The sequence below is a fragment of the Planococcus citri genome, chromosome 5 (genome assembly GCF_950023065.1).
Source record: "Planococcus citri chromosome 5, ihPlaCitr1.1, whole genome shotgun sequence".
NCBI classification, from domain to species: domain Eukaryota; kingdom Metazoa; phylum Arthropoda; class Insecta; order Hemiptera; family Pseudococcidae; genus Planococcus; species Planococcus citri.
In genome coordinates this window covers 56,833,394-56,905,482 of record NC_088681.1, presented here as the reverse complement: position 1 = coordinate 56,905,482, position 72,089 = coordinate 56,833,394, and the positions used below count along the sequence as shown (strand labels likewise).

At 33.5% G+C, this 72,089-nt stretch overlaps 4 protein-coding genes and 1 long non-coding RNA gene across 5 annotated transcripts; 1 reads left to right on the top strand and 4 right to left on the bottom strand.

Annotated features, from left to right (window-relative positions):
* Nucleotides 1–12,129: 12,129 nt before the first annotated feature.
* LOC135848171 (uncharacterized) lies at nt 12,130–16,854 on the bottom strand. Its single transcript, XR_010559322.1, has 2 exons — nt 16,718–16,854; nt 12,130–12,721 (listed from the first exon to the last, which is right to left on the bottom strand). It is a non-coding gene; the product is annotated as an uncharacterized LOC135848171 (long non-coding RNA).
* Nucleotides 16,855–17,573: 719 nt separating this feature from the next.
* Nucleotides 17,574–19,881, bottom strand: LOC135848280 (uncharacterized). Its single transcript, XM_065368159.1, has 4 exons — nt 19,653–19,881; nt 19,517–19,578; nt 18,320–19,396; nt 17,574–18,225 (listed from the first exon to the last, which is right to left on the bottom strand). Exons 3-4 carry the CDS (start codon nt 18,368–18,370, stop codon nt 17,623–17,625), a joined length of 654 nt encoding a protein of 217 aa, XP_065224231.1. The 5' UTR covers nt 18,371–19,396; nt 19,517–19,578; nt 19,653–19,881; the 3' UTR covers nt 17,574–17,622.
* Nucleotides 19,882–40,092: 20,211 nt separating this feature from the next.
* On the top strand, nt 40,093–40,895 carry LOC135848912 (uncharacterized). The gene is made up of 2 exons (XM_065369004.1): nt 40,093–40,214; nt 40,382–40,895. The coding sequence occupies exons 1-2, from the start codon at nt 40,167–40,169 to the stop codon at nt 40,838–40,840; spliced, it is 507 nt and encodes a 168-aa protein (XP_065225076.1). The 5' UTR covers nt 40,093–40,166; the 3' UTR covers nt 40,841–40,895.
* Nucleotides 40,896–52,011: 11,116 nt separating this feature from the next.
* On the bottom strand, nt 52,012–52,934 carry LOC135847296 (uncharacterized). Its single transcript, XM_065366765.1, has 2 exons — nt 52,778–52,934; nt 52,012–52,670 (listed from the first exon to the last, which is right to left on the bottom strand). Exons 1-2 carry the CDS (start codon nt 52,823–52,825, stop codon nt 52,053–52,055), a joined length of 666 nt encoding a protein of 221 aa, XP_065222837.1. The 5' UTR covers nt 52,826–52,934; the 3' UTR covers nt 52,012–52,052.
* A 14,564-nt stretch (nt 52,935–67,498) lies between these two features.
* LOC135848786 (uncharacterized) lies at nt 67,499–71,292 on the bottom strand. Its single transcript, XM_065368787.1, has 2 exons — nt 70,781–71,292; nt 67,499–70,671 (listed from the first exon to the last, which is right to left on the bottom strand). Exons 1-2 carry the CDS (start codon nt 70,808–70,810, stop codon nt 70,168–70,170), a joined length of 534 nt encoding a protein of 177 aa, XP_065224859.1. The 5' UTR covers nt 70,811–71,292; the 3' UTR covers nt 67,499–70,167.
* Nucleotides 71,293–72,089: the final 797 nt, after the last annotated feature.

Below are 72,089 nucleotides of genomic sequence, written 5' to 3'. Positions count from 1 at the left end.
GACAGAATACGTAAGTTCAGTTGTTGTATCTTGAATCATATCGGTTTTTCTGTCAATTCTTACGGTATCTCTCTTTAAAGATGCAAACATCTTGTCGTACATTCCAAATTTACGCGAGGCTTTTCCCAATTCTTCAGTCAAATACTTCTCCAGATTTTTATGATCTGATGAGCGTTGTTCTTGAAAAGTAAAATATACATCTTTGAGATCTCCTCTCGTGGTCGAAATTCCAACTTCAAGACCTTTGATGCGATCCTTAACCGCAGACGTTCGAGCAGCCCATCCGGTATTTTCTCTTTTAATCCAGTCTATAATTCCTTGAGCGTGAGCCAAAGATACAGCTTGGTCATTTTCCGGTAGTTCATACTCATTTACCTCAACAGCGGGATAAGGTGTCTCAGGATCAAATTCATCAAAACAATATACTCGGCCAGCATCTTGATCGACGTCATTATTGTCATTTTCATTTGCCCCAGCCTCAGCATCAGTATTCACCGCGACGTTACGAGTTCTAGGTCTTCCTTCACCGTTGTCAATTTCTTCCTCAGCATCAGGATCAGCTTGAGGGAGTCTTCGAATAACTGCTGGAGGAGGTACCTGTAAATTGATTTCTGGAACATCTCCGAACATATCAATCCAATGATAAGTTGCTTGAAGTTCTTCGAACTCATTTTGAGTAGCATCAGGATCGTCGTCGTCTTCGACAACCGTTGACAAATTAACACGTGTGGGCTGGGTTTCCACCGATCTTCGTGGAGTGGATGCTGAGGGCTCGAGTATAGTTCCATCTGGAAGAGTGTATCGAACTTTCTTCTTTCCACCTTCAGTAGAAATAATTGGACTAACAATTACTGATTGTTGCTCAGGAGTAGCCTTCTTTTTTGAAGCGTAGAATCTCTGAGTTTCGGTGATAAATCTCGACGTTGCTCCTCGCTCAGAACTTTGAGTTGGATGTCCGAGTTCTGCATTTCTTCGAGCAGTAGCGCGAGTCCATGGCTGGCGCGTTGGCTGCGCTTGAGGTTTTGGACGAGTCGAGGTTTTTCTTGATTTTCCATTAGGATTATGCTCTGGATCGCCGTTGCTCATTTTTTCGAATTAGTACTTGCGTAAATTGCTGGAGTAGTGTAGTTTATTGAATAAATTAATCGTCGAAGTTATTCCCGTTATTACGTACGATGAAATATAGAATTAATTGAATCTTTATTAGAATGAATAGAATTAAATAGATGTTATCGTATAATGTTTCAGGAATACTTACGTAGCTGAAAAGCGAGCTGATTAATTTCTCGAAGAGTTCAGATAAATACAGCACTCCCAATATTACAGCAAGTAGAAAAAATACAATCTGACAAGGTAAGCGTAAATGTGTCCAGAGAAGTATCCACATCAATAGAATAAATAGAATTAATATGTTTTATTTATTTTCCAGGTTCGAAGGCGCTGATTGGTAACGTAGAATTAATAACTCAATAATACTCGCCGCGTCGTATTTTAGTAGCTAATATTTAAACAGGTATCGAAATAATACCCCGATTCTGGAAAAACGATAATATCCGAAAGAATATTTTCCCCAAGTTTGCAGTAATAGAATTAATTGAATTAATAACGTGAATTAATTATTAATAATTACGCAAATAACTGCGGTCGAATTAATATTCAGGAACGGTAACGTATTTGAGTTCCGGTAAAATTGTTCCAAAATGTTGAAGAATTTCAAAGTCTTGAAATTGAATCAATATTTGAATGAATAGAACAAATAGAGAGCAGTAGACAGCTTGATGTGAACAGGTCAAGAATCAATAAAATAATGAAGCTTCTGTTCTCTTACTGCTTGGATATCGACCTACTAATCATACCGCGAGGGGGGTGTGTCGTCGTATTTCCGGGAGTAGGGATGGTTAATTGCGATTATTGCACAATATTTTGCTGCTGGCGTTAAAATATTTGGCCGAGCCGTTATCTCACTTGATAAGGGATTCTGGATCTTTCTGTACAAAATGAATTTGTAAGAAACTTCGCGAAAGGAAATAACAATAGCTATCTGCGGCGCTAACCAGCGGCCGTTATCTGCTGTCCATTCGTGAACGATAGGACTTGCAAATATTTGACTAGTGCTGATAAGGAAGCTGCGAACTACCTAAATATAGAACAAATATCTAACGGTGCTCGCGTAATCGCGAAGGGTAGACAATGGACTAGTATTTTTATCTTGATAAAGGTATTCGCGTACTTTCCCAGCTGCCGATTATTGTGTAATTTTTCAGCAACGAAATAATCAATTGAGATAACGATTGATGTTGATGTGTCGAGTGTATGAGATAAGGATCACGTAAATACCCGCGGCTATTGTATTACGTTAAAAACACTTCCGTTATCTTATCTAAGCGCCAGCATTGGTCAGGTTTCGCGTGTATTTTAATCGGACGTGTCTAAGAATAGAAATAATATGAGAATGGGAAAAAACCCAGTGCAACTTTTGTCACACTTTCAAACCTGTCGAATTCTTGTTCAAGGTCATTTTAGGTTCGTGGAAAATCCCATAACGAGTGTAAAAAGGAGCGATTTTCGTTCCATGGAAATAAATAGAACAAATAATCGTCATTTTGCCGTCATAATTTCTTCCATAAACGAACGAATAAATACGCGATTTCTGGTACTTTCCAGTGTTGTGATTGGATGAACGGTTAGAATAATCATCCAATGAGATTCGCTGGTAGTAAATTACGCATTTTGGACGTAATTTTGCGAATTATTTTCGCTCATAAATGCCATAAGCATACTCTCGTACCATGTAGAGTAGAATCAATAAGTGAACAAATAGAATGAATTTTAATTTAAATAGAAATAATACGTAATCGAGTGAAAAATGTACTTTTAACTGCTACATGACGAAAAAACACGTTCGGATGCGTTTTTCGACCATATACTTCGAGGTAATTTGTGGGTAAGTTGCCCCAGGGGGTGTAAAAGGTCCACAGGGGGCTGGAATACGAACAAATACTCGTTTTTTCTGCAGTAAAAGCGTGATTACGTCTGTTATGCGAAGATTTGCGAATTAATAGATATTTTCGAGTTGGTAAACTTATGGTGATGGGTAGTATATCCGAGCTCGTGAAAATTTCACCACCATAAACGTTCATTGAAAGTGAATTAATATTCCATCCGTGGGTACTTTTATGGAATTAATAAAATTAATGGAATCAATAGAATTAATAAATTTTCACTTCTCAATCTTCAAAATAGAATAAATAGATGTTTTCACAAATCTTGATGTTGTTTGGCATGAATTTTCGAATCAATCGCTGACTTATGGAATTTTTTCCATTGGCGGGGTTAACAAAAATACATGGATGTAATAATTACGAAAAATTCTGTTTCTTTCTGCAACTTTCTCTGTAGTTCTGATTCGTCTGCGCAGCCAAATCAAATACCCAAATAATAGGAGAAATAATCAGTTTTTTCGTAAAATACTGCATCATACTGGAGCTAAGAATTTCCTAACAGAAATATCTTGCTATGAGGAAATAATTTGAATTAATGAGAACTAATAGAATCAATAGAACTAATAGAATCAATAATGCTGATTATTTCCACACCTATGGGCTGGTGCACCCATAGGAATTTATCTTGAATTAATATTTAAGTAAATATCTTCGTTCCCCACCAGGGATGCCAAAATGTAGGGGGAGATTATGCAGATCTGGGGTGCTAGATACTTCGATCCTTAGCTTCTAGGAAAGGATTCACGAAAGTAACGAATCTCTCTACATGAACAGGACCCTCTGAGTACCATTGGTTCAGACCGAGAACCTCACGGGGGTCCAACCCTAAATACGAGTTGGGTATTGGTCCAGAATAAATAAAAACTTGTAAATTGGGAATTTACTCCTTGTTATTTCCTCTGGGCAAGTGACCGCACAACCAATATTATCATAGGACGAATTTGAATGTTGGGAAACGAATATTAAATACGTAAATAAGAACACAGATCTTCTTCAAGTACATCTAATTATCTCAAATTACGAGAAAAGAACAACATGAAGTTGATATCTCTTGAGAGTAATTATTGGAGAAGGAAAGGGAGGTTGAGAATTACTACAAATTCGTAGCCTATTCTCGGATTGGTATTTTTTGGATAAAAAATTAATAAAGAAAAGGATTAAATACCTGGGATTGTGTTGAGTTGGGAAGACAATATAATTAATTCCAAACAGTCCAGGAATCAATTAAAAATTGCTTGTTGACTGCTTTCTACTTCCGGAAGTTCCAGTACACCTGACTTAATAGAATTAATAATTATAGGGAGTATCACAAGTCAGTGTGAAAAGATTCCCTATCCAATTAAATTGGACACGTAAATAAGAGGCACTTCCGTAAATAGTGACCCCTGAGCTCCACGTACTTGGCTAGTTTCATCCACTGCGTTATAGAACGAATAGAATTAGTAGAATGAATATTCTGACCCCCGAATCCACACTGGTAGCCCCCTAAGCCTCGGAGAGTCTAGGAGAGCTGACCAGGCAGTTCGGCAGTACATTGGATACTGACTGTACAGTGGAACTAGCAACTATGAGCTTAGGGTAAAAATGAGTCTGGTCCAAGCAGCAGAGGCAGCGGATGCGCGCGTTTCTGGGCTATGATTGGCTAAATATTATGTCATGAGATCGCGGAAATACCCATCTAATGATAGTATCCGCGAGCTGAATATTCGCGTCAGGTTGGGCAATATAGTAAATGTTTTTTCTCCCAGTTAGGTAGCAGAAAAAGCTGTTTTTTCTCCCTCTACGATTTCACCATTTTATTCATTAAAATTTGATATCAAAATTCAAACCTTCTCAAATTTACACCATTCCAAAAATTTCAAACTCCCAAATTTCGTTGTACTACTGCTTGCAAGGTACTACATACTTGTATCTATAGTCTATACCTACTTCATCAAATTATCAGATCACAAATTAATTTTTTTTCTTTTTTAAAAATTAACTGGTACCTAATTTACAACTTCTTTTTCAAGGATTATAATCGCATTTTCTAAAGAGTACCTAAATATTCTAGGGGGTAAACTCGTAACTTTTTTCTAGATTAACCAGCAAACTCATAACGTTTTGACAAACTCGTAACCTTTTTAGGACGTGACTTTTCGATGAGGTGCCATATGAATCTACAAGGTGTGGGGAGTCTACTGGCAAAGTTTGAGCAGGGACGTGAGATTGCTGTTTATACAATTTCACTTTTGACTCAATTTTCAAATGAGTACATAGCCTAATTAACAGGTATGAGGATATGAGGAAAAGGTTTTTTTTTTACGTTTTTTACGTTCTTTTTGGTGATTTTGGTGGTTGAAGATGTCCTCTTTCACATGGCGTGGTCAAAAATCGTCTAAAATAACTTTTTGACTGCTGAATTTTAATTTTAAGTTGATTATACAGGTCCAAATTTTCGTGTTTTTCAATCTAAACATTGATTTTATGGGAAAAGTATGCATCCTAGGAAAAAAATGCAATGAAGGAAATTGTAGAGAATTAAATTTCCTTTCTGCTTAGAGCTGGTTATATTGATGCAAAGGGTGAAAATTGATAAATCTATATTTCGTAGATATTCAAAATCGGCATTATTTTCATTTACGTCAATAAAATAATACAGATGAGATAGTTGACTTGACATTGATATGTGGCTAATAAGCAAAGAAAAATAGCGAGTTGAAAATGAAGAAAGGTTTACGAAATAACGAATGAAATGAAATTAGCACCGCGAGAATAAAACTTAACATTTGTGTACCTATTCGAGTTGAACGGATAGTGAGTGAGAGAGAAAGAGAAAAAGATCGCATTTATCTGCAGTCTGCCACACTCGCGTACACACGATTAATTATACCACATGTATGCAGATCTAGGTAATACATAGATGGAGGTACTTCTATCCACAAAATACCTACACATAGATATATGCTCGTATATGTACATAGGTAGTAACTTACTATCTCGTTGTATAATATTAATGAACATGGCTCGACACACCGTTAAATTTTGCACAGTGCACATAGACGACATAAATCCTTTGAAATAATTTAGTTTCAGTCCTACTCGCGGAAAGTCAGATCCGCCGTTGACTTCCGCTTTACACGGTTGAATACTTTTTTTTTGTCGGTCTATATTTTTTCTCTTCTATTTCATGTGATTTTGTTTTTGTTTTTCGTAACACGGCGAGAACTGTCTTTTTTAAAATGTAAAGTTTCACGAAGGCATAAAATACATACTACGAGTACCTACATATTTTCACATCTATCATGTAGAGTAATTCTTTTGCTTTGTTTTTGATCATTCGTTTGTTTTTGAGTTTCATTTTACTGACATATTCATCCCAGTTACTCCACTTGGATTCTTCTTTTAAAAAATGGGCGAAATTCAAGACTGTGCTCAGTGCTCACCTACTTATAAGAATTTGGAAAAATGGACCAATGATGTTTCCTATTCAATAAACAGCTATAAATGGTAAAGTTTTAAACCACGACCTGTAAAAAAAAAAAAAAAAACATACTTAATGCACACGCAGTGTCTTCCTAACTAAATAAATTATACAGTTTGAAACTGCTCAAACCATAGATAAATTGATTCGACGACGAATATTTAATTTCATAATGAAAATACAGCGTAATATTTCGTAATTCAAACCTATGTACTTACAACTTCTAAACACATTGAGCATAAAACTAAAGAGATACTTGTATTTGTAGTACGTATCCTCATAAGTAACATACTCGACTCGGTGAATAGAACGATGATTAAAAACGTGTAACCCTTAATTAAGAAGGTACTGTTAAGCGTTTCCTTACGCGTATAACATTATACGCGAGCCAAACGACAAAAATATGCAAATACCCGTTAGTAAATAATTGCCAACGGAATTGAAATTATTATCGAGCATTCTTGTCCATTGTGAATACCCTTTTGGCGGCCAATAACGCGCCATGACCGGCTAAATCATTTAGGGTTGACAGTGCAACCTTTTCCAAAGGGTCCTAATAAGTCTTCTATTATTTTATTGCAAATCTGTTTTTAACTTTAATCATCGTCGTACCCTGGCCTGCGCTCTGTAACCTGACCATAGTAGTTGTCATCGTTCTCTTTTCTAGTTGTCGTGGTAATAGTCGTTTCGAGGTTTCGATTACACTAATGGTGTATAGGTATAGGTACCTACTCGTATTTGTTTGGATTTCGCATTATTATTTTTCGATTGGTACTCGTAATCCGCATAAATAGGTCAGTTATGAATTTATCAGCTATTTAATTACTAGGATGTTCAGGAGGGAAGGGGAAGGAAAGGGAATTGATGTGCATGGTTATTAAAATGAATATAAATGTAGAAAAACACTCACGCGTAAGGCGTAAGAAGGCCGACTTTTCTTCAAATAAAAATCATTTACGAACAAATTGATTCTCTTATTTTGAAACATTTGTACAGCAATTGATCTGTTTACAATCGAATCGAATCATTCGCGAACGAATTGATTAAATGTCGGTATATCATTCGCAAAGAACGAATTGAACCATTTTTTGGTGAATCATTCGCAAACGAATTGATTCGTATAAGTGACTCGTTCGCGAACGAATCGATTCATCTACTCAATTTTTGATGAATCATTCACGAACGAATAGATTATTTTGCATAAGTGACTCATTCGCGAACGAATCAAATTCAAATTCAAATTCTTTATTGTAGTCGACAGCTTTCGCTGTATTACAATGTCAGGGCAGTACAAACAAAAATTTAGGTAGGTATTAATAGATACAAATAAACAAAGTACCTACATGCCATTTGGAAGTATGTTACAAGTAAGATTTAGGTAAAAAAAAATAAAAATAAACAATAAAAAATATAGAAAAACAATACAAAATAAACTTGAAGAACTGCTATCCATCTAGCTGCAGCATTTCTTCAACACTGTAGAACGCATATCTCTGTAACCAATTTTTAAGTTTATTTTTGAAATGTTTCTTTGGTGGTATATTTTTTAAATCCTGTGGTATTTTATTATACATTTTTGAGGCCATAAAATCAACGTTGTTTTGCATGATTTTTGTTCTTAAATTTTCACCAATCGCCAAATTTTTTAATTGTGTTTCATAGGAGTGGGAAGGTACCTTTAGGTTAATTATTCCATTCTTTATCATAATACACAGTTGAAGTATGTACTCACATGGACCTGGCAGTATGTTATTATAAATGAAGACAGATTTACAGGATTCTCTTGGATGTTTTTGAAACATTATTCTTAAAACCCTTTTTTGTATTAGAAGCACACGTTGGAGTTGACTGTGATTACCACCCCAAAGTGCTATTCCATAGCTCAGATTAGAATGAAATAGGCCAAAATATGCAAGTTTTAGAGTATGTGAGTGTGTAATTTCACGGAGTTATCTTATTAAGTAGGTATAGGTGGAGAGTTTTTTGATTAAATGATCCACTTGGATATTCCATTTCAAGTCAGAGTCTATTATGACACCTAAAAATTTAGTTGATTCAAGTATACTGTAAGTTTCAGTTATAAGAGGAAGGTTGTTTTTATTCAAGTTGAGTATCATTTTGTTTGCTGAATCGATTCATTTACTCAATTTATGATGAATCATTCACAAACGAATTGACCCAGTTGGGTGAAAATCTGCTCTTACGCAACATAAAAACGTGGGCAGGAGATTTAGCACTTTACGCCAATGCCTTTTCTGCCCATAAATCGGCGTGTATTTTATTTACGCGTAAAAATCTGCCATTGATCAATATTCTTGAAAAATTTTTCAGCACTAGCGGGGATCGAACTCGTGTCCCCAGATCTGAAAGCGGACTCCTTACTACCTACTCCACCAGGAAACTTGGTAGAAGAGAACAAATATTTTAAACTATAACACACACGCAAAATACCACATTTACGCGCGTTTTTCAGCAAATACACGATTAAATACGCTACGAAATATTTGCATAGCGTATTTTGTGGCTGGTTTTTTCAACGTGCAAAAATACGCCACATAATTTAGAAGCGTAGCGGCTTTACGCGATAAAAATACGCTACAAAATATTCTTGTGGCGTGTTTATCAGCAGAAATTTTATTCTGCTGTGCAGAAAATGTAACAACCTAAAAAGTCGCTTCAAATTACGCCTGTGAATTGAAGCGCGATTTTGAAAACTGTAAAATCTGCTGCATGGCAGCAGTTTAGAGTCGCGTTGAAGTATAAAACGCTCTTTACCGCGCGGCGTATTTATTGGCAGAAGAGCAGATTTTCACCCAACTGGGGATTTGCTCAAGTGACTCATTCACGATAGAGTTGAATGATTTTTGGCGAATTATTCGCGAACCAATCGATTCATTTACTCAATTTTTGATGAATCATTCACAAACGAGTTGATTTGCTCAAGTGACTCATTCACGAACGAGTTGAATGATTTTTGGTGAATTATTCGCGAACGAATTGATTTGTAGGTATAAGTGACTCTTTCGCGAACGAATCGATTCGTATAAGTGACTCGTTCGCGAACGAATCAATTCATTTACTCAATTGTTGGTGAATCATTCACGAACAAATTGATTCTCATAGGTGACTCGTTCGCGAACAAATCGATTCGTATAAGTGCCTCGTTCGCGAACGAATCGATTCATTTACTTAATTTTTGATGAATCATTCACGAACGAATTGATTCGTATAAGTGACTCGCTCGCGAACGAATCGATTCATTTACTCAATTTTGGTGAATCATTCACGAACAAATTGAATAATTTTTGGTGAATCATTCGCAAACAAATTGAGTCTCATAAGTGACTCGTTCGCGAACGAATCGATACATTTACTAAATTTTTGATGAATCATTCGCGAACGAATTGATTCGTATAAGTGACTTGTTCACGAACGAATTGAATAACTTTTGGTGAATCATTCGTGAACGAATTGATTCTCTTAAGTGACTCGTTCGCGAACAAATCGATTAATTTACTCAATTTTTGATGAATCATTCACGAACAAATTGATTTGTATGACTCGTTCGCGAACGAATTGAATAACTTTTGGTGAATCATTCGCGAACGAAATGAATAACTTTTGGTGAATCATTCGTGAACGAATTGATTCATATAGGTGACTCGTTCGCGAACGAATTGATTAATAAATTAAAGAATTGATAAATTTGTTGGCGAATGATTCGCCAAAAATGAATCTTTCAAACACTTTTCCATTATTTTTCTGGCATACAAAAATGATTGAATTAAGGTGCCTCAAAATGTTGAAAAAAAACCGCAATTTAAATTTTTTTCAAAACTTTATGGGTTTTATAATATCAAAATGTGCACATTTTCGAGTAACTGTAGAAATCCTCGATATCAACCAATTTTCATATCAAAACAAAATTGAATGAGATGAGGTCAGATATCGCGAGGTTTTTGATCTCGAAAAATGTTATTTGAAATTTTGACATTCGAAGAAAATCTGGTGAAAAACTAAGGTTTTGGAAATTTTTGGCAAGAAAGAAAATTTTTCACGTTTTTGAATGAGAAAGCAATTCCATTTTTGACAAAATAAAAATTTGAGTAAAAACAGCATAGATACAAAAATGTTGATAATTTGCTGAAATTCAATGTTGCAATTTGGAGGGGAATTGAATTTGAATAATATCATCTCGTTTCTTAGTTGGGCTACTTGAACGTCCTCATTGCCCCTTTCTTCTACTTATACATTTTTAGTATTTCTCATGGTTTTGTAATTGTTTGACTACTGATTTTTTTCTTCGTACTCATCAGAAACAAATTTTTGACATTAATTCATTCATCGCTTATTTTATTTTTTCTCTTTTTCAGGGTACCAACTCAAGATATTTTCACTATAGGAACCGTGAGAAAATCCAAATCCAGACCTGGGTAAGATTTGGTTGATAAATATGAAAAATTTGTGCCCATGTCTATGCATATGTGTCCTTTTATAATTATTATGAATACCTAAGTAGGTAATGCAAACATATTTCCAAATGAGCTGAATTCAACAAGAAATTATCAAAAAAAGTATACAAATTTTGATCTGGGTAAAATTGCATAAAATATTTCACGAATATTTTCATATTGTACTAATTATCCAGTCCGTTGGAAAGACAGTAATTTCTATTAGGTAGGTACCTACCTTTCGTGTAACGTTGGAAGAAATAAAGAGAAAAGTAGCAGATGCCAAATTGACCTAAATGGAAATCAGATCGCAGAAAGTATCGGTGTAATTAATTTACGAATTTTAACGTCAGTTATTCAAAACCACGATCGCGCGGAATTGAAAATTAACGGTACGTAACAACGGTATCGAAAATGTAAATATTCAGACGGATTGCGAAAAATGAATCGAATTGTCACTTCCATTAGTATACGCGTACTTAGTTATAGATTCACCAACCCACGTAATGTAAAATGAAGAATCAAGGTACGTAGAATCAGACGAAGTAATACGAGCAGCGTTAAGCGAGTAATGAAAATTAAATCTTGGAAACCGATGCTGTTGATGCGATTTACTCAATTTACAATTTAAATGGATCTCAGTCGACGGTGGTTTGCTGCAAAAAATAGAATGGGTAGGTAGGTAATCGGTACATGGAAATGTGCGGTGTGAAAATAAGCGACCGAATAAATGAACTTCATTAGAAAACGTTTGTTTGAAAAATAATTAATTCGATTTCAGATTATTTACCAGCGAGGTTTTCATCCACTTTGTTTTTACACCTGCATATTTTCTACGGATAATCGAATGTTGTGAAAAATCACGTTAATATTACGAGTAACGATGGTTGTTTTCATCTTCTCTTTTGTTTCTCATTATTTCACGTGGTGTATTTGAGGAGGTTTTCTACGTTCTATAAAATACACCTGGCCTGGTCAATTTTTGTCAATTTTTTTGGGGGGGTGGAGGGGGCGGCACTCTAATTTTCTAAAGTTATAAGTTCATAATTTTTCACCTTTTTCACATCCCGAACATCAAAAAATAATTGATTTTCGCCTCATCTGTTTAAAGAGTTCTCTTTTTGTTCCAAAATTTCCAAACAAAAAGTCCTGGTTTTTTTTTCAAACTTAGGCACTTTTACTCGTAAGATTTTGTTAATAATAAAAAAGAAGCAACACTGGAGAGAGGTTTATTTACTATGAACGATATTCATAAATATCTGCTCGCGGCCTCGTTTATCATTGTACTGAAGTATATGACTTTTCTTCATTTTAATTTGGAATTCGTTCGCATCTTTTAAATTCAGATTCACAATGTCTGGTATTTTTATTTTCGGCTGGTATGGATTTTTTTTCATGACCACATGCGAGTTTATATACAAATTGCCATCTTTTTGGTAAATGTGGGCTTTGCCTCGTTTCAAATCATCGTCTTCGTAAGCTCGAAATTTTCCTATGTAAATTCGCCCTTCTCTAACCTTGATCAGTTTGCCATTTTCGACGTACAATATTCGTTGGGGTATTTTACGTTTTCTTGGGTAAGATCCTATGTAACGTTTATTGGTTGTAATATTATAAGCTGGTTCATCGCCGTAGTACAGGGTGCAGCCTTGTAGGTGGTATTTAGTACCGGGTGGTATTCGATAGAGGACTTTGGAACCATCGTAGACTCGATTTTTTACCACTGTGTATGAGTTTCCATTACATTTCGCTATGTAGATAACTGGCGATGGGCTGGAATCGCCTAGTGCGAGTGGAAATTGGATCTGGAATGTTGAAAATTAAAGTGTTCGAGTGAAAATTTGGTTAGGTATGGTCCCAGCTAGTCTTTTAAAAACTGGAAAACTCAGAAGTGATGCCAGAGAACTGTTGACAAATTTTGCAATTTTTATTCCAAAATCCGAAAATTTTTCTGAATAAAATTAACTTTATTCATAATTTTGTGGTAATTTTTGAACGGATTCGCCAATTGTTTCTGTAGTGAAAGGATTTGCTCAAGTCAGCGAAAAAGAATTGTAATTCGATCCTCAACTCATTCCAAACGCAGGTTTGATTTCGAAATTTTTATTCACCCTACCCCCTCCTCCAAAATTAAGATGTTTTATTCGTATTTACTCATCATGTTATTGAAAAAATTTGGAATTTTTTCACAGCTGTTCTTTTGGCTACGAAGTGAGATTCTTTTATTCTATAGTGGTAATAACTCATCCGAGTGCAGAACTTTACATAAGTAATTATTCTTGTGATTTTTTTTACAATTTTTTTTTGTTGCTTCCATTTTTGAAAGTTGTTGGATTCATGATGAAATAATTCCTTTAGAATTCAAGCCTTCGACTGGAAATCAAGTTAAAATTGTCAATGGAAAATTTTCAATCTCTGCGTCAAAAAATTCGTCTACCTTGAATGACTTTTTCAAGGAAAGAACTTTGCCCAGGGCCTTAAATAATTTATGTTTCCCTCTACAAAGCTCACATGACGATCTTTTTTGAATTTCATATTTTAAAACGAAATTCGTGGACATTTTTTCTAGATCTTTCGAAAAATGTTCTCTGAATATTTATCAAAATGAGCTTTTTTTTTGAGAAAGAAATTCTCCCCAATTCATCAAAGTATCTCCTTTCCAAAAAATGTGAGAAATTAGAAAAAATTAAATGACCTTTTTTTTTGCTTTTTTATTTCATTCCTCCGTCAAAATTTCTCTAAATAATGAATTTCCGTTTATAATGAAGATTTTACCTAATTAAAAGTACCTATACTCGTACTTCTTTTCGACATTTTTTTTTCAACATTGGCCTCTGATGAAGGAGATCAACATTCCTTGAGGAATCATGTTCTGAAAATGTTTGATTTTTAAAAATGGGGTTCTTCAAAATACCGAGTGCATTTCCCGATCAACGAATTTTAGACTGTATCATAGGAAGGTGAGAGCAGAAAGTTGAATGCATTAAAATTTTGAAAATCAGTATTTACTCTACGTAGGTACATTTTTGAGCATTTTGTTTCCATGGTGATTTTTTTGCCATAAAATTTAGTGAAAAATTTTTGAAGACTATGAAAATTTGCCTCAATTCAGAACCTTTGACTTGTATGAAGAGCTTTGAAATGCTTCAACAAATCTTTAAATTTTTTTTAACCCCTGCATAATTTTTTTGAATTTGAAAAAATCAATGTGGTTGAAATAAAAAATGAAGTCTGATTTTTCAAATTTTGGGTTATTTCAAACCCTCTCTTTCTTCCTTCCATCTCATCGTGGGTTCCATTATCTCCCACCGTTTCCTGATTTCTTTCATTTTAATTACGAGAGTTTAGTCTGAAAAGTTGTCAAACAGTAAACTCCACCCTTCTCTCAGTTTGTCTCAAAATTATGATATGCCTCAAAAATTATTAAGTCAGTTACCTACTCAAGATGAAAATATAAGTGAAACACAATATGGCTTTGTAGCAAAAAAAGGGACGAGAGATGCAATTGCCCTGCTGAAAGTGATCATTCAAAGAGCACTGAATGCAAATAGGGAAATCATGCTTGCTTCGTCGATTATGAAAAAGCATTTGATCGTGTCAACCATGAGAAGATGTTGGAGATCCTGAAAAAATACAATATCGATGACAAAGACCTGCAAATAATCAAGAACCTGTACTGGGAGCAAAGCGCTAACATCAAGATTGGAATTCGGTACTCAGAGAACGGATGTGGAATAAAGAGGGGTGTGAGGCAAGGATGCCCCCTCTCACCCAGATTGTTCAATGTGTATGCAGAAGAAATAATGAGGGAAGCGCGAATCGAACGAATGGGATTCAAGATCAACAGCAAGAGAATAAACGAAATAAGCTATGCAGATGACAAAGTGATCCTTGCTGGGACAGAAGCAGAGATGCAGAAAATGATTGACCGAATTAACAGTGCAGGATTAAAATACGGAATGAAAATAAATGCAGGCAAGACCAAGGTGATGAAATTTACAAAAGGAGATGATAAAGTGGTCAAAATCAACATCGGATCACAAGAAATTGAAAATGTAAACCAATTCAGATACCTTGGACCGCTGTCGAGTTTTGATCGAGTAGAAATCAGCGGATACTTTTAATCATGTTTTTGACGATTTTGAGAATTGACAAAAAATATCAAAATAATTGACTGATAGTTCTCAACAATTTTCAACAAAATGTAAGATTGATGAAAACTTGATCCTAAATCTTCCTACATTATAGTGCTATAATCTGTGACAATTTCATGTTGAAAATTCAAATCAATTTTAGGTCGATTTCATGCTTAAGGCCTAAACTTGACTGCAAATGTTCATCGATTTTTCTTTCTCTGTAGACATCAATTATGCATACAGAAATTAAAGTCAGTTTTAGGTCGGTTTTTACTAAGTCATAAAAATGATGAGAAAATTGATTCAAAATCATTCAAAATTTGTGATATCATAATCGATACCTTTTTTCAATTCCAAAGTTGGATCGATTTTTCATCAATTTTTTGCTTAAATGAAAATATATCAAATATCGATTTAAAATTGTTTCAAAATTGTAATAAGTATTATATCTATTTGGTAACGTTTTAAATCAAAAGTTGCATCTATTTTTCATCAATTTTTTGTCAAAATGATAAAACAATAAAAACTTGATATGAAATATTTATCGATTTTGCCTTGAAAATAGACATTAATTTAGATAAAAGCTGAAGTTGATTTTAACCCAATGATCACTTGGAAATGAAAATGGCGTGAAAATTGATTCAAAATTAATGTATTATTTGTGCTGTTGTAACCAATAGTTTTTTCAAGTTTAAAAATTTGAATCAATTTTTCATCAAATTTTTTGATGAATTGAAAATAGTCAAAACTTGACTCAAAATATTCAACAATTTTTTTCTTAAAAATATAAAATTTTTTCTGGACATTGAAGTTGAAGTTGATTTTGACTATTTTTTGATGAGAAATGAAAATGGTATGAAAATCGCTTCAAAATTTTATGGTTGATTTTCAGCACAGAAGTAGTAAAAGTAGACCAAAAATTGATAAAAAATAGATGTCAATTATTCATCACTGATACAATTTACTACTTGCAGATAAAATGTGCAGCAAACTGTATAAGTAGTTTTTCCAATAAAATTAAAGTTGAAGAAAAGAAGTGTTATAATATTTAACTTCATTTCTAAGGGGTCATCTCGACCCAATTTTTGAGTCATGGGAAAGTCAAGGTGGAGTCGAGGTGTAGGGATTTTACCTTCAAATCATTTCAAATATCAATTCACATAATACTTTGTATAATTTGCATAAATATGCACTAGAATACAAAGAGCGATTTTCTGAAGATTTAAGGTCGTTTTTCACAGGCTCGACACAAAATTGATTAGAAAAAAGTGTCAATAAAAGTACTCAAAACCGTCGTCACAGATATTGAGTCGATTTTGCATCAAATCACAAGAAAGTGTTGAAAAATTGACTAATAAACTACACACAATCTTCAAATTATCGACAAAAAATATGTGGCGATATCTCAATATGAAAAATGCTAGATGGTAAATTTGGGTCGATTTTATACCAATAATGTTCGAGAATAGGTAGATTTTATGTCGAAAAAAATGATGAAAAGGAAATTTATTGGTCTAAATTCGACTTAAAATTTGAGCCAACTCGACCCTATTTTTTTGTCAAGATTGTGTCGAGGTGGTTTGTCAGGTTTGATTTTACTTATTTAAAAAACATGTTATAGGTACTTACTAAAGGTGAAGCGAAAAAATGAAAAGTTGCACTTACGTTAAGCCAAACTGCAGCAATTAAAATTGATAAAAATGTTTCCATAAATGGTAACGGTTTAATTTTCTGCCAAGAAGTAGGTACCTATATCTATACGAACAAGAGTCGAATACTCGTACAGGTGGCTAGAAAGAAATTCCCAACAATATGTTGAATTCTCTCTCGTACACTACGTTAGATGAAGACACAAAAGCTTTAATGAACAGGTGTGGAAATGTTCACGTTTATTTGTTTTTTCATTTTTCTAAATTTCCTTTCACTCGTTAAAAACTCATTAATTTTCGGGTGCGAATCGTATAAATCTTGAAAATTGATCTAAACATTTTTCACAGCTGTTTGTGGGTGGACGTTCTTTTTTTTTTTTTTTTTTTTTGGGGGGTGTTTATAATTACAAGATTATTACGTATGTCCCGAGTGGATTAATGAGAGAATGTGTGATAGACGATGCGAAATTTTGGTGGAAAAAATTGCAGGGGATTATTGAAATTTTGTTCATCATTGTTGAATTTACTTATCAGATCTAATGAGAGATGGAGCGAACTAATTTTAAAGTCCTGATTTTTGAATTGGATATTAAACGTGGCGCAAAAATTTTGAACTAGAAAATCAAAAATAATTATCACGGTGTTTAAGAGAAAAATATTAAAAGTTGTGATACCTACTTAGGAAATATTTTTGATTTTAGAATAATTCAGAACACCAATTTTTGGTAACTTAATACTTAATCACCTTTCAGTGTCAGTTTCCAACCAACTGAAACAAGTTTTAGATCAAGAATTATTGCATCCAATCACCTATATAAAAATCAATCTATGTATAAACCTAAAACAAAAATGAGACTTTATCAAAGTTTATGTATGTATTTATCAATTTATAACATCTCCAGCTACCTAAATCATATCAGCCTAGAAATATATGCTAGTATAATAATTTATACCTGCCTCACCGTGTTTATTATCTTTATAACTCCATCTACCATTCGGATTAATTTCCCACGTAAACCAAGTCACTCCTTTATAATCGAACGTATGTCTCGAGTAAACGATGAATTTGAGTGAGTCGAGAGAACCTTTCCTCAAAACCAAATTATTATTCACGTAGAAATTACCATCTCGGATTTTAATCTGAACGTCGCCATTGCTGAAAGCATTAGCGTATTTGACGACTCCATCGACTAGAATTTTGTTATCTCGACCCTCGATGATGGTAGATTTTTTGGCAGATTGCATTGGTATGCCTTCAGCGACATTGACATTTTCTGGTGGACCTGCATTTGGTTTTCCACCGTCAAGAACGTCAAGGATATGATTGAGCTGCTCCAGTAGCTTCATTTTGTCATCATTTGGAAGAGAAGACTCGGTGGTTGCGAAATTAATTCCAGGAATTGCCGGGTTCAATGGTGGAGATTTCTTGAGAGATTTTGATGAACTAAGAGTAGATCTACGAGGTCGACTGGCTGATCTACCTCTGCGTGGCCTTGGTTGATCTTTGTCTTCGGCTAAGACGAGCTGAAATTCAATTTGTGAGTTGATCGATGAAATAAATGTAGGTATAGAAATGCGGTTGATATCATAATTTGATTTTCTCATGTAGGCTATTTACCTGAATGCAGCATAATGCTAGAAAACTTATGATCAAAATTTTACAGTTCATGGTTTTCTTCGGAATGGATTTCAGTTGCAGTCTTCGAAGAAAGTACCTAACTTACCTAGCTGTCTGTGGGTTCAACTTGACTTTTTACAAAGTTTTCTTAGCTTTTATAAAAAAAAGTTCCTTCTACTGGGTAATTATACACACTTGCTATACTATGCTTAACGAACAAGTGTTTTCAATATCTTCAATAATGAACCAGATTCGTAATTTTGAATTTTCTTGGTCTATATTGTTCAACATGTGCCAGGTAAATGTGCTTTTTCTTCTGTTCAATTCTTTTAATCTGACCTGGCACGAAGTTTTGTTGATTTTTAAATTCGGTGATTGGAGAAAAATGTGGTGACAGTTTTGCCATCTGCTCATTGGTAAATTTTTCATGCTATTTCTTGTTATTTTCACCAAGTCTCGCTCAGAATGAAAATTCAAGCTACCTACCAAAATAAATTATGTATCTGTTTGATTTTTCACGATTTTTTTTTTTTTAAATAATGGAAAAATGTCCCGTTGATTTTCAGTTGTTTAAGGGGGGGGGGGGGGAGAGAAAAGTAAATCTCGAAATTATTTTCTGAAAATCAGTTTAATTTTGTAAGTAGCCTAGGTATCTTAATAATATTATGAGAATACTTCATCGAAAATATTCTTGTAAAAAATTATGATAAGTTGTACTTAAACATAATTTCCAATGCAAGTTTTTTTTTTTTTTTAAAGCAATAGTACACGCATACAAACAATTTGAAACGTTTTTTTCTACTTGGAAAAACAAAATAGAAGTTTTCAGCGAGCCTCAGCTGGAATAGCGCTCCTTATTCAATCACTGGTCATTATGATCACGGTTCATCAATAATTCTGTTACATTTTAAAATCAAATGTCGAAACTCCATAATATTTTCGCACGTGCATAGGAACCTGTGCTAACATCTTCCGTTCTCTCTTGCTAATGCCGAACATAAGCTTCCACTGTTGTTTTGCTCGTTGGCTGGGGGTAGAGCGATGTTTAACATAGCGACCAAAATTGTTACCGTTTTGCTGGTACAAAAAAAAAATTAAAGATTCAGATCTAGCATGCAACATGCTGCATTGCTGCATGATTATTATGTACCTAATAGGTACTATGACATTACCTATTGGATTGCAAATGGTACTTACGTTGGTTGGTTGATGAAATTGCTGCTCAGATTCATCAACATCAAATTCATCTCCTCGTGACTCTGTAAAGTGAAAGTGATGATCAGATTTGTCCACTTATAAGCAAGTAAAATGTTATAATAGGTAGGAACCTTACCAGAAACATTTATGAGAAACACCATTGACCATGTTATGAAATGACACAATATCGACCATGTTATAAAACGACACAATGTCACTTTCACCATTATCTGATGTAAACACTTCACTGCAATAGATCAACAACTGCACTAGAAGATGAAAAAATTCAAGATGAAATCCTTGTGGTGGATTATTCGTACAATGTACAGTGAATACTGAATTCAAAAAAATGCAATCAGGTATTTATATCTTAACGAAATCGAATTGAAAAATTTAGAGCGATAAGATAACTAGGAAGTGTTGTACTAATTAAAAATGTTGAATCGTAATATTTTTTCATTTTAATTAACTGCCTATCTAAATAATCTCTCAAAATTTTGCGATGTTTTTAGATACCTATAGGTATATTTATACCTGAGCATAGTTACCCCCCCCCCCCCGAGGGGCTCATCACTTCGCTTCGGTCAAGTTGCTCGTTTGGACGTACATAAGGGAAAATCACCACAAAAAAAGCTGACGGATTGTGACAAAATTCAGCAAAGACTTCCATTCTAAGTTTAAAGTTATTCAGATAATTTTTCAACTTTACAGGTATCCCTGTGTTTTTGGAAAAATGGGCAAAATCCAAATGAAACTTGAATGTATCTAGGTATTTGAGATGCTGCGTCGACCTACTCTACCGCCGTCAAAATCCAAGTCCACTTTTAAGGTTCTATTGAGCGGTTGGAAATTTGTAAATTGCTTATTTTTGGATAAATTCGAGTTGTGAAAAAATTTTTTCTTCCCAATATTTCACATTAATTTAGCAAAAATATTGAAAGATACAGTAAAAACTACCTAATGTTATTAACGGTTGTTCCAACCCAATTTAATAATATAAAGCGACTTATAACACCAACCAATTAGAAAAAAGTGAATTTTTTTGTCAAAAATTTTTACATGATCAGTTTTTAACTAACTGTGTTGTCATTTTGAACTAAAATTACGCAAAAATTGCGAGAAAAAGTATTGAAAATAGGTTGAAACAAAAACGTTACAAAGAAAGTAGGTATACCTATTAAAAATTAGGCTATGTCAATCAGAAAAAGCTTCTGAAGTTTCAGAAAAATTAGGAAAAAATTGATGAAAAGGTATTATAAACATTCAAAAATTATTTTAAAATGCAAAAAAAAACACATTAAAATTATTTAAAAATTATAACAATATCCGATGCTTCAATCACAATAACCAATCGACGGAATTTCTATGCAATGAGATATGCGGGGGTATTATCGTCCGCAGTCGTAGATAGGCCCGAACGTAGGTTGGGCATTCGTAAACGTAGTCGCGAGCGCGAGGTAAATAAAAAGGCCGAGGCTAACGTTAAGAGCCTTTATTCGTTCATGTGTACACGTTGACGAAAATATATAGACTAACTTACTACACTACAATGTGTCGTGAATATTTGCATGTTCATAGAGCAAGCAACGAGAGAAAGGAGCATGAGGATGGCAACAGAAGGTGGCGGGGCAAGGCGCGTGACGAGAAAAAGGCAGGATAACGGACTGGTTTGCAAAAGAAGCAAGCAACAGCGTATGTGGCGGCGCGAGCATCGCTATAGCTGCGTAGGTGTATAACAAACATCTATATGGTCTGTACAAGGAGAACCAGGATGATGAGAAGGAGTGCAAGTGCGTCAACAGCGACGACGCGAGCATACGAGGATGCGAGAAGGATGACAATGACGACGAGGTATGCGGATGATAGCTATGATCACCGCAGATATAAAAGATCGGGACTGAACAATGTTAATAACATAAAGCGATGCGCTCTTGTTGTTTTTCTGCACTTTCATTAATTTGGCTCTTTGCTCTGGCTCTAGCTCCTCAAAAAATCTGGCTCTTTCAGACTCTGGCTCCGGCTCCCTCCCTGCTCTTCCATCCCTGATAATTTTACTTAGAGTTATCGGAGTTTTTGGGATTTTTATTTCAAGGTAAAGAAGTGAATGTTACATTGAGTCTTATGGAGAGTTGATAGTCCAGTAACTTTAGCAAAAAAATCAACCCCCTCCTCTCATATTTACCCCTCAAAATGGTGTGAAAATGTGTCTTGGGGAGGGTTGGGGGTAAAATGGAAATTTCGGGGAAAATAACTAAGTATTAATGAGTAGGGTGTCGTTTTCTTATGATTAGATACCGCTGAGCACGAATTTGACGTCAGTTTTTTTGCTACACCCATCTAGCTCTCTCCACAGCACATAGCTCCCTCAATTTATACTATTGTTAAAAATAATGAAACAAGTTGAAAAACGCTATTTTGAGGAGTAAATATGAGGGGAGGGGGTTGAAAATTTTTGTGGAGATGCCTACTATGAATATACATAACATACTGAAAAATTTTCAAAATCGATTGAAATGGGGCTGAGAAAATTGGTATTGAAATTACAGAAAAGGGGGGTTCCCCAAAAAGGGGAGGTGGTGCCGATCTGAAATTTTTCACGCGGAGGTTTCTCGATGGGACCCACCTTCCATGCTGTATCAACTCGAACGCTCTCGGTGGCCATTTCACCTCTCTTATGAGCCGATAGCTTTTTTGTGTTTTTTAGAAAACCCCTCACATTTGAATGGTTCCAGCCCCACCCCCCCCCCTTGGGGGGAGAAAGATAGTTGATAGATCAATAGATCGGAAATTTGACGTAGAACAACATTCTTCAATCATTTTTTTGCTATAGTCAATATTTTTCGATACGTTGGCCAAAAACCGATTTTGGGGGGCTAAGATCCACAATTTGGAGGAAAGCTCACCCGGCACAGTAGGAGACTCCTCGGATTCGTTTTCAGGACATCAAAATGGACGGGTATACCAAAAATAAGCTTGCCACCTAGAGATTCACTATTCAATGCTAAAGTTACTGGACTATGAAGGGAAACAAGACTTTGCTTCAAGTTATCGGAGTTTTCGAATTAACAGAGTTTGAGTTATTGAGACTCCACTGTATAACATTATTTTTTAAATGTATGTAATTTGACATTTTAGCCTGGGAAAAACTGCATTTCGAAGTGATTTGAAATCCCTCGAGAAGAGTCAACTTTTGCTGAAAGCTCCAAAATCTGCTCGAAAATGATGGAAATTGATTTAAGAAGTTGACTTTAGCATAATTTTATAAACCGATATTCGGATCTCTAACATTATACTACGTCTTGTACTGTGGGGGGGGGGGTGATGTGCCTGCAGCTTCCACGTAGCTATAGAGGGAATTTGGGGTACCTCACAGTGGCAGCACTGCTGCTAGTAGTGCACTCTATCGGATCAGTTCGATGCGCTACCTCCGAGGCTAACAGAGAGTTATCAAACCTTCTGAACCTTCAGTATATTTTCACTATTAGCTAGCAGTGCGTTGTCTAGACTGTAAAGCTGGGTTAGAGGTCTTATTTTTGAACAATTTTCAGTATCGATATATATCGATATTTTTTCCCCAAGTATCGATACATTCCAATTGACTTCAATGGCCACTTATTTTGCTCATAATCAGTGGCGTAGCCAGGATTTTGTCAAGGACGGGGCAAAACCAGATTTTTATGCATGAAAAATCAAAATGAGGGGTAATTTTCTGGAAACCTATCGTAATGTGTGGTGATTTCATGAAAATGAAGGCAAAATTACTGCATGGAGCGAAGCGAGAGCAAAATTTTTTTAAAAAAATGGGTCCAAATATCAAAAAAATGTCCATTTTTGCATGTTTTCTTTCAAATTTTCGCTCGCAAGGGGGGCCATGGCCCCCTTTGCCCCCTTGGCTACGCCACTGCTCATAATCTATTACAAATTATGGAAAGAACTCAATAATATGTAAATAAGTATAATTTTTTTCTTGACAGAAATTACATCAATGTTCAAAAACAAATTACAAACCAAACAAGCCATCAGCTATTCGCTGATTGCAAGAGAGTTTTTGCATTTACCTTTTGCTTATTGGGTGATCTAAATTCTAATGCTGTATGCTTTTGAATAGTTCTTCAACAAATCTTGATGGTATGATCAATACACGAAATATCGTAATTTATTTTATTTTGAAAAATTATTAATTTTTCTGAATTTACCCTTTCAATTCTTGTATAGATACTTAGAAAGATTCTCGATTTTTATAAAATTAAATTCAAAATAATCTTTGGAATTTTGCTACACGAAAATATTGTTACCTATATTTTATTTTGGAAAATTACAATCTTCACCGATTCGATTTGTTTTTCGTTGTTGAAAAAAAAAAAATGAAAGTAACCCGTCAAAGTTATACTTACCTACAATTTCAGTTTTGGCTTATTACATACCTACTTCCTCACCGTCTTATCTTCATTTTCATATCAATATTATCTACAATAAAGTTTTGAATTGAAATCGGAATTTAGAAACAAATAAACGTAGCTAATTATTTTTGCATAAAGTTTTGAATTGAAATCGGAATTTAATTTTTGCATTATTGCTTAGCATTTTAAAAATCTACACGTGGACGACAATGACTACGATGACGACCATGAAAAAGCGGTTACAATAGAGTTTTTTCGCGCTTCGCGCAAAAGCTCTAAAAAGGGTAGGTAATGGAGATAAGAAGGTAAAAACGTAAATATCGATACTCAGTCGATACCTTTCGATGCTGTGAAGTATCGATATTATCGATAAATATTCATACTCATAAGACCTCTAAGCTGGGTTGATCTGACTATGTTCAGACGTTATTTTTCATTTGAAATGTGTTGATTTTTAATATTTGTTCGAAACTCGAAAGTGTAAAATGAATTCATTTGTTTTAAAATTGAAAAGTATTAAAAGTTCGAATCTGATTTGAATTACTCAACTGTCGAATTTTATAAATTTACAGATGGGATCTTCACTGGAGAAGGTTTTTTATTTAATTATTTTCGAGGATGGAAATTGAAAGTTGAAAAATAATTATGTCGGTGTGAAAAGGTTTCATTTCATTCCTGATTATTTTTGTAAGTCGTTCCTATCTACCTTGTTTCATTCCTCTTCTCATCCATACTTACTTATCCCATACTTGAACATACTGCTTCCTATAAAACCGTCAACTATGATCCTAAAAATTGTCCTTAATATTGATCACACCGCGAAGTTTAGGTACCTTGGGCTTATTCACATATTCACATGTATAATCTCGTGGATTACTACCTCGTCAGAGTATCAAGAAGTGTCCTCGTTTTTACAATATAATACTCACATTAAGGCTTATTAAAGATTTTTAATTTAGCTGCACTAACGATGCACAATCGATATTTTATGAATTATGGTACCTTACGTGAGACATAAACGACTAAAAATGAGAGAAAATTTAATTTATTGGAAGTTTCAAAGTGAACAAGTATTTATTGATCTCTCTTGTCGGAAAATTGAAAAACATTTAAACGACCATAAGTTATGATAATGTGTTGAAAAATACGTACACGAAACTGTTTTCGCTTCAGTTTGGCTCACACTTGTGTATAGACCTACATTGTTGCTTGCTTTCCGAATTCCCGTAAATAATTTTCGTTCATTATCGCCACAAGTTGAAAAACAGGACCGGTTACATACTGCAACCTCTGCTGCAATGTATAAAGCAGCTGTGGCAATCTTTGTTGCAGTAAGTAAACCAAATTCTTGCTATGTCTCCCATTATATACCTACCACGAAATAAATTTCTGTACTGAAACCACACTCAATTTCAGGCTAAACTGATCGTTTCAATCAACACAGATTCAGACTTTTCAGCGAACTCACAGAATACCATGTTGGAAAATGTGGATCCTTTATCACCAGACTTCTCGCCACAATTGCGTGAAATTCTATCACCCGATATATTCACACAGGGTGATCCGTTAAAATACCTACGTCAAAAAGCATGGAAATTAAAATACCGCACTATGACTGACATCGATAAGGATTTATGTTACGGATTAATCAAATGCATGAATCATAGATTTCCTCCAGCTTACATACCTTTCGTTAAACTTCTACGATCACTGTTGCGGTGTAGGGTTCGACTTGAAAATGTGAACATTTTCATCCATTCAGCCAAGCGTTCATTGGAATCTAATTCTCATCCACCACCAGATACTTCCACCCTCGATCCTGAATTAGCGAGCTTGTTTTCATCGGATATTTTCACAGACCCCGAACCGCCATCCGTACTTATCGATAAACTAATAGCCCTTCCAAAAACAAGATTCTCAGGCATGGCCGCAGAGTTGCGATTTTGTGAACATCCCGTTATCGAGTACTATTTCTTTTACTCTCGTACCCTACGCATTTTTTTCGGAGAGGAATGTAATGCAAAAGTTTTGAAAGATTTACAACGAGATGTCGCCGAAATTCAACACTGGAAGTTATCCGTTCCTGCAATTGATCAGAGTGAAACGAAGTAGCGAGTTTCATGCTCAAAAGTGCGATGTGAGTAGACTATGGATGGTAGGCCTATACTGGGTCATTCCACGTCAATTCGACCAAGAAGTGGTAAGGGGAGGGTCAGCAATGATTTTGAAATTTTTCCGGTAGAAAGACTTTCCGAAGGGATCACCAATGGCGCAAATTGCAGCCCTCTAGCGCTTTTTTAAAGGCTGCTAGGGGGTGTCAAAGTTTTCAGTGAACTTGAAATATGTATCATCCATTTCAGCAGTGCATGGATAACTCGATAACTGCGATACCTACCAAAATGGAATTTTTTCCAATAGTTAGAGGTTTTGGAAGGCTTTTTGGTTATATCATAAAAATCAGTGTTGCCACTTTTTTTCGTACGAAAAATTAGCCTAAAAAGTTTCAAAACGCAGTTTTCATATCGTTCCGACTCTCAAAAATTCTGAAAAAAATAAATTATGGACAACGTTTCATGCTGAACAACATATCAAAAAATAAGGATGGCATTATGTCGTAAAGTCAATTTAAAAAAATTGAAAGTTTGCAAAAAAATGTGATTTTTTGATTCAAAACATGAAAAAGAGTTTTGAGTGGTGAAGTTGTCCCCATTTGACCCCTATTTTTACGTATCCGTTGAAAAAATTGAAAAATTCCCTTTACTAGATGAAATAAACTCATCACAAAAAAATCAAAATTCGAAAAAATTAAATTTTCAAATTCCAAACATCAAAAAAAGTTTCAATTTATTCAGTTGTCTTATTTTGACCTCTTTCTGACGTTTTTTATGAAAAAGTTGATAAAAATTAAACTCGTCGCGAAAAAATTAAAATTCGTTCATTTTTTGAATTTTTTCGAATTTTGATTTTTTTTCGAGTGAAAGGGTTTCTTCAACTTTTTTAAAAACTTTGACACCCCTTAGCAGCCTTTGAAAAAGGGCTACACGGCTGCGATTTGCGGTATTGGTCATCCCTTCAAAAGGTCTATCCACAGAAAAAATTTCAAAAAAATGGTCGACCCCCCATACCACTTCTTAGTCTAATTGACGTGGAGTACCCTACTTCAAAATGTAGGTACATATGAAGAGTGATATTCCAAAATTCGCTTTGTCCATTTTTATCAAAGTTGGGTTTGCAGTGGTACCTGGTAGATGAAGTATTAACTCACATTCCTACATCATCAACCTACCAAAATGAGGTGTTAAACTCACCTAAATAGCCAATTCACTAAAAATTAAAAAAAAAATAATGTTCCAAAACGCGCTTTGTCCATTTTTATTGAAATTTTTTTCAGCAGTATTTCGTGGATGAAATGTATACCTACACTCCTACATCATAAATCCACCCAAATAAAGTGCTAAACTCGCCTAAAAAAGCCAATTTACCTGTTTAAAGGGAAACTGTTTTTCCTCTCTCCTGAAAAGTTGTGAAAATGGACAAAGCGAGTTTTGGAATATCACTCTTCATATAAAAAAATACATAATTTGATTGAATGTTCTGATTTTTTTCAAGATGAGTAAAGTTTATTCGACCAGTATTGAGTAGTGAGTACCTATATGATAGTTGACCTTTACAAGGGGATTGTGCCCAGCAGCATAAAAATGTTTGAACCGAATAAAGGGAAATCGAAATAGGGTGCCAAATTACACCACAAAAAAAAAATTCAAAAGCTGGAGTTTATTTTTCGGTTTTTTTGCTGAATTTTTAAAAATTCAAAGTTGTTCCATTTCACATTTTAAAAACGAAATTAAAATTTGTTAAAATGGACACGAAGGCTAAAACTTGGTTTGTTCTTGATTTTTGACTTTTCGAGTCGGTGGTTGTTCTGAGGCCTGAAAAATTCATCATTGGCAAACATGATAATGAAACAAAAGCATGCTATTTTTGATCTCTCTAGTCAATTAATGATATTTTCGAACCGTTCTGTCGCCTCCAGCAGATTTTTTGGAGTCTACAGTATCAAAACGTGAATTCTAAAATCAGATTTTCAAAAAATTTCAAAAACGTAGCCGATGAAAGTTTTTTTTTAAAAATTTGTTTCATAGCTTTCTTTGCGAAAATTCTGAAAACCAAATTCTCAAAATTTCTTAAATTTCAAAATCAGTGTCAACATTTTTTTCATAACTTCGCATACTTACCTACCTACCTACCAAAATTTTGAAAATCAAATTTTGAAAGATTCTAAAAACTTCAAATCATTAGTTTTTTTTTTACAACCTTGTTTCCCACGCAGAAAAAACTTACGGGGGGCAGTGGTAATTCACTAGGTACTTAACAGTAGTGCTAAGTAGTAATTCACACCACATCAGTAGTGCTTTCAGTACTTGATTCATTACTGGACAGTAGTGTTGCACTGCAGGGCAGTATGACTTCTGCAGTAATTTACTATAGCTTAGTAGTAGATTAGTAGTTTCTGACTACTACTCAATAATACTTCACCATTCAATACACTACTCAACAATGGTCTTTACCTATTTAGTAGTAGTGGTTCAGTAGTTATTTACTACAGCTCAGTGGTAGATTAGTAGTTTTTAACTACACATTGGTAATATTTCACCATTCAATGCACCACTCAACAATGATGTTCACCTACAGAGTAGTATGGCTCAGTAGTTACTTACTACAACTCAGTAGATGTGTTGTAGTTTTTTACTACACATCAATAATTATTTACCACACAATGCACCACTCCGCACTCATGTTTGCCTACTAAACAGTAATGGTCTAATAGTTATTTACTAGTACATAAACGTACACCTTACCAGTAATGTCATAAACTAATTGCCCTGTATACAATTTTGAACATGAAGGACTGCAGATTCAAATTTAGGGTCCAATGATCTTCAACAAAAAATTCTGTGCCATTGAAAATCCAGATTTTGATACCGATATTGTACTTTTTTTTTGAGAAGATTCGCAATTTTACACCTTTTTGAGGCCCATTTTGGGTTTTGGGGTCACATGATCTTCAAACATTATTTCTGGGCATTGAAAATCCCGATTTTGATACCAATCGACTTTGTACCTGCCCTTTGAAGTCCATTTTGGGAAGTTGGGATTAAATCATTCTCAAAAATGAATTCTGTGTCCAAATATATAAGAAAATTTAATTTTTGGTTTTGAATCTCCGCTATGAATATCGTTTTGTGGTTTACAATCAAATGATTTTCAAAAATTAAGTTTGATCTACACCATTGAAAATCCAAATTTTCAATTCACTCCAATATTGAACTTTTTTGGAAAATTTTCATTTTTGTAACTCCCCAGCTTTGGAGCCCATTTTTGGGTTTGGGATTGAATGGTCTTCAAAAATTAATTCTGGGCCATTGAAAACTCAAATTTTGATATCAATAGTAGTAGTAGTAATATTTATTCAATCTGTTACTTAAGTAACATTAAGAAAACACAGGATAACATACTTTTTCAAAATTTTTTACTAATTTTGGTTTTATACCTCCCCTTTTGAAACCCATTTTGAGATTTGGGGTAGAATGGTCTTCAAAAATGGAATTTGTGCCATTGAAAACTCAAATTTTGATATCAATAATGTACTTCTTTAAAAATTTTACAATTTTGTACCTCCCCCATTGGTGCCCATTTTAGGGTTTGAGGTCCAATTGTCTTAAAAAATGAATTCTGAACCCATAAATTTGAGATTTTGATACCCATATATATTTTTTTTGATAATTTTTGGTTTTGTACTTTTGTATACCTCCTCTTCTGTAGCCCATTTTGGGGTTTGGGGTCGAATGGTCTTCAAAAATTGATTCAGCGCCTTTAAAATTTTAAATTTTGACATCAACAGCGCATTTCTTTAAAAAATTGGCAATTTTGAGCCTCCCCCCCCCTCTTTGGAGCTCATTTTAGGTTTGGGATCAAATAGTTTTCAAAAATGAAATCCACACTCTTGAGAACTTCACCAATTATTGATAGTTTCAAGTTTCAACATTCAAATTCACAAACTGTTGAAATTGAGTGTTTGCAAACAAATATATTCTTTAAATGCCCTGTCCACTGTAGTGCACTAGTAGTCAGGTGGTTAGGGTTGTATAGTCAGACATCCGTAGGTCCCCGGTTCGAATCCCTGCAAGGTATAGGTGTAGGAATTTACTAAAAATGTTATAGGCAGGAAACATCATACATGACGTGAGCATCACAATGATGATAGGGAAATTCAAAATAAAAGTACCCAACCCTATTTTTTTGATTTTTGAAAATTATTGCACCCCACTGATACTGATAGCATGTAGTGAAACACTTCTGACACACACTTGGAAATGAGTAGTGTTTCCTAGTAAGGAATTGCCAGTGGTGATTTACTACACACATACTAGACAGTAGTGAAATACCATTGATTTACGTAGGTGAATCAGTGGTGCTACTCTACTGAGAAATCAGCAGTAATTCATCACTCATAATTTTGAGTAGGAGAAGTAAATCACTAGTGGCAATTCCTTACTAAGAAACACTGCTGATTTTCCAATAGACACCAGTGTACTTTTTCTACGTGGGATTATTTTTGCTGAAATTTTGAAAATCCGACTTCCAAAATTTCAAAATATAATTTCAAAATTTTTATACCCACTTCAAAAATAATAAAATTATTCTACTGAAGAAAGCTATGTAACTTTGGAAACTGATTCTAAAAATTTCAAAATTTGGTCACATGATTTTCAAAAGTTTGTTACCTAGTTTGAAATAAAGTAATAATTATACATATTTTTCGACCCTTTAATTTGAAGAAAAAATCATGAAAAATTTAAAAATTATGTAGTTTTGATAGATTTTTTGAAAATTCACCAAAAATCCAAAAATGCACTTCTGCGCCTAGAATTTTGGTTTCAGGGTTTTTAGCGCACGCTCGCTCGATTCAGCTAATAAGTAAACCTCTCGAGATCTCCGTCTTCGATTTGAATGGGATCGCGATTTTTGGAAAGAGCATATGGCCTAAAATCCCCAATACCAAAATTTCTGCTGCACGAATTGATTTCTTGATTTTGAGCGGATTTTTTAAAATTTCAAATTTACCATTTTTGGAATATTAGGTATGTTCTTTTTGAAAAATATATGCTCATTCAGTCTAGAAGATGGAAATCAGCCCACAAACTAATGCGGAGTTGGTTATAGACAAGATACCTCCATTCGTGAAAATTTCAGAAAAAATACCTACATAATAAATAAGTGCAGGTGTACCTGCCAGAAAAAAGAAAGTCATTTTCTACAAAAATAGCAGTATAACGTCAAGACTCTTTCTGTTTACAAAATTACAAATTTTAACAAGTTGAACTTGAATGTCATTTTTTTAACGTTAAAATTTTTGGGAGAACCGAAAATCCGTATTAACTCAGACATACCTTTGTGAAAAATTATGGCAATTTTTTTTCTAAATTTACTAACAAATTTTCAATACCAGAACAGGCGAGCATAATGATTCGTTTTGCTTCTATCCAAATATTTTACGAACACTTGTTCATTAAGAAAGCACGAATGAATAGAATTTCATGATACTTATACTTGAGTCTTCTCAATCTGAAAGTTAGTACCTACATTTTCAACTTGCGCACACGTTGTGGTTGATACCTATAACTACCTATTCGTGTGAGAAATCAGAAGAACGATGAAGACAGCTGCTATATTTTTACTAATTGCAGTAATATTCATTCAAGTAAGAGGCATCTTCATTCTGCATTAGGTACTTTTTAATCAAACAATTATAAAATAATGGTTTAATCAAACCATTAAAAAATAATGGGTTGAAATCATAAATTCATAAAATACTCGTATAATGATTTCTGTGTATGTACCTGCTATATATAAGTATCTATCTACCCGTATTTACTTTATTTTTATTTCTCTATCGTCCTACTTCTTTCAGTACGAATTATCATCCGGCAATTACCAGCCAAAATGGGCCGAACAAATGCAAAAAAATGCAGAAAAAATGCAAAGAAAGGCAGAAGAACATGCGAACAAACTAGAAAACAACGCAAGGCGCCTTGAGGAAAAACTCGAAAGAAGTTACAGTCGGATTAAACCTACCTACAGCAAAGTTAACTTCATCACATCAGATGACGACGACGTGGATAACGATTACCCGGATAAAACCATCATAAAAGGCCAAAAAGGCGTTATCAAAGTTGATGGGAAAGTCAAGGTGAAGAATGACAAAATGTTCAAGAAAGGTTTTCTCAAAGTGAGTATTTATAGCGGTCGTATAACAATCAATGGTAGAACGATCCTTAAAAGGAAACCCTCTTCGACAAGTCGTGTCTTTCAAACTGGAACTACAAATTTTACCAATAATGGAATCAGTAGTTTTGAAATGAAAGTAATGAAGAATGGTCAGATTATATACACCGATGATGGACTTGAACCGGGTGAAACTATGAATGCTCACTTGTAAGTCACTTGAATAATATGTTGTATTTATGATGACTTGGAAATTGTAATAAACTGATGAAATTACCTGAATTGTTATTATTTGATGTTGTGAAACAAACTACAAATACATATCATTAATGAATTTCGATAAATTTTCAACTTTTTTCTCGAAATTTTAAGAATTAAAAATTATGAACTACCTACATTACTATTAAAGATCTTTTATAAGGAAATTGAGGATAGGAATAAAGTATCTTGAAGGGGAAAAAATGGAAATGAGAGCCACCCAAATATGTACTTAGATATCTACTTGTATCATTTAAAATAATTTGTTCCAATATAAGTATACCTACTTATACTTATTTAAAAAAAAAATTGGCAGGAGCACATTCTATGGGTTTCAATAGACTAAAATTCAGCTACTGTGATTAATTTTTAGAATTTATCCGAAAATTTAGAAAGTGAGAGCATTTGTTTTAGTCTCGAAAATCACCTTTCAATAACAAAGTTCATTTTTTCGAACCCATTTGGAGCTTTCAATAAGATTTTGTAGTGGCTTAGCCAGGAACTTCTCAAGAAAAGGGCAATAAAACCAGGTTTTTAGGCTTGAAAAATATAAATTAGAGGTAATTTTCTGAAAACATTTCGTGATGTTTGATGATTTTATAAAAATGAAGATGTATATTTCGAAAAAATGGGCTTATAAAACGAAAAAACGCCCATCTTTGCATTTTTCATTTATAATTTTCACTCACAGGGGAGGGGTGATGGTCCCTTTCGTCCCTCCCTTGCCTACGCAACTGGAAAATGATACCAGTATTTGAACTAATATGGAATTAGAAAGTTTGAAGTAAAAGTGACAAACGGTGAAATGATGACTTATACTGATAATGAAAATAATGGTTTCAATTCAAATTGGTTTAATATTAAGGGCTATATTCATAAACGTAACTTATGAATCACTGGGCCAAATGGTGAATTTTGAAGCAATATTTTTCTAGACGTGATTGAATTTTTGAAATTTGTCCCTTAATAAATTGAGAGATTGAACTCCGAAGTATCGATTTACGTATCATTTTAAAAATATGAAATTTTTATTCGTTTAAGAGAAAAACTGAATGAAAATTCACCACTTACCCAAGTAATCCCTTAGTAACGTCTATGAATATGGCACTAAAAAGACTGATCTTGAAAACTAAAGCACCATTTCTGTTTATTTTCCGTTAATAGTAGAGATACCTACGGGAACTTATTGAATGTACCATTTTGAACAGCCTTCATCATTATTCAAATCAATGGTTAGTTCTGCGCCAGGAGCAGGTTTTAATGAAACTTTCATTAACAAAATATGTATTCGTGAAAAGAAGAAATTCTCAGCGGGTAATTTGGCAATAAGAAACTACCTTATTTTACTCCAGAGTTCAAATCAGATGTCATTTCGGTCCTAAATATTTTAATCTTCCATCTCATTATAAAATTGAACTCCGCGAAGGCCAAATTCAATTTCAAATCCGTTATTCTTGTACATTGTGGGATTGTACAGTCATATATCCCCCTTTCCATAAAAAGACGCTGTAAATAATGTCCTTTTGATTTTCTAAGAATTTCGAAAATTCAAAAATGACTTTCTGTGGCGATTTGTTTGTTTTTTATACATTGTTTTTTTTAATTTTTTTTGTTTTTTTTTTTTTTTTTTAAATAAACCAGTGTGAATAATTAGATAATTTTTTTCAACTCATCTAATCTCCTTATCAAAACTACCTACCTACTTTCGGTCGTTTTGGATTTTGGAGACTTCGCCGAACTTTTAATTTACACTAAGATTTTGAATCACTCCTGGAGAAAAATGAAAACTCACTAGAAGTTCCACAACGTCATTTAAATTGCAATTTTTTTCCAGTGGATGGTCATGTAAAGTACACAAGACGATAAGTACGTATTATTGGCAAAAAAAAAACGTGGTTTGTTTCTCATTTTTTCTGAAATTTACAAATTGTTAAAAAAATTACTTTCGAACCAGCATTTTGTTGTCGTGATAATCGTCTGAAACTGTTACGAGAGAATGCCCCATAAAAACGAACCAAAGTTACAGCTCTCAATGTTTACTGTTTCCACTCTCAGATCAATTTGAAATTTCCTGAGGAACCTGAAAACTTGCATGGAGGCTTCAGGATAGCCAACAAACTTATATTTCTCAAAATGAGGAGGACAATAATTGTAAAAAATCATTATTCACGCCGGTTCTTTTTGAGTTGGAAATATTTTATGTAAAAGTTGAAAAATCAATAGAAAACTAGTTTTCTTGAATTTTTCAAAATTTCAATTTGAAATGTTGCCAAAAAAATACCAAAAATGAACTTTAAAATCTAAAATTTTCATCAGATAGTACATTATGGTGCTGTGCTTTTAGGACATATTCTTTCGATTTAGTTTGGTTTCGTTCAATTCGATGAGTGTTGTGACAGCTCGAAAGTTATTTTGTTAATAGTTGCTAGTTTTTCAAAATTTCCATTTCTATACGAGTATTGTCCTTGAAAATATTCATTCGGATGTATTTTTTCAAAAATTTAAACAGCAAAAAACTATAAAATTAGGTATTTTTTATAAGGCGAAAACTTGACATTTTTTAACGAGCACGTGTTGCCAGTTTTTAACTAGGAGATGGATTGTCTGGTAAATTATTATTTTTCTGTGTATCAAAAGTGATGGAACATTTTTCTTGGACTTGAAAATTTGCCAAAGGTTTCTAAAAAAAAATATGCGTATGTCGTTTCCATATGTTCAACAAACACTTGTTCATTATGAAAACTGTTCCAGATGTAGGTACATATCTAGGTATGCCATCACTTTTCAAGTAATATAAGTAAGCAGCACTTCGTGATATTTTTGAGTACCTATTCTCATTCTTCAGCGTTGAAAGTTACACCATCGTACCTACTGCTTGTGTACTTACCAACAATATTTTTATCTGCTTCGACTCATAAAAAACCAGAAGAACAATGAAGACTGCTGTGATAATTTTACTAATTGCAGTCCTGTGCACCCAAGTAAGAAAGAAATCTACATTTTTCAGATATAATAATTTATTGAACTGTTCTTCAAAATAACTTTCTGAATTTACCTTTTGCAGTGCGAATTATCATTTGGTGGTCGCTCCAAAAGCACAAATCGACGAAGAATTGTCACTAAGCCTCTCGCTGAAAAATCCAGCGGTGATAACTCGACCTCTTCAGACGATGGTGGAAAAGGTGTGACGATCATAAAAGGCGAAAAAGGCGTAATCAAGGTGAATGGAAAAGTTGTTCAGAAGAATGATAAAGATTTCAAGGAAGGCACTGTCCATGTGACCATACATTATGGTACTATTAAAATCAATGGTAATGAGATCCTGAAGAGAAAACCTTCTTCGACGAATAATTTTAGCACCACAAATATCTTCCACGATGGAATCGAAAAATTTGAAATAAAAGTGCAGAAGAATGGCCAGGTTCAATATAGTGATGATGAAACCGGTGGAGGCAAAATAAATGCAAATTTATGATTTTTATATACCTACCTACTTATAGGTATTATTTTGGGTAAGTATGCTCTAAAAATTGAACCTAATAAATTGATTGCATGTATTCGACTAGTGTTTGATTGAATTAATGACCTATTCATTTGTTGAATAAGAAAGAAGCCGATCATGAATAATTATGCTTACCTACAGGTTGTGTTGTGTGATTTTTAAAAAAAATTAAAATTGCATAAAAATTAAAAAAAGAAGTTTTTAGAGGTGAAAATTTTTCATTATTTTATTAACGAGCAAGTGTTTCAGTAGTGTAAAGACAAAGAATTTCATTCATTTCTTATGACGAATGAAGGTAGATGAATATTTTTATGCTTTACAACAATTTTTCGAAAACATTTGTTCATTATGGGTAAGTAAATTATTAAAACTGTAGGTATGTTTCCATTTTTCGAGTTAACGCTTAAATAAGCATTGCTGTGTTTGAAAATTCTCACTTTGTAGCCTCTAAAGTTACTTCGCTTTTAATGTGCTCGTGTAAAAAACAGAAGAATTATGAAACCTGCCGTGATTTTTTTATTAATTGCAGTAATGTGCATCCAAGTTAGGGATACCTATTACCTACCTACTAATTTTTCAGATAAGATCAATTTGAAATGTTCGTAAATAAATCTCGTGTTAAATATCAGCACATTTCTATTCTAGTTCGAATTATCATTCGGTAATCAGACGAAAAAAATAAATAGACGAAGGATTGTCGTGAAGAAGCCTCCATGCATAAAATCCACCGTGGATGACCAGTATGGAGCTGCCATATCCGGAGATCAGATCACGACTTCAGATGATGACGACGACGCCGACGATGACAACAATATCATCACTGTGATAAAAGGAGAAAATGGTGCGATTAGTATCGATAGAAAAGTTGTACAGAAGAACGATAAGCAGTTCAAGAAAGGAATAGTCAGCATGAACATTGGTCATGGTCTTATTTCAATTAATGGTAATTTGGTGCTGAAGAGGAAACCTCCTCCTTCAATGACTGCTTATGGAAGTTCAGCTATTACTCAAATGGGAATCAAGAGTTTTAAAATAAAAGTAAAGGAAAGTGGTAGAGTCGAATATACTGATAATACGCTTAGAGGTAGAATTTTAGATGCACATATGTGATTTGCTTTGAAAATTGAAATAAATTGATTGAACTTACGGAACTACTGATATTATTGCCGTCAATATTTTGCATAGGTAATTATGTAATGCGAAATATTTATTTGCGAAGAAAAAAAAATATTTTTAAAACACGAAATTATCCAAATGTTTTTTTTTTTTTTTTTGGAGATTCTCCTTTTTGAGGGCCTACATCTACTTTTCAGAGGCACCTCCGTAGTTGAACATTTTTCTGAGTAATTTTCAACTCAAAACTAAAGTTTCTGCTGAATTGGGTCAAACCCTACAGACTTTTTTCTAGGCGATTACCCTGATCGATTTCAATACCTATGTATAATACCTATTTGATTATCAATTTATTTCTTGATGAAAAAAAAAACACACACACACACAATGCAAAAGGGCCCACATATAGGAAAATATGCGAATAAATGAGCTCTTAATTAAAATCTCAAAATCGGAAATCGGAAAATCTGAAATCTTATATTTAGGTACTAATTTTAATCCGAACTTGCAAAATCCAAAAGCTCAAAATCAGAAATCTTAAAATCTAAAATCTCATTATCTGAAATTTCGAAATCTGAAATCTCAAAATCCAAAAGTCCAAAATCTCAAAATCCAAAATGTGCAAATCCAAAAGTTCAAAAACTGGAATCTATTTATTTATTTTATTTATTTATTTGAAAATCTGAAATCTCAAAATCCCAATTCTCAAAATATGAAATCTTATAATCCGAAATCTTCAAATCCAAAAGTTCAAAACCTCAAATTCTCAAATTTCAAACACTGAAATCTCAAATTCTCAAATTTCAAACACTGAAATCTCAAAATTCAAAAGTTCAAAATCTGAAAACTGAAAATCTGAAATCTATTATCACTTGATTGTTTGCCCCTTCTTAAACCTTCAAAATCTAAAAGATGATTCAAACAAATTCATTGATAATAAATTAAATTTCAATAATATTATGAGGTTAATCAAAAATGATAATTTACTCCATCTAGTTTAATTTTTCAAAAAATAGTATAAGTGCTTTTAAAACCAAAATATTATTGTGTTGTAAGCACTTTAAAAATAAATGTCTTGTCTTGTCTTGAAAATGTTAAATCTCAAAATCTGGAGTCTCAAAATCTCAATTCTCAAAATCTGAAATCTCATAACCCAAAATCTCAAAATTCAAAAGCTCAAAATCTCAAATCTCATAATCCGAAATATCTTCAATTTTAATATCTGAAGTCTCATAATGCAAAATCTCAAAATCCAAAAGCTCAAAATCTAAAATCTCATAATCCGAAATCCCAAAATCTAAAGCTCAAACTCTGAAATCTCATGATCTAAAATCCCAAAATCTGAAATCTGATAATCCGAAATGTCTGAATCCAAAAGTTCAAAATCTGGGATCTCAAAATCTGAAATCTCAAAATCTGGAGTCTCAAAATCTCAATTCTCCAAACCTGAAATCTTATAATCCGAAATCTTCAAATCCAAAAGTTCAAAATCTCAAATTCTCAAATTTCAAACACTGAAATCTCAAAATTCAAAAGTTCAAAATCTGGAATCTGAAAATCTGAAGTCTCAAAATGTTGATCTCAAAATCTGGAGTCTCAAAATCTCAAAATTCAAAAGTTCAAAATATGGAATCTGAAAATCTGAAATCTCATAACAGAAAATCTGAAATCTCAAAATCTGAAATAGTTATCAAAATCTCAAATCTCATAATCCGAAATATATCTTTAATCTTAACATCTAAAGTCTCAGAATGCGAAATCTCAAAATCCAAAACTCAAAATCTAAAATGTCATAATCCGAAGTCTTAAAATCCAAATCTCGAACTCTGTTATCTCATGATCTAAAATCCCAAAATCTAAAATCCTATAATCCGAAATCTCCAAACCCAAAAGTTCAAAGTCACAAATTTTGGAATCTCAAAATCTCAAACCTCAAAATCTGAAATTTCAAAAACTGAAATCTCAGAATCCAAAATGTCAAAATCCAAAAGCTCAAAATCTGAAATATCAAAATCTGAAATATCAAAATCTCAAATCTCAAAATCCAGAAGCTCAAAGTAAAGTCTCCTCAAAATCTGAAATCTCAGAAACCAAAATCTCAAAATCTAAAGCTCAAACTCTGAAATCTCATGATCTAAAATCCCAAAGTCTGAAATCTGATAATCCGAAATATCCGAATCCAAAAGCTTAAAATCTGATATTTGAAAATCTGAAATCTCAAAAATCTTTAATCTCAATGAGTAGGTATCTGAAATATCATAATGCGAAATCTCAAAATCTAAAATTTGAAATCTCATAATCCAAAATCTCAAAATTTTAAAGCTCAAATTTTTGAAATCTCCTCAAAATCTCAAATCTAAAAAAGCAAAATCTCAAAATATAAATTCTGAAAATCTCAAATTTTAAATCTCAAAAACCAAAATTTTAAAATCTCAAATCTGACAATCTCAAATCTCATAATCCGAAATGTTTAAATCCAAAATTTCAAAATCTCAAATCTGAAGATTGAAAAAACTTTGAATGTTTCTGGAATATTGTAAGGTACCTATATTTACCTATTTTTGAACGAAAATTTTCAGTACCTATGAAAACGAACAAATATTGACCTCTGGCATGCACCCATTTCACACCTGCCCATCAGCAAAGGTTCAATTTACAATCACATGAAGAAAAAAAAATGACTAGACAGGAACGTGAGAATTTAGTTCTGAATTTTCTGTTTGAAAGTTGTTAAAATTAAAATTAGGTATGCGAAAATTGAAAAATGAAATCGTTAAGTAAATGAAAATTTGTTAGTTCTTAACGAACAAGTGTTTCAAGTACCTACCTGTCATTTGTCGAGAAAATGAATGTCCATTGTGGTTAAAAGAACTCGTGTTAATTCTTGTAGAACATTTTACCAACACTTGTTCATTTAGAAAATTATTCAAACTGTAGGTGTGTTTGCATTATTCTAACAATTAATTTAAAAAATATATAAATACATGCACTGTACAACGTGTTTAAGTATTCTTATTCTTGAGTGTCGAAAGTTGAACTACGCCAGTTTCAATCTATCTACTTTGTACTTGCATGAAAAACCAGAAAAATTATGAAGACCGCCGTTATCGTGTTATTAATTGCAGTAATGTGCATCCAAGTAAGTCTTTTCCTTATTTTTTCCCCCAATAAGTATTAGTAAATCGTGTATGTAGAGATTGGAAAATTAATTTCCATCCTAACATAGGTACTTTACTTTTTTTTCAAGAACCTTCTAAATGAAATTGTTCAACCTCTTGTCTCAAATATTTTCATTTACTTTTTCAGTCCGAATTATCGCTCGGTGCCCGCTCAAAAAATAAAAACGCCAAAAAAACCAACGCAAACAAACCCCAAACTGAACAACCAATAGACAACAACCAGAATGTACCCGCTGCTAGTACTGCTCCAGCCACAAGTCCAGCCACCACTTCAGATGATTACCCTGACGTGATCATCATGAAAGGAGACAGGAAAGGAGCCATTACGATTGATGGAAAAACTGTGGAGCCGAATGATAGCCAGTTGAAGAAGGGTATTGTCTGGGTGAACATAGGTCGTGGTTATATTGTAATCAATAATAACGTGATCTTGGATAGGAAACCTGTGAAGCTCGGTGCCAATATCACCAAGTTTGTCTACGAAGGAATCGACAATTTTGAAATGAAAGTAATGAAGAACGGTCGAGTTGAGTATACCGATGATACGTTTGATGAAGGAGATCTACTGAGTGCTCAGATGTACTAATAAATTTATGAGTAGGCCTGTATTATGGTTCACGAATCGTAATAAATTGATTTAAAACACGAAATTGGTGGTTTAATTTTAATATCTGATGAGTCCTCAAGAAGTCAGGGGTATTGTCGATATAAGCGCTAACAAAAATATTATTGGTGCCAAAGTCCATTTTCGATATTTCTGGAGAAAATTTAAAATTTCGTTGGAAGCCCTGAAATGGTTTGATGGAGGCTCCAGATCGTTCCGAAAATAGTGTCAATCGATATGGTACCTATGTCAACTTTAGGCAGCAATAAGTATGTAGAGGAAGTTTTGTAAAATTGTATGCAAATGTTGACAATTATGGAATTTATTTTTCAAATTACAGATTTTTCAACTTGAAAAAAAGTACACATTCCAACTAATCCTCTCGGATTCATTATTCACCTGTCCCAATCGATTCAAAATGTTGAACTTAAAACAGAGTTAAATTACAATGCATTCTGAAGCGATTTGAAACTGCTAGGAGAAAACTCAAATGTTGCTGGAGGCTCCAGATAGGCTGGAAAATGGTGGCAATCGATTAAATGGGACGACTTTAGGAGGTTGACGAAGTTTTGAGTTATTTATTGTTGCAAAAATTGATGATATTGGATTTTTTTTTTAATTTGATATTTTTCAACTTGTAAAAAAAAATACAGTTTTCAGCTCATCGTTTCGGATTGGTGATTCACAGGCCTTAATTGACTCTCGAATGTCGAACTTATGATTGGATTAAATTTTCAGTCGTCTAAGTTATCACATCGCCTTCTGGAACAATTTGAAATTGCTGGGAAAAAGTCAAATTTTGCTGGAGGCTCCAGAGATTGCTGAAAAATAGTGGCAATCGATTGGGAGGGGGAGTCAACTTTGGGGAGTAGACGACGTTTTGAATTAATCGTGGTAAGCATTGCCGATTTTTGACCTTGTTTCTGAAATTCTGAGATTTTTCCACTTGAAAAAAAAAAACACTGTTCAACTTGTCACATTCTTACTTTTTAAGCAATTTCTTGCAAAAATTTACTATTTTAGAATTTTATAAAATAATTATTAATATTTCAACTTCGGCAAAATACATTTTGAGGTGATTTGAAAAATGCAATGAAAATAAAGGCCTGTCTGTCTCTCAAGTACAATTGTTAATTTAGGTATCAAAAATTTCCCAAAAATTGGAAAGATTTTAATGTTTTTAGAATACCTATGTCTTGGTATGCTTAACCCAAGAAAACACTTTTCTTTTAAATCAAGACTGTGTAGATAGATACACATTAAATAATTCCCTTGCTTTATAATTTTACTTTTGAACAAAAATTTTTAGTGTGAAAACGAGCAAACATCGACTGTGACATGCAACTATGTACACACGTGCTCATCAGCAAAAGTTCAATTACAATCACATTTTTTAAAAATGACAAGTCAAGAACGTGAGAAATTAATGTTGAATGTTCTGTTTGAAAGTTACTAAAATCAAAATTAGGTATGCGAAAATTGAAAAATGAAATCGTTTACCAATGAAAATGTTGTTAGTTTTTAACGAACAAGTGTTTTAATTATGAGAATGTCCATTGTGGTTGAAAGCACTCGGGTTAATTCTTGTAAAACATTTTACCAACACTTGTTCGTTTAAAAAATTATTCCAACTGTATGTAGTCATTTTTTTTTTTCAACAATTAGGTAATGCAAAATTGCAAAATATATAAACACGTGAGCTGAACGATATGTTTGAGTATTCTTGTTCTTCAACGTCGAGAGTTGAACTACACCAGTTTAAATCTATCTTGTGTGAAAAACCAGAAAAAGTATGAAGACCACCGTGATCGTCGTTTTATTAATTGCAGTAGTAGGCATCCAAGTAAGTCGTTTCTTTAATCCCCCCTCCCCCCTATATTAGTAAATCGTGTATGCACATATTGGAAAATATATTTCTATCCTAACTGTGCCCCCCCTCTAAGAACCGTTCAAATCAAATTTTTTGACCTCTTGATTCAATTATGTATTTTCATGTACTTTTTCAGTCCAAATTATCGCTCGGTGCGCCCTCAGAAGATGGAACCACAGAAGAAAATAACGCTAAGAAACCCCAAACTGTACAATCAGCAGACAACAACCGGAAACGGAATGTACCAGCTGCCAGTGCTCGTCCAGCCAAAAAACGAGCCACGACTTCGGATAAGGATTACCCTGAAAGGAGCCATTAAGATTGAAGGAAGAACTGTAGTGCCGAGTGATAGCCAGTTAAAGGAGGGTATTGTTTGGGTGAACATTGGTCGTGGTTATATTGTAATCAATAATAACGTGATCCTGGATAGGAAACCTGCGAAGCCTGCTCGCAAAATTACCACTTTTCTCTACGAAGGAGCCGACGATTTTGAAATCAGAGTGATGAAGAGTGGCCGAGTTGAGTACACCGATGATACTTTTAATGAGGGAGAACTACTGAGTGCTCAGATGTACTAATAATTCTTGTAGAGATGAGCCTGTTATGGTTCACGAGTCGTAATAAATTGATTTGCCAAGCTCGAAGTTGGTGGTTTAATTTTAATATTATGTATCTGATGAGTAAGTATACCTACAATGTTATTCGGGAAGGCTTCGACGAAGGATGGAAAATATTCAAAAAATTTTCACAGACTTCAGTTTTTCATTTTTTCATTCCTTTTTTGGATCCTTTACAAATTTGGGAACCAGTGTGAAAACGTACATATAACTTCTGTTTGGAGGATCGAGGGAGGTTTTTCCGGAAAAGAGGGGTATTTGGATGAAATATTTTCAACATTTTTATTTTTTTTATTCTGGGAGGGGGGTGTATATGGAAGTTCGAGAAGGTTTTTTTTCGGAAACAATGTGTTAGAAACATTCGGACATAAAAAATGAAAAATTTTTGAATAAATTCAATTTTCAATGTTATCTTAGGTGACGAAAATCATACCAGTAATTCCATAGGTAAATTCAATCAGTTTATTTCAATTTTCAAAGAAAATCACATATGTGCATTTATTATTCCACCTCCAAGCTTATTATCAGTATATTCCACTCTACCATTTTTCCTTACTTTTATTTTAAAACTCTTGATTCCACTTTGAGCGATAATTGAACTTCCAAAATTATTCGGTGAAGAAGGTTTCCTGTTCAGGACCAACTTATCATTGATTAAAATACGACCATGATAAATGTTCATGGCGACGATTCCTTTCTTGAACTGCTTGTCGTTCTTCAGTACAACTTTTCCATCGACAGTAATCACACCATTTTCTCCTTTTATCACAGTGGTATTTGTGTCATCGTCATCATCGAAAGTCGTGATCAGACCTACGGATATGTCATCCATGGATATGTCGCCAGGTCCATACTGGTCATTTCTAGTGGCTTTTACAGATGGAGGTTCTTTCACAATAATCCTTCGTCGATTTACTTTTTTCGTCTGATTACCGAATGATAATTCGCACTGAAAGTAAAACGATGTTGATATTTAAATAATGAGATTTAATTACATTTCAAATTACCTATGTCATCTGAAAAGTTGTTTGGTAAGTAGGTATAGGTATGCCATACTTGGATGCACATTACTGCAATTAACAAAAAGATCACTGCAGGTTTCATAATTCCCCTGTTTTTTTTACACGAGCAGATTAAAAGCGGAGCAACTTCAGAAGCTACAGAGTGAGAATAGTCAAACAGATCGCACAGCAATGCGTATTTAAGCGTTAACTCGAAAAATGGCAACAATATACAGCTCTAATAATTTACTTAATGAACAAATGTTTTTGAAAACTTGTTGGAAAACCTAAGAAATATTCATCTATACATACCTTCATTCGTCGTCATATGAAATAAAAGAAATTCTTCGTCTTTATATCTTGTGACCTTACCCTCAAGACAAAGAACTGTCAGTAAACCAAAAATATGGACTGTATTCGTCTGTTTATTGACTGTAAATTGTCAGTAAGCCTAAAATACTCGATGTAAGTGTCTGTACATAGACAGTAACTGTGAAATTTACTCTCTGTTTTTGGAAGAGTGGTCTGTATACTATCTGTACACTGACTGTAACTGTCTTTGCATCATCTGTAACTTACAGTTTCCCAAAATTTACTCTCTGTTTTTAAAAGAATGGTCTGTATACTATCTGCTCAGTGACTGTAACTGTCTTTGCACTACCTGTAAATCACATTTTCCCAAAATTTACTCTCTGTTTTTAAAAGAATGGTCTGTATACTACCTGCCCATTGACTGTAACAGTCTTTGCATTACCTGTAAATTGCAATTTCCCATAATTTACTCTCTGTATTTAGAAAAATAGTCTTTTTACTCTCAGTATTTGAAAGTAGTTAGAGATTTTTGCATATGTAGGCATATGGTAACTCATAATGCTTTAATTGATAAGTTTTTGTTTTATGTTATGACTGAATACCTAAATTTCATTTCACTAAAAACTCTAGGCATCTCTACTGGTCTATAAGGTGTGTGGAGGCTGGTAGTTACCTATACCACTTGAAATCAAAGTGAAACTGGATTTTTACATTCATTTGTCATTTTTAAAGGCCAGGAGGGGTAGGAATAAGCAGTAGCGTAACTCGACACCCCTTCTGGGGGAGGGGGGTTGAAATCAAGATACAAGATATTACAAAAAAAAGTGTATTTTGTGCAGTCACGAGTGAAAAATTAATTTTTTTAGGATGTCAGGGGAGGGGGGTTGATCCAAAACCCTTCCGTATTTACGCCACTGGGAATAAGCTCCTGTACATGGGAAGGAACTTAAACTAAAAAATGCAAAATTAGGTATAGATATCTATATGCCAGGTATTAATTTATAAAATAAATGCCAATTATAATTTTAAAAATGTTTCACATTCAAGTCCAAGTGTTGGTTATTTGATCAGAAACATTTCAATCAGCATCAGCACATTATGAGCAGAACAGATGGCAGGTAGGTATAGTAGGTAATCCTCACACAATATTGCAGAATTGATGAACAAAATGAAAATCTATGGTCATTAGGTATAAACTAAAGTTGCATAAACACTTTAAAATTTTGAAAGGGGTGTGTGCCTTATTGCAAAATATCCTAAAATGATTTTTCCTATCTAGGGCTGAAAAGTACTACTTTTCCGACCTCGCGAGAATCGCTCGGATGTAAAAATAAGTACTTTCCACCCTCGTTCAGGAAAAATTACTTCACTAAACTCGGAGAAAAAGTGATTTTGAACTCGTGTGAGTTGTTCCCCTCACTTCGTTCGGGTCACAAACCTCACCCTCGTCAAAAATCACTTTTTCGGCCCTCGTTGTGTAATATACTATTGAATACTGGATATATAGATACAGCGTAAGATCAAAATTGTATAAGTCATTGTAATTATCTTACACGCAAATATTAATGCTTAAAATTCGCATACCATTATAAATATTACAAGTCATATAAGGTAAAAATAACATATATCATCACTTTGGGACCCTGTTCATCAACAGCCACGGTAGCCCAGTAGGTAAGATAGTAGGTAGTCAGGTAATGCAGAAGGTCCTGGGTTCGATCCCCACCCAGGGTGAAAATTTTTTTTCTCATTAAAATTTTTTTCAGGGTAGATATTGTAAGGATTGCTATGCTGTTCAACGAAAAAAGCCGAATTCAGCCAATATAACAACATTTTCACATTTTTAAATTTACCAGCAGTATGTACCTACTAAATTTTCTGTAAATATTTTACAGACTGTAAAATTTACAGTCAATCCGCGAAATTACCTGTCTGTAAAGTTTTCAGTAAATTTTTAAAAAATTTACAGACAGTTCTTTGTCTTGAGGGTATGGCTGAACACTACTGAAACACTTGCTCATTAATAATACCTACCTGATAGAAAATTTTACACCTCTGGAAACTTTGTTTTTCAATTGTCATGCAACTTTTAATTTCTCCAATTTTTTTCTAATCTAAAATTTGCACAAGTCACAATTTTTTTCATGTTTTTTTTTTTTTTTTTGTCATCAGAGCCCTTTAAATAATGAGAAATGGAAATTATGCATTGGGAGGACACTGTGAATTTCTTTTTTTTTTTAAAAAAGCAATTATTGTTGAACAGAATTTTGACCCAATTTCATTTGAACTTGAAAATCTAAAAAAAAGTTCCTAGCACTGTGTATTGAACCCAAAAATGTTGAAAAAGTTGTAAAAATTTGATCTTTAGGTAGGTACTTACGATATTTGCTTCTACCGAAAAATTCTTATTAAATTATAGCCTATTTTATTTTTTATGAAATATTCTTATCAAATTATAGCCTATTTTACTTTTTATTACGTTCGTATAGGAATTCTGTCCGCTTTTTTTAATACTCCTATCATTGAGCGATGCATTACATTTTGTGCTGCTTTTCATTTTCCAAACCATTTATCAGGGTGCAGGGTTCAGTTCCATCGGTAATTGTTGGAATGATGCAGCTGTTGAAAAATGTTGCTTTCATTTTCCAATTTAAAAATGGTCCCTTCATGATATTTTTCATTTACCAGAATTTTTCCAACCTAGAGAGATTCAGTGGCTTATTTCTTTTTCGCTCCTATTTTGTAAAGATAAAAATTGTCCCGTTTAAGTATATCGCCTCATTTGCTTTTTTCAGTGTAATTTTCTTCTACTTTCACCTTATTTATTTCTTGAATGCTACTTAAAATTTTTGATTTATTAAAGCATATTTCTAACCCAGAAACTCTTTCAATGTTGTGTAGGTAGGTCCTGAATCATCTCAATTACAGTTTCCAATTTTTTAGCCATAAGCAGTGTTGGCAAAACGAAATTATTTTGTTTCGTAAAAAGGTTAAAAAAACGCAAAACAAAACGAAAACGAAACGAAGACGAAATGAAATATGAAGCAGGAGAAAAACGTTATGACGAAAACAAAACATTTTAAAAACTTCCGTTTTGAAAACGAATTTTCCTGAACGCAAAACATTATTTTTTTCGTTTTCATTTCGTTTTACCTACTATTTCGTTTCACCTTTTTACCGACTTTGCCGTGAAACGGAAAAGTGAGGTATTGTATTTGTCATGATGGTTGAGGATTTGGTTGGGGGTGGGTTTTCTTGACGAATTGAAGTGTGCTGATCACGATAAGACGTATGACGCAAAACGAGATAAGTTTATATATATATATATTCACGACAACACACTTATGAACCCACGTATGGGTTAATCTTGCATAAGAAGTGAACCAGTAGGTTTACCAGCCTGGCTCACTTCGTAAAGGCTAAAGTTACATAACAAGTGAGCCACCTGTTTCAAACTAGTTTTGTCAAAGTTAGCTGCGCGCACCGAATGTTTCTCAGAGATGTTCGCTAGATGTAGTACTAACATGAGGCCTATAGAATAGGAAGTACTGGTCGGCATACCCAAAGCCCTGTTGAAATTGGGTATGCACGATGATAAATTTGACTAATGATTTTTCTGCATTTTATTGCTCTATGGGAATACTGTTGATACCAAAAATTTTGATGTGGTTCAGACTTTTTGACAACCAAGCAATTTTCACAAAATTCAATATAGTTCAAAAAATTTTAAAATTTTTTTGAAAAAATTGTCTCCAAAAATTTTTTATTCTGTTTCTTGATACAGATAAATTATATATTTCAATGACTGTGCAATTAGAATTTCGATTAGTTAATTAGAACAGAAATTGAAAATAATTTTAAAAATTTTGAAATTTTGAAAAATTGGCTCATAAGCCTGCCGCGATGCCTATATATATGTATGTATGTATGTATGTATGTATGTATGTATGTATGTATGTATATATCAATTTATGTATAAATTTGTGTCACGCTGAACTCAAAAGCTCCGAACTTCAAGTCGAAACTGATGATGGCAAAATATTGCTTTGATACTGAACTAGAAAAATTTTTAATTTGGTCGAAATCGATTCAGCCGTTTACGAGATATGAACGTTTAAGTGTGTTTCAACGTTAGGGATAAGCAGAAATTTGTGTAAACCCTTATATCTCGCAAACGGCTCACCCCCAACAAACAGATGGGGTGGTTAGGGTGTGTAGGTTGCAGATTGGTGCGCTGGAGGTCGGGTGTTCGAATCCCGCGCGAGTCAAGGGGAGAAAATTTTTTGTTGATTTTTTTGTTAATTTTTTTGTTAATTTTATCCGTCCAAAATTTTTTTGCCATAAAAAATCAAAATTTTTCAAAAATTTCTAGTGTAATTTTTGTTTCAACAAAAAACATTAAGTTTTTGGTAAATAGCCAGTAAATTTTGATAATTTTGTTTTTTTTTTCTGTTAATTAATAGTAATTTTTAGTAAATAAAATGATTAGTTATTTTTGGTGAATTACTTGTAATTAAAGTTGGTCGAAAATTTTGGTAAATTGCTTGGGTAATTTTTGTTTTGGTAAATTATTGGCGTAATTTTCATTGGTAAATTGGTATTCCAATTGTTAAATTTTCGAAAATTGCTGGGGTTATTTTTGGTAAATTGGTAAAGTTTGGTAAATTGGTAAAAACCTTTGGCAGTAAATTACTGGGGTAATTTAAAAAAAAGTCGGTAAAAATTCGGTAAAAAATTGGTAAATTAGTGAGGAAATGTCTGGTAAATTACTGAGGTGAATGTTGGTAAATTGCTGGGGTAATTTTTGGTAAATTGGAAAATTGGTAAATTAGTGGGTAATGTCTGGTAAATTACTGAGGTAAATGTTAGTAAATTGCTAGGGTAATTTTTGGTAAATTCGTAAATGTTGGTAAATTGGTAAATGTTGGTAAATTGGTAAATTTAGGTAAATTGGTAAATTTTGGTAAATTGGTAAATTTTGGTAAATCGGTAAATTTTGGTAAATTGGTAAATTTTGGTAAATTGGTAAATTTTGGTAAATTGGTAAATTTCGGTAAATTGGTAAATTTTGGTAAATTGGTAAATTTTGGTAAATTGGTAAATTTTGGTAAATTTGTAAATTTTGGTAAATCCGTAAATTTTGGTAAATTGGTAAATTTCAGTATTTGTTTTGTAAATTACACGCCTCAAATTGTTTATAAAACCAATTGTTTAATTGTTTGTTTATTTTCCTGTATAACAGAGCAAAGTCGGTTAATCTTGCCTACTGCGCAAGATGTTTTTCGATTTGTTTCCCTTTTTTTTAGTTTTGTTTTACCTGTTATTATAAGGCATAACGTTACTTCAAAGTATAACAAAATTAAAAAGGAAACAATTTGAGCAAAAGTGAGGAAAAAGATTTTATTTTAGGCAAAATGAAATGAAAATGAAATAGAAAAAGGCATAACGCGAAACGTAACAAAAAAATCTTAGGCATAACAAAAACGAAACGAAACGAATTGCTTCTCCATTTTACATAACGTTATGAAAAACAAAACGAAATCATTTTCATTTTGCCAACACTGACCATAAGAACCTAATCATCCGCAAATCTTAAATTAGGTTATGAGATATCTGCCATCAATTTTCATTTCTTCATCTATCCAGTTCATGTTAGGGTATAATTCTTCCAAGGTGGAGATGAAAATTGAAGGTGACAGAGGGTCTCCCTGTTTTACCTCCCTTTCTACATCAAAATATTCCCCAATAACATCAGTGACCTCCCTAACCTGTAGATCCCTGTACATATATCTATACAATCAGTGATAGTAGGACTAGAGGTACTTACTGAATCCCTGGTTACCAAGAACTTTAATCATATATTTTTGTTTTATGGAGTCAAAAGCTTTTTTATAATCAATGAAAGCAAGATGGAGGTCTGCTTAATATTCTTGGATTTCTTCTATCAGAAAATTTATAGTGAATAAATGATCAGTGGTTGAAAATCCCTTTCAAAAACCAGCTTGTTCTGAGGGTTGTTGGAAATGTAGTAGTTTTCTTAAATGGTTATCCAGGACTCTTGAAAAAAATGTTGCTAGTGTGGGTGATAAACTAATTGGTCTATAATTTTCAATATTATGGTTATCTTCTTTTTCAAAGGTTAGAATTAATATCTTTTCTGTGGCTGAGAATGGCATTACATAAATACTTAAGTGAGTTAATCCCTTCATGATCACCGACCCATGTTTGATTTGTTCATTGCATATCTGAGCTGTAGGTACCCATAGATTTATCATTTTTTAAACCCTTTACCACTGTTTCAATTTCCTCTTTAATAAAATTAGGCTCCTGGTCCTCCACCACTGATGTATTATGGTATATATATTTCACACTTTTGATCTGCATGAAGATTCCTATACAATGGGAAGCAGTCTTATTAATACCACTTCTAGATGTTATATTTTCTTCTCATATGTTGTCTCAGAGATAGGATGCCCAGGTATGTTATTCTACATAAAAAGGAGTAGAACTGAGAATTTTTTCAGAATTTTTACTGAGGGACATCGTGGTTATATTCAAATTATAAGTTTTTAAATCGATTTTTTTTAGGTTTTAGAAAATGGCAACACTGATTTTGACATCATTCGTCGATTACCCTCTCAAAGTACTACAATTTGAAAAAAATTTCAAAATTCTATATCACGTACAACCGGAGCAATTTGCAACTGAAATTTTCCATTTTCGGCCATTTTGAAGAACTTTGAAGTGCCACAGCTCCGTCAAAAAAAATCGAAAAATGTCCATTTTGCGTAATTCGTCATCGTGTTATGACCTCTAAGAACTCTCATGCAAAAATCCGCCGATTTGGCATGGAATGACCCAGGTGTAGTTGTTTGAGAGGAGTTTGGTCTTATCTGCCCTCATTCGCTATACGTTACATTGGTGGTTTAATTTTAATATTTATGTACCTGATGAGTTGGTACACTTTTTTTTTAATACGTGAGAAAATGTTATTTGGGAAATGCTTCGACTAAATATTTTGAAAAATTTCAGAGATTTCAATTTTTCATTTTTTTTTCTCCTAACTCTGATCTTTTACTTACAAAGGGAAGCACTATACGAAAATGCATAAATTCTGTTTGGAGCATCGAGAAAGGTTTCTCTTGAACAGAGGGGTATTTGGATGAAATATTTTCAGCATTATTCATTTTTTGGGATGTACATGTACTTAGTTATAAAAGTCCGGAAACTTTTTTTTTTTTTTTTTTTCAAAACTAGGTACTTACATCCACAAAAATTTGAACAAAAAGATGAAGTTCTGAATAAATTTAATTTTCAAAGTTACCTTCGGTGACGGAAATTATATACCAGAAATTCCATAAATTCAATCAATTTATTTCAATTTTCAAAGCAAATCACAGATGTGCATTAATCTTTCCACCTCCAAGCTTATTATCACTATATTCTACACTACCATTTTCCCTTACTTTTATTGTAAAATACTTGATTCCACTTGAAGCGATAATCGAACTTCCAGAATTATTCGGTGAAGAAGGTTTCTTTTCGAAGACCACATTATCATTAATTAAAATACGACCATTCAAAATATTCATGGTGACGATTCCCTTCACGAATTGCTTGTCATTCTTCTGTACAGCTTTTCCATTGACAGTAATCACACCATTTTCTCCTTTTATCACAGTGGTATTTGTATCATCGGCATTATCTGAAGTCATGATCTGACCTATTGATATGGCGGCAGGCCCATACTGTCCGGCGCCAGGTCCATAGTGTCCGACGCCAGGTCCATAATGTCCGGCAGTAGGTCCATAATGTCCGGCGGAAGGCCAATACTGTCCGGCGGCAGGCCAATACTGTCCGGCGCCAGGCCAATACTGTCCGGTGCCAGTCCCATAGTGTCCAGCACCAGGCCCATATTGTCCATTGCTGGTGGCTTTTATAGGTTGGGGCTTCTTCGCAATAATTCTTCTTCGATTTACTTTTTTTGTCTGATTACCGAATGATAATTCGCACTGGAAGAGAAACATGTTGATATAGGTATTAAAACAAGCTTTAATTATACATTCCAAAATTATTATCATCTGATAAGTTGGTAGGTAACTAGGTAGGTATGCCTTACTTGGATGCACATTACTGCAATTAATAAAACGATGACTGCAGGTTTCATAATTCTTCTGTTTTTTGTTTTTTGTTTTTTACACGAGTAGATTAAAAGCGTAGTAACTTCAGAGGCTACAGAGAGTGAGAATAGTCAAACACATCGCACAGCAATGCGTATTTAAGCGTTAACTCGAAAAATGGCAACAATATACAGTTCTGATAATTTACTTAATGAACAGATGTTTTTGAAAACTTGTTGGGAAACCTAAGAAATATCCATCTAAGTTCATACCTTCATTTGTCATACGAAATAAAAGAAATTCTTCGTCTTTATATCCTGTGACCTTGTGGTTGAACACTGCTGAAACATTTGCTCATTATTACTTGATAACAAATTTTCCACCTCTGGAAAGTTTGTTTTTCAATTTTCATGCAATTTTTATTTCTCCAATTTTTTTAAAAGCCAAAATTTGTAGGTACTTACAAGTAAGCAATTTTTTTCTTTTTTTTTTTTTTTTGTCGTCAAAACCCTTCAAATTCCTAATGAGAAATATAAAGTACGCAAGCTGGAGGACCTTGTGATTTTTTTGTTGATAATACTTAAAAGAATTTGAAAATTTTTCAAAATTGCTTTCTATGTATTTAAAGTTTTTTTAAATACCACAACCTACGTTTTTAATCGATTTTTTCAGGTTTTTGAAGGTGGCTACACTGATTTTGATAGAATTTGTCGATTACCCTCTCAATGTACTACAATTTGAAAAAAAGTTCAAAGTTCTATACCACATAAGTTACAACCGGAGCAATTTACAACTGAAATTTTCCATTTACGGTCATTTCGGAAAACTTTGAAGTCTCACAGCTCCACCAAAAAAAAATAGAAAAAATGTCCAGTTTGCATCATTCGCCATCGTCTGATGACCTCTACACATGATCTGATTTTGAAAAAAATCGAAGACCCCTCGTGCAAGAATCCGTCGATTTGGCATGGAATGACTCGTTTGTATAACATGATGGAACAAAGACTTGGACCTTGAAAGGACGGTCCCAGAAAATGACAAAAATGTCAAAAATTATGGACTCGGTACCTACCTAATATCAATACATACCCACCTATTGATGAAGGTCACCATTACATCAATGATAAACTGATTTCTCAAGTAAAACCGGCTAAGGTCAATACTGTGCAAACAAAATTCGACCGCCCATTTTAAGCATAAATTTGTGATCATTTTCAATTTTTTTTACAATGTCGCTTAAGCAGTACCGGCGCCAGGATTTTTCCTCGGAGGGGAATAATTGGGTCCATACCAAATAATTTTATCATCTCTTTTTTCTGGTGATTGGGGGAGGGGCAAAATCAAGCTTGTTGGAGGGCAGAAATCGAATAAATATATCATTTATTTATACCATTTTTTTAAAAAAAGAGACTTCAGCGACTGAAATTGAAGGGCTCGGCTACTTGTGAAAGTCGCCTTAGTCAGAAGCAATTTTTGTACAAATCAATGAAAACGTTATTGTCCTACTTCAATGGTAATGTAAGAAATTTATGGTCAAGTATTAAAAAATCATCTTTAACTATCCAAGAATGCATTACAATACTCATTTTTCCCTTTAAAATTTAAGAAATATGAAAAAAAAAATGTTTAAAGTTGTGTGAACAAAAAAATGACTAAGGCGACTTTCACAATTAGCCCTTCAATTTGCTTGTAGGGTAGTAGGTATTTACAATAAGAAGAGGGTCGTCATTCCACGTCAATTCGACCAAGAAAGGGTTGGGGGGTCGGAATTTTTTGGCAATTTTTCCTGTGGAAAGACCTTTCGAAGGGATGACCAATGGGGCAAATCGCAGCCATGTAGCCCATTTTTAAAGGCAGCAAGGGGGGGGTTGTCAAAGTTTTCAGTGAACCTATAAAAATATCATTCATTTCAGCAGTGGATTACTCCATAACCATGATACTTACCAAAATGTATCTTTTTCCCAGAGTTGGAAGTTTTAGAAGGCTTTTTGGCGATATCAGAAAATCAGTGTTGCCACTTTTTTTTGTACAAAAAATTAGCTCAAAAAGTTTCAAAACGTCGTTTTCATATCGTTCCGACTCTCAAGAATTCTGAAAAAATATATTGCGAACAACTTTTCATACTGAACAACATATTAAAAAATTGGAGGGACTATGTCGCAAAGTTCATTTTAAAAAATCCTAAGTTTGCGAAAAAATTCAATTTTTAATTCCAAATATCAAAAAAAGTTTGAATTTATTCAGTTGTCTTATTTTGGCCTCTTTCTGATGCATTTCATGAAAAAGTTTGTAGGGGGAGATTATGCATAAGGATCCACCTAAGGGGGTTATTCACGTCAGCTTAGGTGGTTACTCTCAAATCCTACGTTCTAAGTAGGGAGATTAAATAATTGATCTCACTCCTGCACTTACCAGGACCCCTTAGTACCAGAATGGAAAACCATTTTGGGGCCCAGTCCTAAATACTAAGCTGAAGTATGAGCCAGAATCAATAATAACTCGTAAATGGGAATTTACTCCTTAATATCTCTCCTGGGTGAGGGACCAAGAAATCAGTATTATCATAGGACGAATTTAGATGTATTGAGGAACGGAAATACATACGTAAATAATAAAACAAATTAACTCAAGTAAGTACATATAATTAATTCAATAATTGAGAAAAGATCAACATTCGTTGGTATCTCTTGAAGCTTAATTCATGGAGAAGGAAAGGAAACAAGAATTTCTACATTCATAGCCTATTCTTGTGGGAAAAATGATTTAAGTAAAAAATAAGTAAATAAAGGATAAATACCTTGGATTAGTTTTGGGGAGCAATATAATGGAATTTCCTCAGCTTGAAAAGTAATTTAAAAATGCTTGATTGCGGAAGTACTTCCGGAAGTGCTGTGTACTTTCTGACCTAACAAAACTAGGTACTAATAGGGAGTATTACAAGTCAGTGTAAAAAGATTCCCTATCCAATAAAATTGGACTCGAAATAAAGGGTATCACTTCCGTTTTGAGTGACCCCTGAGCTCCATGCACTTGGCTAGTTTCATATATCCGAATCAATAGAACTAATAAGTTGAATCAATGTGAATAAATATTCTCTAGCCCAGTTCCACCGTGGGGCTCAAGCATTGTAGTCTTGAGCCCAACCAGGTGGAACGTCAGTACAATGAAGACTGAAGTTCTGAGAAACTAGATTTAGTGAGCTTAAGGTAAAAAATGAACATGGTACAGGCTGAGGATGCAGCGGATGCGCACGATGCTGCGCTCTCATTGGCTGGATATTATGTCATAATTTGCGGAAATACACCCTTTTATGATAAAGCTCGCGGCGCGGATATTCACGTCAGGTTGTGTAATAAGAAAATGTGTTTTCTCCCAGTAAGGTGACAGAAAAAACTGATTTTTCTCCCTCTACAAGTTGATAAAAATTTCACTCACAACAAAAATTAAAAATTCGATTATTTTTTGAATTTTTTCGAATTTTAATTTTTTTGTGATGAGTTTATTTCATCGTGTGAAAGGTTTTTTTTCAACTTTTTCAATAGATATGTAATAGGGGTCAAATGGGTCAACTTCACAAATCAAAACTCTGTTTCATGTTTTAAATCAGAAAATCACACTTTTTCGCGAACTTCGAATTTTTTTAAATCGACTTTGCAACATAGTGCCATTCCAATTTTTTAATATGTTGTTCAATATAAAAAGTTGTTCACAATATATTTTTTTCAGAATTTTTGAGAGTCGGAACGATATGAAAACTACGTTTTGAAACTTTTTGAGCTAATTTTTTGTACAAAAAAAGTGGCAACACTGATTTTATGATATCGCCAACACCTCCTATAATAAAAGGCCTGGGCGCTGTTGGAAAACACGATGTGGTCACACTGTACCGTAGGCCGACCGTTATCATTCAATTCATTTGAAATATAGGTATTGATTGTCTTATAAAAATTGGTTAATTTTAATGAAAATTTAGCAAATTATGGGTTAATTTAGAAAAAATTGTTCATCAATTTTGTGGAATATTGTGTTATTTTACTAGTAAAGTATACCAGTGGAGTGTTGTGCGTCTGTTGTGAACATAAATTACACTGAAAATATGAAAGAACCAGTGATTGATTTCTGGATGATAAACGTTTCACATTACTGAATAAAATTTCGCGAATTATGATTTAATTTTTAAAAAATGGTTTCATATTTCACACTACATCGTGTTATTTTACTTGTGAATTGTGTCACTCAAGTGCTGTGGGTTCATTTTCGAGATAATTATGCTGACAGAAAATACCAGTGATCTGATTTCTACCTCCGGAGCTTTGAATATCTATCTGAATTCAAATGGTTGAATTTCCTACAGAGAATGATGAAAACATAGACCAAATGGAATATAATATCCAAGTAAGTGTTCATTACCACTCATACTATTTAAAATAATCACTCCAAAGTAGGGGATGTGTACCGGTTCGCGACAAGGTACTAGTTCGTGACATTTCAGTGTGAAATATTGAATATCTAGTTTTAATCAGCTAAAAATAGTGGTATTTTATTTTTTACGGTAATTTCAAGTCATTACCTTACTAATACAATCTCAACTTTTATTCTGTGATAGTTTTTTCCTATTTAAAATGTGGTTCAAAGTTGACAACGTTACAAGTCAAGAAAAAAACACCTATTTCTAGTTAGAAAGATGAGCAAACTGCAATTTTTCAAATTTTTATTTCTCAGTCACAAATTGGTATTATGAGGTGAATCTTGGTTTATGGGGTAGCTACTGCCTCTAAAAATGGAAAAAAGGATGTATTTAATAATTTTATAATTTGAAAATGGGTATTTTTCAAACTGACACAACTAGTACAACTGATTTGTAAATGTACTAGTTAATTCGACATTGTCGCAAATTAGTCCTAGTGAATACAAAACATACCCACTAGTTTGTGACACATTAAATTTTTGATGATAATACTGTGATTAAATCTTATTATTCCACACTGTTTGTTGATTTGGCTTCCTGATTTCTTGAGGAAGATACATTTTTTGTTTTAATGTATCAACCAGTACCTTAATCCGATATGATGAGATGATGACACCACAAAATTATCTAATATTAGTAAGTACTTAGTTGGTAGTTAGATAGTTATTAATTTCAAGACGTTTCCGAAAATAAAAAGGAACACACTAATAATCATTTGAGCATTATAGTGAAGTAATTGTTGATAATTACTACCTAGGTATGAAAATTAATTTAAAAATAGGCATTTACTGTAATTCAGTTGACAAGCAATGGATTTTTCCAGCTGGTTTACTTATCAACTGCTTCACAATTGAATTTGATTTGATTTAAAACAGAAAAACACATGATATACTCATAAAATGTAAAAATTATCCCATTTCTTATCAAATAGTTGATGTCACAAACTAGTACAAATTGTCGAAATAATTAGTCCAAGTGAATGTCACAAACTAGTACAGAATGTCGAAAAACTAGTGATTTTGTGTCACGATCTAGTGCATTTGCGCTTTTTTCAAAATAATTGAAATTATTAAAAAAACGAAAAAGAAATTAGATCTTTCAATGGTTAATTGTGAAACTAGATAGAATACTCTATCTAATACAACTTCAGTAATTAAGATAGGTTCACTCTATCAAAAGTAACAGCCAATTGAAGTCAAGTTTTTCCTTAACTTGTCGCAAACCGGTACACATCCCCTATAAACAATTTCCCACACTCATTCATCATGTACAAAAAGTAATTTCTTCAGGTTTGCAAAATGAATTTCAGCTAAAATAATATATAATTTCATAAGGTTTTGTTTCGTTGGTTATGGAATTTTAAATCAAAAGGGTGAATTTACATTTTTTGGAAGAATTTTGTTTTGATAATATACTTATATAATCGTATTTTGCAGAATGTTCTTGTAGTTGATAACATGTTTCATGAAACTTTGAGAACACTACAGTCAATAGTGATGAAAATATAATGTTTTTTGGTATTATCAAGTATTTTGCATTAATTGATGTTCATTGGCATTTTTTTCAGGTGAATAATCATTATTTCTTATGAATTTATGATCCGAAGATATGAAATTGTAGCTCACATTTGATGAAGTATTCAAGATGTTGATTCTGATGAACGTTTTTATAACTTACAAATGCAATGGATTACACAGGAAGATGAGTTCGAAAATATTTATTGAGTATGTTTACCAAATATTCTGTATATTTTCAAGCTGTGAATAGTTTTTTAGTTTTATATCACGAAAGATATGTTTGTTTTTTCACATCAGTGATCTTGTTTTTAGATCTTGATGATTATACCAGTATGTTACCCACTGAAATACTCCATTCTGTGATATTTAGGATACTTTTTAAATATTTTTAATATGTCTAGTGTACAAAAAATGATGGTAATCGAAATAAAATCATAATTTTAGTGGTATTTTCATTTAAAATGTTTGAATTTGTATACTAAACGTATTGTACTGTAGTACATTGGTCGGCCTACAGTCGTGACGTCACGAAACCAGCGCCCAGGCCTTGTTGATATCGCCCAAAAAGCCTTCTTAAACTTCTAACTATGGGAAAAAGTTACGTTTTGGGTTTTGGTATTAGGTACCGCGGTTATCGAGTAATCCACTGCTGAAATGGATGATATTTTAGGTTCACTGAAAACTTTGACACCACCTGGCTGCCTTTAAAAATGGGCTGGAGGGGTGCGATTCGTCCCATTGGTCATCCCTTCGGAAGGTCTTTCCACAGGAAAAATTACCGAAAATTTCCGACCCCGACCCCTTCCACTTCTTGGTCGAATTGACGTGGAATGACCCAGGTGTACGAAAATACCTATAATGTGGGATTGAGATGAAGAAAAAAGCGTCTTCCTCTCAAAAGGATAAAAAAAGACGTGAAATTTTGAAGACGCTTCAAGTTTGTTTCTACTTGTAATCGGCATCCATCCCAGTGAAAAAAGAGCGAAAAAATGCTTAGAAAATTAATAATTTTTACCATCAATTTTTTTTTCCAAAAAAAAAGTGGACTCTGGGGGTGGATTCTCACACAAATCCCCCCCTCCTCCATTAAGACCGGTACTGTGGAAATTCAAAGTAAGGAATCTATGTTACAATCTTATTAAATAGGCGAGTTCAAGTTCCTGTGTTTTATATGACTAACCATAATGCTAGGTACCTACTCCCATACCTTCAAAATTAAAAAAGAAAAAACACTTTTGCTGTCAACTGATTAATGTAACGTGTATTGAGAAAATTAGAGCCAACTGAACATATTGCTCAAAAAACTGAGGTCGGGCATGTCGTCCTTATTAGTATAACAATCTACTTCCAATTCAATTCCATTATCATCTTCATACTGCATTTTTCCATTAGATTTGATTTTCAAAGTAAACCGAGAAATTCCATGAAAATCGGAATCATGTGAGGTTGGAAAAACGTTATCCTGATCGACACGACCTTTCTTCATGACGAGATTATTATTGACGTAGTAATTGCCATCTTTGCATCGCAGGTAAACATCCTGACCACTGAAGGCTTTATCATTTGGATACATGAGGTCATTATTGACGTAAATGTTGTTATTTTTGCCTTCAACAGTTACGATCGTTCCGGGTTTTTGAGTTGGTATGTCATTAGTAACTTTGGCGTTGATGGGTGCACTGGAAGTGGGAGGATTCCCTATTTTGAGGAGTTTTCCACTAGGTGAGGAATACCTGAGACTTTTCAAATTAGTTGGGTTCTTCATCCGAAATGTGGGACTTTTCGGTAGGTATTCCTGATTAAATGGAAATGATTTCGGCAAAAACCTTGAAGTGTTGAATGAACGAGTTAGGCGAGCTGATCTTCCTCTGCGTAACCTTTGTTGGCCATCTTCACCAGCTAAAATGAGCTGAAATTAAATCAAGTATGAGCATACTCTAGTGAATTGCGAGTAAGATACTGTTGATGTGTTTCATATAATTACCTGAATGCAGCATAACGCAATCAAACCGAGGATTGCAATTTTACAGTTCATGGTAACCTTGGGTATTGTTTCTATCACGACTTGAATTTCTTATACAAAATTGCACAATAAGAACAAAGTAGACGTATGAATGTAACTGATATTTAGCAATGCTTTCTTAGCTTTTATAAATTATTTCCATCCGGTAAGGTGATAATTTTTCACGTGCCTATATTCTTAACGAACAAGTGTTTTCACGATATTTAGTACCTACCTATACCTAGATAATGTACTCAAAGAGAAAATGTGAATTTTCTTCGTTTGAATTATGGTTAATTTTTAGAAAATAAGAGTATACCTACGCCATCGTTGAAAAAAATGCTTGGAGAAAATATTAGTTCTCTTTCATAGATACGTACCCACCAATTTCAATTTTGGTAATACCTATTGTAAATTTTTTTTAGTTCACTCTTATGGGTGATACTTAACCAATCGCATACTTAACTTACCGTATTTAAAATTCTTGTTTAACACCACATGATATACTTTTTTCTCTAGTATAAATTTTCATGCTTTTAAACAGAAGTTTCAAAATCAATATTTCACGTTATCGGTATTTTTTTTCTGCTGAGAAAGATAAAATCAATGCCAATCTTTCGTCAATTGCTCATTTCAACGTCAAAAACTTTGTTCAAATGTAAATTTACAAAACAGGTGAAACGTCTGAAAAGCACGGTTTCGATTCCAACGATTTCTTGAATGAAACATAGGGGTAACGTGCCAGTTTTTTTCCCCCAACATAATTCCTCTATCCCGTAAGTTTTATTTTAAAAATAGGCTAATAACATATTTTTGAGAACCTGACAACACAGTCAAGGTTATTGGTCAATTAGTATAGACCTTGCAAAACACGATGAAGTGAAAAAAAACATATTTTATAACATTTGTCTGTAATTGGTAGAATTTAAATTAGGTACTTTGCATTGCCAAATTTGTTATGCTTCCTTATGAAATTCATAAAAAAACTCGAGTTGTGTTGCTAAGGTTTTTCGGAAATACTTTTCATCAAACAACTTTTGTAAACACATTACCTTTTCGATTCTACAGCTTTTCATCTATTCGCTGAACTAGTTGTATTCTATTCAAACCTTTTCTATAATTTTTTAAAGGAAGTAGAAAAATTACGTTAATTTTTCCAATTATTATCTGTAGGCCCCCTGAAAAAGTCATAAAAAAGGCTTCCAGGATAAACTAACGATCAAAATGTGTAATAAGAAAACAAAAAACTATCTAAACCCAACTCATTCAAGGCTAAGAAGGCGTAGCGGCAACATTGTACATTTTATTTGAATTCAACGAGGTAATTATGATGAGAAAGGATAGCTACGAAACTGAACAATGAAAAAGAACGACATCTGAACCCAAAAATGCGAAAAAATGTCACATTCACAAAAAATATCAAGAAACCATAGACAAAAATTGGCAGAAAATTTTCAATTAAAATCTTGCAAAAATATGGCGGGTGATTTCATGACTGATTAATTACTTTTCACATTGAAACACATGAATTTAGCTCGTACTCCAATCTCTACTTCTCCCCCTTTCCTGAGTGCGTCCCCACCACACATTCAAAACTTCCCTTCCACCTTGAATTCCAACAAGAAAAATCATGGAATAGAAGTTGTTTCTTGGAGAATTTTTGGAAATGTTTTTTTGGACAGGGTACTTTTAAAAAACAGAAAAATAGATCTTTTTCCAAATATTTCAATAGTTAGGGGAGAAAGGAAGGGGGTAAGGAAGGGGATTAGAATTCATTCAAATTGGAATTTTTCAGGTCCACAATCCTCATTTACAGAGACAACTGGAAAAAATTGCAAAAAAAACAAAACTTTGAGAAAAAATGAAAGAAAAATTTAAAAATTCAATTAAGAAAAATCAGCACCTTGTTTCATTTTTGGGAACAAATTACAACTTTTTTTTGAAGGCACATAATTTTGGCAAAAGAAATTGTGGCTCTTTGAAAAAAATAACGTACTTATTTCGTGGTAATTTCGCCAAAGAAGCAGGATTTTTTTAGCACTTTTAACATTGAGTGAAATTTTTTCACGATTCTGGATAAAGAACAGGAATCTTGATCATAGGTTAAATTTTATGGATGTTCTGTCAGAAAAGCAGGATTTTTGAGAATTTGATATCGTTAGACTACTAGACTAGGAATGATTACTTAAGGGGGATAGTGACGAGAATTATTTCGTACCCAGTGAAGATAAGAATTATTCCCTAGGATGGGAATAATTGCCTATTGCCTATAGCTAGCTCAGAAGGCTGTAACCTATCCAATCAACTAAGTATACTTACACATTCAATGTTTATAGTTAGGTACCTATAAATAAAAACATTGTTTTACTTATACTATACAAGCAAAATTACCCGCCCTTCGGGCAGGGAATAGAATTTAATGCATATGTACTTACCTACTTATAATAACTAAAAAAATCCCGCGAAATTCCATATACATAATATGTAGTTACTGAGAAATTATAAAAAATTGATAATTTTTGACATTTTTTGGCTAAATTGTTAAATTTGTGATTTCACCTTAAGGTCTATTTCTCCTGGACAAATCCCAAATTTGGGTGGCATTTTTGAAAATCCAAAGTCCAGTCGACCATATCTACCTTCCAATTTGAATCTATATGGTCAAAATTGGAAATTGTGCGATTCGAATCGCAGAAATGAATCGCGAATCAATTTTAGATCGAATTCAGAATCAGACTCTGAATCGTATTCAAATCAAAAAAGAATCGTTTTTGTAGCATCCATCGATTTTTAAAAAATTTTTAAATCTTCCTGCAGATTTTTGAAATTTGAAATTTCTATAAAATTTTATTAAATAGATTTAGAAAGCCAAAATTCAATCTGCAAACTAATTTCAATACCCTATGAAATCTAGTGCAAGTGCTTTCAACTCGTTTTGAAGCTTCTAGTTACTTTTTGGTCCTTCAAGGTCGACATACACGAAATTATAGGGGATAAGCTAGGTATTGGTTAAATAGACCTCCCTCCCCAAATTTGTCAAATCTTGAAAACGTTTTGCCAGACTCGACGAAGTCGTTAAGTTTAGTAAATTTTTAGTCTTAATAAAGGGATTTATTTATCAGAAAAAAAATGTTTTTTCACTTCTCGAAATACAAAATTTTGCGAGCTTTTGCCCTAAATTTGATTGTGTATTGTTGCTTATGTTTATTAAAACTGAAATTTCTACAAAAAATCACTCAAATTTTTAAATTTTTAAACCAAAAAATCGAATTCTTCCCATAAAAAAAAACGTCGTTCTCTCAATCTCAATTATCAAAATGAAAAATGTCAAAAGCTTTTGCCCTCGCTATTCCTGGCTCAATTTGTTTGATTATTTTTATTTACAAAATGAAAATGAAAATGAAAATTTTTTATAAATCAAAATCGGCTATCCTGGGTTCAAACTGATTTTACACCGGACATTCAAAAAAATGAAGCATTCTGGATATATTTATCAAATTTCTTCTATTTAAACTGATTTTATGCAAGGTGTAAAAATTCTAAGTAAGTTGACAATAATAAAAAAATCTAACCATTTGGATATACCTACTCTTATCAAATTTCCTGTTTTTAAACTGATTCTTATGCAAGGAGTAAAAATTCCAAATTGATTAAGTGAAAAAAAAAATTGAAGTTGAAGAGATATGATTGGCCAATGAGTTCACCCATACTTTTCAAGTTTCTTCAGGAATAGATCCACCTTCGATCTCCTATTCTCTAAGTATGTTAAAAATTGAAGCTTTGATCTTGATGACGTCATCAAAACTTTGAAGCTTAATTACAGCTTTTTAAGGCCTCTAAGCAACTTGGCAATTTTTAATTCAAAATTCCCTGGATTTAAACTGATTTTACACTGGACATTCAAAAAAAGCAGACTATTCTGGATATATTTATCAAATTTCTTGTATGTATTTAAACTGATTTTATGCAAGGTGTAAAAATTTTAATGACAATCAAAAACTGATTTTTATGCGAGGAGTAAAAATTCCAAATTGACTAAGTGAAAAAAAATTGGAGTTGAAGAGATATGAATTGAAGCTTTGATGATCCCTCATAAAAGCCTTGTGGCATGTTGAGAAGGTGGGGGTGTGCCACAATGTTGTACTCCCTGTTAAATCTTGAAAACGTTTTGCCAGAATCGACGAAGTCGTTAAATTTTGTAAATTTTTATAGTCTTAATAAAGGGATTCATTTACCAGAAAAAAATGTTTTTTTTACTTCTCGAAATACAAAATTTTGAGAGCTTTTGCCCTAAATTTGATTGGGTCTTTTTGCTTATGTTTTTTAAAACTGAAATTTCTACAAAAAAAACACTCAAATTTTTTAATTTTCGAGCCAAAAAATCCAATTTTTACAATAAAAAAAAAACATGGTTCTCTCAATCTCAATTTATCAAAATGAAAGTTTTCAAAAGCTTTTGTCCTCGCGATTCCTGGCTCAATTTGTTTGATTATTATATTTTTACTTACAAAATGAAAATGAAAATTTTTTATAAATCATTAATAGGCTATGAATATAACCTAATTACCCATTGTAGATGTATCAAGTATCAATTTTAGTCTTAATAAAGGGATTAAATAGTAGACTTTTTTTGAATTTGAAGCACATTTTCGGCTCAGGCCTGTTCGTTTTTTTTTGCTTTTGTTTTTTTTTTCAAAATCAAACTTTCTAAAAATCTATTATTTATTCTAATTCAAAATAAATGAATAAATAAACTTCTCACATAATTTTTTTTTTTAATTCTTGAATTACGAAATTCTGAGAGCATTTACCCTCACTTTGTTTGGGTCTTTTTGCTTTTGTTTTTTAGAACTGAAGTTCCTACAAAAGTACACTTGAATTTTGAAATTTTCAAGCCAAAAAAATCAAATTTTTCCAATAACAAAAACATTGTTCTTTCAATTATCAAAATTAAAATTTTCAAATTCCATCTTGCATCCTATCTGCCATGTATAGGTAGTGGTGCACCTATACATAAGATGAGGGCAAGATCAGAATTTTACCTAGATCAAGGCAACTTGGCAATTTTTTATTCAAAATTCCCTGGATTTAAACTGATTTTACACTGGACATTCAAAAAAATTAAACCATTCTGGATATACCTATCAAATTTTCCATTTTTAAACTAATTTTTATGCAAGGAGTAAAAATTCCAAATTGAGATAGTAAAAAAAAAAATTGAAGTTGAAGAGATATGATTGGCCAATGAATTCACCCATACTTTTCGAGTTTCTTCAGGAATAGATCCACCTTCGATCTCCTATTCTTTAAGTATGTTGAAAAGTGAAGCTTTGATGATTTTGTAAAATGCTAAGCAAATCGGAAATATTCGGCGGCGAAATGAAAACTCTTGCTGACGTCATTTTTGTGACGTCATCAAAACTTTGAAGCTTAATTACAGCTTTTTAAGGCCTCTGATCGCGAAAAAAATTTCAGTACAACCATCTACGCATCACTCTGAACATTTTGAGTATTTTTTCACAATTTTCTGTCCAGCCGTTTCGCAGTGATGGCGTTACAAAGAAAACACCACTTCAATTTATTAAGTAGATATTTACACTGTTTATATACAAATCATCATTTTACATACATTGTTAATCATATTTCTCAATGTGGTATGCAACCGAATGAAACTTAGTGACGTAAATGACTTAACTCTTCCATTGAGAGAGAAAGCCTGCAGAGAGATGTATAATTTTCTAGTATTAAAACTTCATTCATGTTACTCTCAGGTAAAATAGGATGTGCGAAGTAGGTAGATACCTATTAAGACACCTGTGTAATATAACTAGGTATTCATCTAATTAAAGTCATAGCACTAGACACCGTGGTCAGACATATGTACTATGACGAAAAACTTATAATTAATTAGTAAATGTATTGCACCACTTACAGAACACTATACGCTTTTTTCTGCCTCTATCGGTGGCCTCCCCAATACTAAGGCATCGACAGAACTTAACTAAATGAGGAACACATAACACTTTGCGTAATCCTATCATGCCCTGGTACATACCAGGTTGGTAGCCTATACTGAATCTTGGCAATACGTGCTGTGGGCTGACTTTTTGATGTTTCTATTAGACGACACGTTAATATAAATCGCAATTACTCAGAAAATATCGTTTTTGCATAAAAATTGCAGTAGACCTTTTCTGCAGGATATTAAAAAAGCGTTCCATTCATGCAATAATTTTTGAGCTTGGTATCATTTTTGGAAAAAATGTTGATTCTCGGCATTGTGGGCTGACTTTTTGATTTCTGCATAAGATGTAATGTTGATGTTCATCGCAGAAAGTCGAAAAATATCATTTTTATGGAAAACGTACAGCAAACCTTTTTTGTAGGGAATAAAAAATGCTATCTATTAGTTCAAAAATTTTTGGATTTGGTGTGATTTTTGCAAAAACAGCGTAGTTGCCAAATGTTACATACCAGCCTGTTAACTAGAGTCGGCCCTGTACATACCAAACTACCAAAAAAGATACTATCTATTGATCATAGGATCAATCGATATATTAAATCAAATTAATTTACCACTGTAGAAGTGGGTACAACCATATCACTCGACCATGGCCTCCCCTAGGGGCACATCCATGTGTAAGAAACCCTAAAATATTTACGTATACTTCGATGCTATGAAAATAGGGGGAGAAAAAGATGATGATGACGAGTGTGAATAATTACACAAGAATACAAATATCAGCCTCGTATAATTAAGAAAAACATCTACAAGCTAGCTTCAAAAATATTCTCAAAATAGGTAACAAAAACAACAAAAATTAAGTAAGCAAAAGTAAATAGGTTGGCAGAAGATGTAGGCGGAACTGGACCTCCGGATAATGATAACTAGGTAGCCTGGACCTGTAACAAAAATTACAGGCGCTTTTGAGTTCAGAAACTCATACTACAAGCACAAAATAATCAATCAAATATCACGTCAACAAACCAAATAAAATCATTCAATAACACCATCTATTCTCAGGCCCAGTATAGAAGCTGGTACCTACTTACTAGCCTTACTCAACCTAGCCCGCTTTCACCTATAGGTTGTCTAGTAAGTGTTGGTCTGAAAGTGAGCTGAGCACCCCCTCAAGGTACGAAACCTGAGTGCTCACTCCGATGGGCCCACATTATCGCAAAGGTAGGAAAACGTCTACCATGCCTAGTAGGTAGCCATCCGGTACTAGATACCAACCAACAAGAATACTTCACGAGTCAATGCTCCAATAATACACAAATGCGCATAATACATAACTAGGTATATTAAAATAATCTAAACCTGAAAGCATAAATGAGTTATAAAAGCTGTACTCAGTGAACCACTCACCAGTATAAGGCAGGAAACAGCACAACACAAATTAAAGCAACAGTTCATGTAATATTTACGTACGTATATTAAAAGTAGGTATGGGAAGCCAAGATACTGAGCTACGCATCCGTAACCCAGCATCAACGTGCGTGGAGGAGTGTGTGCGCATTTGGCAACCAATCAACAAGCAGGGAGGGTGAGCAAAAGAGATGGCAAGCGAAAGACAGAGAAAGAAGCGTGTGTGAGAGATAGGTTAGTAGGTATGACTAACAATAAATATATTTCTCCGAGCATAAAATATGTAAATACTCTCGAGTATAAAAAATATCTCTTACACATGGTCAGTTATATTAACAGGCAACAAGGAACCAGCTAACAGGTATTTGCCAAAACCAAGTGAGGACTTTCCGCAAGAAGTCTCTATTATAAAGACGCATAGGGAGGCTAAATTCCTACCCCTAAAGAGTGGTGGCATATAGCAATTGCTATGTACAAGTACAGAGCTTGTAAATAATAAAATTTACGTTTTTCTTAAACCCTATCTTCAGCAGTAAATGTCATCACGACGCGAGCCACGAGATCATTAATTAACTGACCTGTCGCAGGGGGTGGATCTAGCCTCGTATATGCTACATATAGAGATCTTATAAATGTTTGCGCATTCCAACGTCCTTGACGCGAACCCTTTAATAATACATATAAGGAGGATTTGGACAATGACCTGACGACGTCATGTACGTAATATACAGAAGAATGTGGGAGATCTTACATTTCTCAATAATTTCACAGGTTACCAATATTTTCAATATAATTATAGGGGTTAGTAAAATAAGCACTTCCTCCGGCAGTAGGGCCAATCTGCTCTATGTTAAATTCTCGCAATTCAAGCGAGAATTTTAGAAAATTTTGGCAAATAACTAAGGAGAAAAATTTAGTTTTGGAAATTTTGACCAAAGGCAAGATTTTATGGCAGCTTAAAATAAAAAATGAAAAAAAAAAAAAAAAACATTATTTCTTGACTTCTTTTGAAAATTGTTTTTGGGAACCTGGGGCCCAAGGGTAGCGCCAAATGAAATTCTTGTAAGAACTAAAATTTAGAAAATTCTCCTAGAAACAACTTTCATTCCATGATTTTTCTTGTTGGAATTCAAGGTGGTAGGGAAGTTTTGAATGTGGGATCAAAAAACCGATTGCGCCATTCGATTCATCATCTCAAATCGCACCTTTTGAGTACTGCTTGTTTTCGGAAAAAATGGGTATTGGTACTTTTCGTCGTCGTTTCCTTATAAGTGGTAAGCCTGTCAAAAAACAGTGTTTTTTCCCAAAATGGCCCCACTTTGGAGGGCCACAGTTCCACTGCAGGGGCACGTGGGAGGCTGAACATTTTTTTGGGGTCATTTCAACGCGCAATCTCCAACATACTTCAATTTCAACGGGATTGAGACTATAAATTTTTCAGTTCCACCCTAATACGAGTACCTAGGTATGACAAAATAGCAAATTACTGTTTTCTCACAGAGGGGGGATAAAATTTTTTTAGGGGCTGTTTTGGTTCAAAGGGGGAACATTGGGGTGCAATAGATTGAAAACAATCAAAAATTTAAAAAAATTGCATCATTTTCTATTTTTCAATTTTTTGAAAAATTGGGGGGCATTCTGGCACCACTTTACATAGGGGGTTGAAACTTCGTAGGATTTATTTTTTCATCAAATGGAACAACTTTGGGTGGTGGGAGCAAAAAAATTCCAACTTTGAAAATAAGGACCACCCTATTGTTTATTGATTACGTTTGTTTCATGATTGCCTATAATCACCTATTGGAAGAAGAATCGGTCGTCAAGGTATACGAAACAATGTTGCGACCAATTGCGAATTTCAATTGATTAATTCAACAAGACTTTATTCTTTCACCGTGAAGGAAAAAAAAATACAAACTTTGTTCGGGAAAAAGGTCAATTTTGTTTTTTAACGAACAACACAAAAAAATTTCTAAAAATTACATTCTGATCGCGAGTAGGATTCTCACTCAATCTTCGTTGCCATCTTGTACTTAAACATGTTCTCCTGCACGAGATTTTTGGAATTGAGCAGATTTGTGACTCAAAGCTTCCTCGAAAGCAGCGTTGGCAGCCTCCGTCAATAAAGCTAAAACATCCTTCTGTTTTTCTTCCGAAGCCGTCATCAGTAACTTTCTTCTTTCCAGCATTTCTTTAACTATATTTTCCAATTCTTTATTTTCCAAAGTTACTCCAGATGCTACATCATTTTCAGCTTTCATATATTCTTCGATATCGATAGATTTGTACCCTGCTTGACTAAGCTGACCGTCCAATATACCTTGAGCGGCTTTTTTCAACTTGTTGGCGTAGTCAGCATAATCGTCTCTTTTGTTTATATGTTCTTGGATAGTTTGAAAATGTTTCAATTGTGTAGCTTGATCGTTGTCGAAAACTTCCGCGAGAATTTTCTGCATAGGTGCTCGGTCGTTGAATAATTCGACGAAGTGGTCGTGGGTGGCTGCCGAGAAAACAGTGCCGGTGAACATGGTCAATACCTGGGAACAAAAATTTTTACGAATGAAAAACATTATCAGTGTCTACCTATGTACCTATTTATTTGATGAAAGTTTGTAGCTTTTAGGAAAATTTCAACATTACACTCACCGTGAAAATTCTAACGCAAAGTGAGTTCATCGTCGATGTGAAACGTAGGTATCACCAATAGAATAATATGATTAGGATGCTTCCAAGTCCTAGTTTATATAAGCAGAGAAATAATTATAAGCTCCTAGAGTGAATACCAGTTAGAGTGGTGTAATAATGGCTGTGGGAAATGAGGAATGTCAAAGTTAAACGATGATTAATGCGTGATGGTTATGTTAGAGTAACATATGTGAAAATAATTGCGTTTCGTTTTGACCTTTAAGGGTGTTTTGTGGCTTCAAAAAAATCGAGAAAATATAGGCGGTTGAAAATTTTTTCAAAGTAAGCGACTGTTCATTTAAGCGCGTTTTCAATCGATTTCAGCTTGATGTCAATAACTAGTAGTTATCTACTTACTCAGAAAGCAGAGATGTTTCAGTTTTTGACAGTAAATTTTTCAAGCGCTGTAAAGGCAAAACGAAGAACCTTTGAAAAAAAAGTTATAAAGAATAAAAATCGCAGGAAATTGAAGTTCCAATCGTAATTTTATGTCGTTGCGTTTTTTCTTGGTGGCTTCATTTTCGAGGCATTTGAAAAAAAAAACACAAAATAGGGTGTGATGTATGTATACCTAATTACCTACTAGTAGTTGACCCTCCCTCCCCCCCAGTTCATCTTTCAGCGTAAAAGAAAAAATTCTAAATACAGGTCTCTGGGTCTTTGTAGGTATTTTAAGTAAAGACCACCTCCATGATATCATAACATTTTCTCACTGAAATTTTTAATTTTTGTTCATGGAGTAGGTTCATTAGGAATCGTGGAGAGGGCGGGGTGTACCTCTTTTTTGAAGAGTTTTTTTGGAGGATCAACAATTTTAGATTTTTCAACCTCGAAAAAAAATACACTTACCTATACCTATATCCACCTGTAATAGTGATAATGATAATCATAGGCATAGAAGATTCAGATGATAATTAATATGAGAGTGGGATTTATTGAAATAATATCCTAGGTGGTGAGAAATCTCCTATCCCTAATTGCATATTGCTATGCAACCTTGATTACCTATGGTACTATACACACTAGTTTTTTCTGAACTCCATAACCAATAAATTAGTTACGAGACAACAATTTATATATTATTTTATTGATGAAATGAATATCAATGAAATGCAATAAAATGTGTAGATCATAATGTATTAATTATATACACAAAGTTATTTAATACGGTTTCATAAAATAGATGATTAGCTCTAGATTACGTTAAGCAGGGAACGAATTTAATCAGGAGCAAGTCCTGGCATACTGGTTAACAAAATGGGCCAAGTTA

Excerpts from the sequence above, each read along its gene's own strand:
- LOC135848912 (XM_065369004.1), top strand. The coding sequence starts at position 40,167 with ATGAAGACCGCCGTTATCGTGTTATTAATTGCAGTAATGTGCATCCAA. Across the intron at positions 40,215-40,381 it reads TTGCAGTAATGTGCATCCAA|TCCGAATTATCGCTCGGTGC; the intron begins GTAAGTCTTTTC and ends TTACTTTTTCAG.
- LOC135847296 (XM_065366765.1), bottom strand. The coding sequence starts at position 52,825 with ATGAAACCTGCAGTCATCGTTTTATTAATTGCAGTAATGTGCATCCAA. Across the intron at positions 52,671-52,777 it reads TTGCAGTAATGTGCATCCAA|TGCGAATTATCATTCGGTAA; the intron begins GTAAGGCATACC and ends TTTCTCTTCCAG.
- LOC135848786 (XM_065368787.1), bottom strand. The coding sequence starts at position 70,810 with ATGAACTCACTTTGCGTTAGAATTTTCACG. Across the intron at positions 70,672-70,780 it reads TTTGCGTTAGAATTTTCACG|GTATTGACCATGTTCACCGG; the intron begins GTGAGTGTAATG and ends TTTTGTTCCCAG.
- LOC135848280 (XM_065368159.1), bottom strand. The coding sequence starts at position 18,370 with ATGAACTGTAAAATTTTGATCATAAGTTTTCTAGCATTATGCTGCATT. Across the intron at positions 18,226-18,319 it reads TAGCATTATGCTGCATTCAG|CTCGTCTTAGCCGAAGACAA; the intron begins GTAAATAGCCTA and ends ATTGAATTTCAG.